We start from the raw sequence: 72,089 nt of genomic DNA, 5'->3' as shown, positions 1-72,089 counted from the left end.
TGTTACAAACTATATCCTTAAATACCTTTTTAGATTTTCTTCTTTCAAATTTATTAGGTTCTCCTTTAAACCTTTTCCTTTTTTCCTTTTGTACGTTTTAGTGTTTTCTGTGTATATCTTTTTATTTTTTGTGGGGGCTGGTCTTTTTGGTATATCAAAAGCAAATTGATCACAAAATTGAGCCAATTCTTTTCTACTTCTAAGTCCCTGTTTCTTAAGTTAGGCTTTAAGATTTAGATCATTACACAATGACAAGCCTTCACTTGTGCATTCTGATATGATATCACCATATGTATATTGATCATAAGGAATTGTTCCTCCATGACGTGATGAAATTCTATTTCTAATTCTTTCGGCGAAAAGAGGGGGCAAACCGCTGATAAATTTTTCTTTCCAGAATGAATTATTAGCACCATTTCGAAGCATGATTTTTGCCAAGAAAACAGCTTTATACCATCTAAAATGGGTTAGCGTGGGGCATTTTTCATTATTAATCCTTTATTTCTTTCTTGATGATTTTGTGGTGTTCCTATAAAATGTTTTACTATTGCATTTATTAGACAATAAACAGCATCATCTTCTTGTACCTGGATTGAATGCGTGCCTTCTTGTTTTATAACTAATTTTTTTGCGTACAATATGTCATTTTGTTGAGAGGTGGTAAGGATATTATCCCACCATCCTTTTAGACTTCCTATAAAACCTGATGCTATCATTCCGTCTATGTTCCATTCATATATTTCTTTGGGATTATAGCTTACTTGAGCTGTCAAAGCTTCTTCTTCATAAGTTAAGTCTAATGGGCTAGGCCTTGGATAATAGTATCTTCCTCCAGTTAGCTGTATTTGAGGTCTTGTGTCTTGTATTTTGTTAATTTGTGTATTAGACATAAATTATTCTTCTAATTTTTCTATATCTGATTCATCACAATCACTATAGTTTTCATTTACTAGTAATTTTCCTATTTCCATATTTTTAAACTTTTCAGTAAGTATATCTAAAAAGTCTTCACTATTCTTTTTCCCTAGACTATAATCTCCAGGTTTAAACTGAATTGTTGGTTTAATTATTGGTACATAAGTAGTAGGGTTTTTGTATTCTACATTTTCTGGAGTAGTTTGATCATCTAGTTTTTGTTCTATTCTTTCTAGGTGCTTTCCTAGAGTTTGAATACTTAGATTAGTATGATTATTTTGCTTAAAGATTTTATTTATATCATTAGAACAAATTTCTCTTTTTTCATCTAAGGTTTTAGCAAAGAGGGATGCCTCAAAACCTTCTAATTTTATTGGTTGTGGGGGTGGATGCACATATCTTATTTTTTTACCTTCTATGGTTTCCCAAGTTTCTATATGATATATTATTGGATTTCTACTGTGTTTTGTTTTGTATTTTATATACCATATAGCAAATGGTATGATCTGTTTTTCTTCTTCAATATATTCATAAAACTCATCTTTTATTTTTAGTATTTCTTCTTTATTAAACTTGTTAAAAAACCAAGTTCTAAAGTTCATATATTTGTCTTGCATGAATTCTTTATGTATCTCTATTTTATTGTACAACATAATTCATATCTGTGGTTGTCGGGGATCCTCCCTCCGATTTTTCTTCATATATACTATGTGGAATACTTTGATTAGAGTCTTTTAGGCCTCTGAATTGTATATTATCATCTATAATGTTTTCTTCCTTATTTCTTTTGTAAGGTATATTATTACATGATGAAGACCTTTGTAAAAATGAAACCGATTTTTTGTCATATTCAGTGACTTTAAACTGAGTTTTCCTACCATTATTTGCAAAGACAATTTCTACATCTCCTTCTGGAGTTTGAAATATTTGATCTAGTTGTCTATTTTCTACAGGTTGTGGTAGAGTTGCTTCTGTTAGAATCCAGTTTTCTGGTAACTGGATATTTTCCCAACAGATTGCCCTTGGTGTCATCATATTAGATTTATTTGAATCCATCTCTATTAATGTTGTTCTACCTTTTATACTTTGATACCTATTTTTTGGGTTTAATGTATTCATAACTTTGTAATAAACTCTATAACTAATGGCAACATGCTCACTATTTTGTATCATATTATAGCCTTTAGTTTGTATATTTAAGGTTAAAGTTTTTAATATATGAGGATCTGTTAACGAAACATGGAAATTTGGGAAACAATTAAAATAAACTGGACCATTGCAAAGACTCGTTTCTACAAGTCCTAGTAGTGAGTCTCCAAAGTCTAAATGCCTACAATCTCTTAAGGCTACCATCAAACAAGCATTTAAACTTTCTCTAGTCAAAGACTTTAAACTAACTTGAACTAATCCTATATGTAAAAATTGATACATATCTTTAAATCTATAGACAGAAGGATTAAATAATTCAATTTGTTCATATCCCTCACGAATAGGTATTGTTCTTTCTACCAAATTAATTATCTTTTTTGATCTGAAATCCATTATTGGTATTTTATATACTTTTTCTATTGGCATGGGTGGCATGCTCCATGCACGTATTCTTTTCATTTTCTAATCATTTTCTAATTCTGCATTCATTTTTATTAACCTATTATTATTATTGTTGTTATTATTGAATATTTTAATCATTTTAACTAGTAAAGTAAAGCAACTACAAGAAACAAACAAAAGGGAAATAAAAGAAATACTTGTTAAGATAAACCTTATGGGATGAACTCCAAGTGTATCTTACTCATAAATGGTATGGTATTCTAGGTAGGTTTACTAATGCTCAATGTCTTATTCTCGAGTGGATGATTATCATTTTTTGGTATAACAAACATGCTCGGTCAATGGGAATTTTCAGGCAACAAACGACATTTTCGCCTAAAAAGTCTTATACCAACCACGACTAGAGCGTAACCATAACAAATGATAATCATCCACGAGATGCATGTCATTAAACACCTTACATTAACAGAATCCCAATACCATTGACTTTCAGAGACACTTGGGGTTACTATTCTAGCCTACACACATGGCTCTGATACCAAAATGCATTAGGATCGAATTTCCCAAAATAGAAAACTTACTAAATAAAAGTGTTTTTTTTTATTTCAGTGTAGACAGATGATTTAATTAACTAATACTTTATTAACACAACATAAACATAGTACATAAACGATTACAAAATTCAAAGAAAAGAAAACTTACAATTTGGATCCATGGGTATGAGATCCTTACACACTTCTATGATATTGAAAACTTCTACAACTCCAAACACACAGACACTTCAAACACACAGACAATACTAAAGGAATTTAAGGAGAGATATGAGAATTTTGCGGATGCCTTCTTCAAATGAGCAAGGCTCTATTTATAGGCAGTCTTCGGACTTGAAACCCGGACTTCAACATCAATTATGTCTTGGAAAATGGTTTTGTTTTCTTTTGATAGAAAAGTCATTTGGTTTTATTATTTCAGTCAGATTCCCTGAAAAATGACTGCAGAGATTCCACTTAATTTGCAGAGATTCCATCTTCTTTGGCTGGATCCGATTTTTTATTGGTTTTGTCTTTTTTCGTTCTTCTTGGTCGATGCACCTTCTTTGGAGTGAATACTTGCAGCTTCATTCATTAGTTGATCATCTTGTTCTTCTAAACTAATACCATCCATATCTTCATTATCGAAATATCCTTGTGAGGACATGTTGTCATCATCTTCCAACGAGAAATCTGTTAACATTTTTTCTCATTTTTGGATTAGTTTATTTAGTTCATCATGGGAAATAATTGGATTTTCTCTTAATATTTTTTTCCGTATAATGGATCGTAGCAACTCATCTTCATTATTAGCCTGGGTATCCACCTCAGGAGACCTTAATTTTTGATTATTGTCAGGCTCTGCTAGAGCATCCATAACTTCACCAATGATATCTTTGGGGTCGAATATTTGCCACCATTTAACCCAATAAGTTCTTTTCAAGGAGGGTATATTAGCATAGTTTTGTCCAACATGTAATCTCCAGGCCCATATCCATGGCACCTTATATTTTGATACAAATAAAAGCAAAGCTTTGTTTAACACTAAGGACATATCTTTTCCCTTTATTTGGGGATGAATATTACAAAATATTTCAAATGCCCTTTTTAGTTCTTTTGGGAAAATTTCTTGTAGAGGACACAGTCTCTCCCATGTTGATAAGAACCAATTTGGAAAATCCGTATTAAGATCAAAGTCTTTAACAAACGTAAAGAACCAACTATGGCTTCTAGTTAAATTTTGATGATAAAAAGCATATTTCCATGCTTTAATATAATCCCAATATGTAATACTACATTGATTTTGGCTATTTTCGCTTGTTACAATCCTTAATTGATTTGGACTTGTACCCCATTCATTTATGGGCATGATTTTTACAATTTTTGCCTTGCTGAAGGCAATTGTTTCCTGGCCCCTGTTGACAATTTTTATTTTATGATCAAAGATCACGGATCCTGTCATTTTCAAAATTTGTTCATAACAATCTCTAGTTTTCCTTCCTTCCAAAGGGAAGTAACAATAGGGCTCAAAATATTTGTGACATAATTTGTAAGGTTCATCGCGACACCTTAAGTCAGTTTCTTCTAATTCAATGATATCATCCATTATGTTAAATTTTTGATTCATAAATTCATTTTGTTCTTCGGATAAGAGAACGTCCCTTATAGTTTTTGAAGAACCCTCTGAGTTCTCCTGAATTCTTGGAAAATTTGTATTATTGAAGGTTGGAATCATTCTTCCCCTTCCCATACCTCTATATGAGGCCCTTCCGCGAGTGCTTCTTGCTCCTCGCATGACTGGGATCCCTGTAAAAATTCACGGGTTAAATAATCGGGTAGAGAATTTGATTCTCCTTTTATATATTCAATCTTAAAATCAAATACTGATAAAATTGCTTGCCAACGAGCAAAAACTTGTTTGGAGACAAGGTTTCTAACATCTTTATCTATAACTTCTTTTGCTGATTTGCAATCAATTCTTAATAGAAATTATTGATTTAGTAAATCCTCTTGAAATTTAGAAATACATTTGACAATAGAGAGCATTTCTTTTTTAATAGTGGAATAATTTTTTTGCGTATTATTCCACTTCCCAGAAGTAAATCTGACTAATTCTTCTTTATTTTTGTGAGGATTTATTTGTTTTAGAATGCCTCCATATCCGATATTAGAAGCATCTGTTTCTACTACCTTTTTCCAATTTTCATTTGCTAAAGAAAGACATGAGTTCTTTTTTACTTTAAGCTTAATTAGTTTTACCGCTTTAGTATGATCTTGTCCCCAAGGAGGAGGGTTTTTCTTTAAATGATCATAAAGTGGAGCGCTATCTATAGCAAGATCTTTATAAAAGTCAGAAATATAATTTAGACTCCCTAGAAATCTTTGCAATTGAGTTTTATCTTTAATTTCGTCGGGAAAATTATCTGCAAAGTTTATAGACCTATCAATTGGAAGATATTTTCCTTTTTCAATCTCATGACCAAGGAAACGAACTTTTGTCTGGAAAATTTTTATTTTCTTCTCCGAAATAACTAACCCATTATGTTTGGCAGTTTGGAAGAAAATATTCAAATGCTTAAAATGTTGATCAATATTTTTAGAATTTCAAAATATTATGAATGATATATTCAATGTTTACTTTGCTTCGAAATGATGCTAATAATTCATTCTGGAAAGAAAAATTTATCAGCGGTTTGCCCCCTCTTTTCGCCGAAAGAATTAGAAATAGAATTTCATCACGTCATGGAGGAACAATTCCTTATGATCAATATACATATGGTGATATCATATCATAATGCACAAGTGAAGGGTTGTCATTTTGTTATAGGAATACCACAAAATCATCAAGAAAGAAATAAAGGATTAATAATGAACCTAAAATGCCCCACGCTAACCCATTTTAGATGGTATAAAGATGTTTTCTTGGCAAAAATCATGCTTCGAAATGATGCTATTAATTCATTATGGAAAGAAAAATTTATCAGCGGTTTGCCCCCTCTTTTCGCCGAAAGAATTAGAAATAGAATTTCATCACGTCATGGAGGAACAATTCCTTATGATCAATATACATATGGTGATATCATATCAGAATGCACAAGTGAAGGCTTGTCATTGTGTAATGATCTAAATCTTAAAGCCCAACTTAAGAAACAGGGACTTAGAAGTAGAAAAGAATTGGGTCAATTTTGTGATCAATTTGCTTTTGATATACCAAAAAGACCAGCCCCCACAAAAAATAAAAAGATATACACAGAAAACACTAAAACGTACAAAAGGAAAAAGAGGAAAAGGTTTAAAGGAGAACCTAATAAATTTGAAAGAAGAAAATCTAAAAAGGTATTTAAGGATATAGTTCGTAACAATTGTGGTAAAAAAGGTCACTACGCAAATAACTGTTGGTCTAAAAGAAAGAATGATTATAAGAAAAAGATCCAAGAACTACAAATTGATGAAGATATCAAAAGAAAAGTATGTGAGCTAATAGAAAACAGTGACGATGAATCCTCGACAGATTACCCAGATAGTGAGAGTCTTGATATCATCTCAGAAAGTTCAGATAGTAACACTGATAATAGTTATGAGTGTGTAGAATGTAGTAATAAGATTGATTATTACAAATCCATTCTAGATATGAATGGTTTGAGCATAAATGTAATAACTAATGAACAAAAATTCATTCTAGATCTAATTGAGCAAATAGAAGAACCTCAGAAAAAATGTAATGCACTAAAAAGACTTATTGAATATGAAAATCAGGAGAAAATAAAAATGAAAAAATAGAAGAAAATGAAAAAATAGAACGATTTTCATACTCTTTAGATGAAGTATTAAACAGATTTCATACTCAACCTACCTAGGAGCCAACTATTAATGATTTAGAAATACGAAATTAATATATTAAAAGAAGAAATGGCAGGAATCAAAACCAGACTTAGTAAGATGGAAAAGGAAAAAGAAATTATTAACATAGGAACTACTAAAGCTAGAATTTTAGAAAAAGAAATAGAAAACGAAACCGAACTCGATAACTTCCTTCTTCAAGAAATAAACTATCAAAAATGGTATATTAAGATTAATTTAGTTATAAATGAGGAATATAGTTTAGAAGTAATTGCATTAGTAGATAGTGGCGCTGATATGAATTGTATAAAAGAAGGATTAATTCCAACTAAATATTTTGATAAACTCAAGTATAAAAACAACATCACCGCAGCTAATGGAACAAAGATGATATTATTCTATAAACTAAAAAATGATTTTGTTTGTAACAATGGGATATGTCTAAAAAATGATTTTATTGTGATGAAAGGACTATCACAAGATTTAATCCTAGGAAATCCATTTTTACACCAAATTAAACCTATGGAAAGAATAGATTCCAATGGAATACTTATAACTTTACAAGGAAAGAAAATCTTATTTAAATTTATTACAAAACCGAGAAGTAGCAAAATAAATGAATTAAAGAGGGAACTCGTTTTCAAAGAAAATCAAATAAATTTCATTAAGGAAGAAATAAAGGTTTGCAACCTACAAACAAGTTTAGAAAATCCTTTAATAAAAGGAAAGACGAAGACATGTAAGGCAGGTGAGTATGGGTAGATTGAGCAGGGGAGGCAGTGGCGGTCGTCATTTAGGGTTTCCAGGCAAGGCTAGGGATAGGGTTTTTAGTGGTGAAGTGGTGGTACGATTGCAGAGCCTTAGTGGTCCGGTGGTTCGTTGGTGACAGGCGGTTGTGCCAATGTTGGTATTTCAAGGGTTTTTCAAGAGATAGAGAGAGGGAATGGATTTCAGAGAGAAGGTTTATGTTGAGAACGGGACCGACAAACAACAGAAAGAAAAGTCATGGTAGAAATTGGGAGAACTTGTTCTAAAAAGAGATGGATAGGATTTTGGGGGTAATATGTGGTGGAGGCTGAATTACATTAGGGTTTATGGTTTTAAAGGTGGGAAGGAAACGAAGGGACAAACAACATATGGCGATTCATTTTCAAAACAATAGACGATTCAGAGGTAGTGTGTTGAGGCTACGATGCTTTAGATCGCAGATGAGAGTTTGGAGAGATAGAGCTCAATTTTGAAACTGAGATCGGAGATTATATAAAATGTATATCCTGTGTTTGGCCGATTCAGTTGCTGAAAATGAGGGGTTACGATTCAATTTGGAAAGTAATGGAATACTAACTCAAAGGTTTTGTTAGTGGATCAAATACTTGTACCATTGCATTATTATTTGTAAGATAAATATTATAATATTATTATATTAATGATTGGTTGTACTTTAAGCTTAATGACTTGAACGTCTTAAAAAATATTATTATTATATTGAATCTATTTATAGAAATAGTGAGATTTCTTTAATAAGATAGTATATATATATATATATATATATATATATATATATATATATATATATATAATTATTTCATTAGTATTGTTTTCATCGATCTACGAGTCCAATAACCTAAACAAAAATCCATATCGACAACTCCAATTTTGTAATTCTGAATTTATTTGCTTTTCTTGTTATTTTTATTATTTATTTATTATACAACTTATAATATATAATATTTGAACTTCATTACGTTTTTTAAACTTCATTATGTTTTTTTAAACTCTTTGACTTACTAATTTTAAGAAAGAGATAACTAAAATGGAGTTTTTAGTTTCAATTGAATTTAATTTTTTATATTTTACCGGGGACACCCGTGAACCGAACTGTGGTTACCCGCTTTCATACGATTCGGTTTCGGTTAGTGCGCATGAGGTACCCGCCCCGTGGTCACGGTTTACAATTTTATTACTATCTGAACCGAACCGTCCTATGAACACCCCTAGCTATGGCCTCCTTTGTTGTCAACAAAAATGTTCTCCCCCGAGCCCTCGGAGTCTCGACCTTCCCCTGCCGACCATCAGTAATACGCAGGGTCGCGGGGGCCGGAGTCTGCACCGCCCTAGATACAAGTTGTGGACACTTAGCCCTCAAATGACTCATTTGGTTGCAATTGAAGCAAATCCTAAATCCCTTGGGGCAATCCTTCGCCATATATCCCTCCTTGCCACACATGTAGCAAAATAGTCCCCGACTGACATGGTCCCCCATGTCCCTTGCCGCACTTGCTGTAAGTGCGGCCCTTTTGGCCTCCATCTCTCGAGTCAGCGGGCTTGGACCGCTTAGTTTTCGGTTGCGACTGTATTGGTGTCCTATCTCTCGTCTGAATCTCCCTATCCTCTCTCACAAGGGTCTCCAGCTCGATATCTTTCCTCTAGGCACTGGTCTGCAGTTCAGCCAATGTCCGATACGAGGTGTTCGCCAAGAACTCACGGATATCCCTCCTCAGAATAGTCAGGTACCGGCTCACACTTGACACGTGTTCAGGGTAAAAATAAGGCCTTCTCATGAAACATCCTGGTGATCTCAGTCACTGACTCTGTCTTTTGCTTGAGAGACAGAAACTCCTAAGCCAACCTATCTCTCTCTCTCTCTCAAGCACTGCGAACTCTGAAAATCTCAGTAAATCTCTCCCAAGTTACCACAAAACACTCTGCAAGGGTATAGTTAGCCGTTACAAATTTCCACCAATCCTTCGCTCTCAAGAGAAGCAAGTTTAACATGAAACGAATCCTTAAATTCTCCGGACAAGAGAAAGTGTAAAAGCAACCCTCAACATCAATAATCCATCTCATCGCGGAAACCAGGTCCTGGGTCCCATCAAACTCTGGTGGGTTCGTGTTATTGAATTACCGGTATCACAACAAATCGCCCCATACAGTGTCGTTGCAGCAACGACAGCGGTGGCTGCGGCGGCAGCAGCCTCAGTGGCGGCGGCATAGTGCTCGTCGAAAGTCTAAATCAGCGTGGTCTTAATAGACCCAAACATCTCTAGTATAGCCCCTCTTATTGATGCGGCCACCTCGGCGACAACGATCCTACGAATCTCATCATCACTGATACTCGACCTCTCGGGATCGCCGAAGCCTGAACCTCGGGTAACCACCATACTAAAACACATAAGAAAATCATCAGAATAAGGCTAAAACGCATACACAAACACCCACACTCCTGTAAGTTCCTTAGTCCCCTAAGATTTCTCCTTGAGCCGCATACGAATCCGGTGCTTTCAGTAGTGTGGGCCTAATATTACTTTCCACACCAACTCGTATTTGTCTCAAGTCTTCTTCTCAAGACCCTAAGTCACCAGAACTCTATTTCCCAAGAACGTTTATACATCCGCACTGTCGTCTCCCTACAACCACTACTAAACATCTACGTACTCATTCTAGACTATCCCCCAGCACCGCTCCGCCTCACAAGATCTCTATTATCCTCGCCATTTGATTCACGCATGCCAATCGTACATAGTACAAGACTCGATAGACAGTCGCATAAATGATTCCACCTCAAGTCCACAACCAAAGAAGGAATGGGAAGAAAGGCTAAATCAAGCATTCTAAGGCTATAAAACCCTAACTATGTACAACTATGCGATATACACCAAGAAATTATCAATGATAGGTTCAATCTTACAAAAGCAATCTTCTAGGCTAAAGGCATCACAATGGAGGCCATCCCTATCACACTTTCCTATAAGATCCTTCGCTTAACACTAGCATGCAGTTCTAATAGTCCATATGATATTAACTCTACACTACTCATAAAATAATTTGGGATATTTTGGGAAACTACCGCTCGAGCTCTGGTTGGTTGTACAGACTACTTCACTGGGTTTTCTCCGGTAAAATTCTTCGTTCCTTTAAAAAGTTTTATAAAAATCTTCAGATCCTTAGTTTGAGTTTGGAATTCCTCTAGAGTTCATCCAAATCCCTCAAACCAGGGCTGATACCAAATTGTAACATCCAAATTTTCAAATCAAAATTTTCATTTTTAATTCCATAAATAAACAGTTTTCATGAAAACATTCCCATAAAATTCATATTGCCAAATACAATTTCGCATCCAAATATCAGAATATCCCATAATAGCCAATAATAAAAATCTCCCAGCGAGTGTGTACAATCAGACCTTCTCTTTCCTGCGATTCTCAAAAGTACCTAAAACAAATATATCAACAACTGTAAGCAAGAAGCTTAGTGAGTTCCCTAAAATATCGCATACAACACAAGCATATAACAACTGTGGGTTATCAGCAACCCTGAAGACTACCTGAAGTCTCGGTGGGCAAACAACACACCCGGTGGGTTATCAACAACCCTGGAAACTACCCGAAGTCTCAACACATATAAACAACACATACACAGTAATAGCACTTAGACCCAAATGGTCATCAAATGTGTGTGTGTGTGTGTGTATATATATATATATATACACACACACACACACACAACTATTCTACCACACAGTTAAGAATAAGTGAGGAGACTCACCTACACTGATGACTGCTATAACTCACACGCGAACTGTCGGAACTAGGCTCCACCTAAATAAACACATTGATTTACCTTAATTAATAATTAGGGTATTTCTCACACATTAATAAGTCCAATATCAAGACTATACCACACTCATAGAAAATACCGATTTACCCCCCACAAAACCCCTTACAAATCATTTAAGGCACAAGGGGTCAAAGTCAACGAAAGTCAACAGAAGTCAACGCCCATCGAGTACGCTCAACATACTCACCCTACGCGGGGCGTTGAACACAAGGTGGGAGGGGACGAGCTCGTATCTGGCTACGCGAGGACGTAGCCAGATGTATGCTCAACGTATGTGGCATGTTCTTACCATCTTCATGTAAAATGACTTAATCCTTAAGACATCCATTCCAAACACAGATCTGGACCCTAAATAACATCTTAATCCTTAAAATATCTGACTTTAAGCCTTTGCATGGCTATAAGGAGCTAAAACTTAAAACCCATAACTTTTGCTTCATAAAAACGTTCAAAACTCTTGCATGGAAGAAGGGAAATGACCAAGCTAGCATTTTTATGACTCAAGACACTTTAGAATGTCTTAAAGGACAACTTAATAGCTCTGGAGTACTCCACACTCACAAAGATCGAAGCTTTGGGACCAAAAATTCATGACTAACAACATCTATTAAAACAAGCTCCAAGATTTGAACTTTATACCTTGAAAAGATGCATAAGAAAATGAAGTTGCTAGATCTACAAACTAGAATGCACCACCTTCACTTGAAAGATCATCTTTCTAACACCAAACACACAAGAATCACTTTCTAATCTTCAAAACTCTCCTTTACACACTAGGGTTTGATTTTAGGGTTTGGGGGATATGGAGGCTAGTCATGAGAAGGTCCAAGGGGGGTTTATGTTGCTTAAATAATGGACACACCCAAGAAATTAGGGTTTGGAAACAACATGAGTATGCTCGACGTATGCCCTTGTACCCCTAGCGTACTCGCACTTTGGCCCGCCCTAAATTTGTTGACTTATGCCCGACGTTTCTTAATTACACCCAGCGTACGGACTTGATATGAAAAATAAAAGAATTTCAAGGGTTGAAAATGAAAAATACCTGCAACGGGTGTTACAAATCTCCCCCACTAGAATTAGACTTCGCCCTCGAAGTTAGCCGCTATGAATAGATATGGGTAATTCTCCCCCATCTCCTCTTCGGGGTCCCATGTCCACTCGAAGCCTCTCAGGTGCTGCCATTGAACTTTAACCAAGTTTACCACCTTGTTCCTCAAGGTTTTCACTTTCCGATCCAGAACCGCCACCAGCCTCTCAATGTAATTCAGGTGACCATCGATCTGAATATCCTCCAAAGGAACTATAGTTGTCTCATCAGCTATACACTTCCTCAATTGGGGAAACTTGGAAGGTATAATGAATATGACTTAACTCTTCGGGAGCTCCAACCGGTAAGCCACCTTGCCCGCGCAGGCAAACACTCTGAAAGGGCCAATAAACCTGTGCCTAGCCTTCCCTTCTTCCTAAATTGGATAACACCCATCCAGGGTGATACCTTCAGAAGCACCAAATCTCCAACTTGAAACTATATCCCAGAGCCTCGTCGATCCGCATCACTCTTCTGGCGACTATGGGCAATCAACAATCTCTGTATGACTTGATGGATAAGCTCGGTAGTCTTGAGCACTATCTCGTTGCTCCCCATGACCCTCTATTTGACCTCACCCCAAAAAATAGGAGGCCGAAACCTCCTCCCATATCGAAGCTCAAAGGGAAACATATCAATGTTGGCATGATGGTTGTTGTTGTAAGAAAACTCAGCCAAAGGAAGATATCAAAGGCATATCAAAGGGAGTCTCAACTCCAACCAAAATCAATGATGCAGGCACGCAACATATCCTCGAGCATCTGAATAGTCCACTCACTCTGCCCGTCGGTCTACACATGATAGGCACTACTGAAATGCAACCGGGTGGCCAATTCTTTGCGAAACCTTTTCCAAAATCTGGAAGTAAAACGAACATCCCGATCAAACACAATAAAACCCATACCGAGCCACCACCCCCAAACATAAATCCCAGCTAGCTTCTCCATGGAAGAGCCCTCACTTTTGGCTAAGAAATGAGCACTCTTCATCAAACGATCCACTATCACCCAGATAGCATCGAAACCCTTTGCAGTCTTGGGCAACTTAGTAACAAAATCCATTGTGATCTGCTCCCATTTCCACAGTGGAACCTCCAAAGGCTGCAACTTTTTGTGAGGGCGTTGGTGCTCGGCCTTGACCTTCCGGTAGGTCAAGCATCACTCTACAAACCAGGCCACATCCCTCTTTATACACGACTACCAATAATTATGATTAAGGTCAAGATACATCTTGGTACCCCCTGGATGAATGGAAAATCTTGGCTTATGAGCCTCCTCCATCAATATTCGTCGAGCCCCACCCACATATAGTACCCAAACCTGTCCATAAAGAGTCAAAAGTCCCCTAATGTCAATATCAAAGGCTAAAACCTGACTGATCACCCGCTCACTTTTCTAGTTATCTTCCTTTAATGGCCTCCACATGTGCTTCTTTGATCGTTTCCAAGATTGGGGTCGTCATGGTCATCTTCAAACACACCTCTTGAATCGGTGCACTGACTGTTCTCCGACTTAAGGCGCCGGTCACCACGTTGGCCTAGCTTGGGTGATACAAAATCTCACAGTCATAATCCTTCACGACATCCAGCCACCTCCTTTGTCTCATGTTCAAATTAGGTTGATCCATAAGATATCTCAGGCTCTTATGGTCCATATAGATGGTACATCGAACTCCATAAAGGTAGTAGCGCCAAATCTTAAGATCGAAAACCACTGTCCCCAATTCAAAATAATGGGTGAGATACTTCACTTCATGAGGATTCGGCTGCCTCGAAGCGTATGCAATCACATGCCCTCTCTGCATCAACACAACACCCAACCCCAAAATGGATGCATCACAGTAGACCACGAAATCATCAACTCCCTCAGGGAGGGGAAGTGTTGGTGCCTCACAAAGTCTATGGCAAAGAGTCTTTAATGATACCTGTTGCTCAGGCCCCCAATTGAACACAACATCCTTCGTCGTCAACTTAGTGAGAGGAACTGCAATCTTGGAGAAATCTTAAATGAATCCCTGGTAATATCCTGCCAAACCGAGGAAGCTCCGAATCTCAGATGGAGACTTCGGCACTACCCACCGCATCACCGCCTCTATCATGGCTGGGTCAACCAGGATACCGTTTTGATTGACGAGGTGTCCTAGAAAATGCACATCGTGCAACCAGAACTCAAACTTAGTGAACTTGGCATATAGCCTCTCCATCCTCAAAACCCCAAGAACACTAGCATGTAGTTCTATCAGTCCATATGATATTAGCTCTATACTACTCATAAAATAATTTGAGATATTTTGGGAAACTACCGCTCGAGCTCTGGCTGATTGTACACACTGTTTCACTGATTTTTCTCTAATAAAATTCTTCATTCCTTTGAAAAGTTTTATAAAAATATTTACATCCTTAGTTTGAGTTTGGAATTCCCTTAGAGTTCATCCAAATCCCTCAAACTAAGGCTCTGATACCAAATTGTAACATCCAAATTTTCAAACCAAAATTTTCATTTTTTATTTCCATAAATAAATAGTTTTCATGAAAATATTACCATAATAGTCATAGTGTCAAATACAATTTTGCATCCAAATATCAGAGTGTCTTATAATTCCTAATAAAAAATCTCCTAGTGAGTGTGTACAATTAGACCTTCACTTTCCCGTGATCCTCAGAAGTAGTTGAAACACACATAATCAACAACTATAAGCATGAAGCTTAATGAGTTCCCCAAAATATCACATACATCACAAGCATATAATAACTATGGGTTATCAGCAACCCTGGAGAATACCGGAAGTCTCGGTGGGCAAATAACACGCTCGGTGGGTTATCAACAACCCTGGAGACTACCCGAAGTCTCAACACATATAAACAACACATACATAGTAATAACACTTAGACCCAAATGGTTATCACATGTATATATATACAGCTATTCTACCACACAGGTAAGAATAAGTGAGGGGTCTGACCTACACTGATGATTGATATAACTCATACGCGAACTACTGGAACTAGACTCTGCCTAAATAAACGCATTGATTTACCTTAATTAATAATTAAGGTATTTCTCACACATTAAAAAGTCCAATATCAAGAATATACCACACTCATAGAAAATACCGATTTACTCCCCACACAAACCCCTTACAAACCATCTAAGGTACAAGGGGTCAAGGTCAACGAAAGTCAACAGAAGTCAACCACCACCGAGTATACTCAGCGTACTCACTCTACGCAGGGCGAAGAACGCAAGGCGGGAGGGGACGAGCTCACATCTGGCTACGTGGGGCGTACGCTGCAGCTGGCCAAACTCTTAATCCAAGGTCTTAATTAGTTAAGACTCAACGTCAAATCTTAGATCTAGGCTTATTAAAGTGCATCAAGCCATAAAGTTGCCATCTTTATGCTTTTACATGTCTTAATGGGGGAAAATCTTGGATTTAACCATAATATCTTAATGAAACCACCTTCAATCTTTGCATGATTGAACTTAATCCATCAAGACTCCATTTTTACGCTCAAATGATGTTAGAAACACTAGGATCTTAGATTATAACATTCTGGAGCAGCTCATACTCTCAAGAACCACTTAAAGGACCATTTTATGAAGAAATAATCCCTAAACTACCATATAACACATGGAGTCATCAAGGTAGAAACTTTTTACCTTCAAATGCTAGAAATAATGAGAAACCTCTAGATCTACAAGCTTTTCCTGGTCCAATTCTTCTTCACAACTCTTCTTCTTCTTATCTGGCGACTCGGGCATTACAATTCTCCCCCACTTGAATCAGACTTTGCCCTTGAAGTCCGCTGCCGGAAATAACTTTCGGTAATGCTCCCTTATCTCTTCCTCAGGCTCCTAAGTCCACTCTGAACCCTTCCGGTGCTGCCATTGCACCTTCACCAACTCAACAACCTTGTTCCTCAAGGTTTTCTTCTTCCTGTCTCTCAATGTAGTTCAAGCGGCCATTCACCTGTATATCCTCCATTAGAACCATTGCAGAATCATCAAACAAACACTTACGCAACTAAGAGACGTGAAAACTACTATGAATCTAACAGAGTTCCTCCAGAAGATCCAAACGATACGCTACCCTGCCCACCCAGGATACAACCCTAAAAGGACCAATATACCTGGGGCCCAACTTGCCCCACTTCCTGAGTCAGATGACACATTTCGAAGGTTACACCTTTAGGAGGACCATATCCCAAACCTGGAACTCCAGTTCTGATTGGCGCTTGTCAGCATAGCTCTTCTGTTGACTCTGAGGTGTCTGAAGTCTACCACGGACCTACTAAATCATCTCGGTCGTCTTTAGTACCACCTCGGTACTCCTAATGGCCCGCTGACCATACTCACCCCAATATATGAGTGTCCTACACTTCCACCCATAGAACATCTCAAAAGGATCTCGATCGATGTTTGCATGATAACTGTTGTCATACGAAAATTCCGTTAACGAAAGATACGTATCCTAACTGCCGCCGAAATCTAGAACGCATGCCCACGACATATTCTCCAACGTCTGGATGGTCCGCTCACTTTGACCATCTATATATAGGTGAAAGGTCGTGCTGAAGTGTAGACAAGTACCTAACTCCCAGTGGAATTTCTTCCAAAATCTTGAAGTAAACGGGACATCCCTGTTTGAAACCACTAAAACTGGCACCCCATGCCGCACCAAAACCTACCTGATGTAGATATCAGCCAACTTTTCTGTAGAGATACTCTCCTGAATAGAAATGAAATGTATGCTCTTGGTCAATCGATCCACGATGACCCATATCGAATCCACCATGCGCGCCGTCCGAGGCAATTTGGTGATAAAATTTATCATAATCTCTTCCCATTTCTAGACGGGAATGTCTAACGGCTCCAACTTGTCGTGAGGTTGTTAATGCTCGGCCTTGACTTTCCTGTAAGTCATGCACCTCTCCACATACCAAGCTACATCCCGCTTCATACATGGCCACCAATAATCAGAACGGAGATCTCTATACATCTTTGTCACTCCGGGATGAATAAAGAATCTCGATTTGTGACCACTTCCATCAAAACCTGCCGCACACCACCTCAGTAAGGAACCCACACCCTCCAACGGAGATTCAATAACCCTCGACTATCATAATCAAAGGAGGCTACCTGACCCATTATATGTTCACTCTTTTGGTGCTCTTCCTTCATAACCTCAACCTGAGCCTCTCGGATCTGATTCAAGATTGGAGTTATCACTGTCATCCTCAAACACATACCCCTATCAGAGTCGCGACTGCCTTGCGACTGAGAGCATCGGCCACCACATTGGCCTTCTCCATATGGTAAAGGATCTCACAATTATAATCTTTCACTACATCCAACCACCTACGCTGCCGCATGTTCAGGATCTACTAATCCATCAAATACCTCAGACTCTTGTGATCAGTGTAAACAGTGAAACGGACCCCATAGTGGTAATGTCGCCAAATCTTGAGGGTGAACACCACCGCCCCCAGCTCCAAATCATGCGTAGGGTAATTCACCTCATGAGGCTTTAGCTGCCTCGAAGCATAAGCAATAACGCGAACTCTTTGCATCAGAACCGCACCCAAACTCGTGATCGATGCATCACAATAAACCATGATATTCACATAGTCTTTGTCTCAAGGTCTCAAAAGTTGTATGTTGCTCAGGCCCCCAACAAAAAGTGACAATCTTCTTCGTCAATCGAGTCAGAGGAACCGTTATCTTGGAGAAATCTTGAATGAATCTTCGATAGTAACATGCCAGACCAAGGAAACTCCAAATCTCAGATGGATACTTCGGAACCTCCCAACGCATCACCACCTCGATCCTGGCCGGATCGACCAAAATATCGTTCTGGTTGACAAGGTGCCCTAGAAACTACACCTCGCACAACTAGAACTCACACTTGGAGAACTTCACATAAAGTCTTTCCCTCCTCGTGGTCTCCAACACTTCCCTCAAATGCTCCTCATGAAGTTCTTGGGTCTTAGAGTAGACCGGGATGTCATCAATAAACACAATCACATATTGGTCCAACATGGGTCTGCATACGCAATTTATGAGATCCCTTAAAGCGACTGGAGCATTGGTGAGCCCAAAGGGCATCACCACGAACTCGTAATGACCATAACGAGTCCGGATGACCATCTTCTGCACATCCACCTCTCTGACCCTCATCTGATGATAACCCGAACGTAGATCGATCTTGGAAAACCAAGATGCGCCCTGAAGCTTGTCAAACAAATCATCAATCCTCGGGAGTGGATAACGGTTCTTCACCGTTAGCTTATTCAACTCCTGATAGTCAATACATATCCGATGTGACCCATCCTTCTTCTTCTTCATAAAAAGGATCAGTTCTCCCCATGGCGAACTACTCGGTCGAATGAACCCCTTATCTAACAGCTCCTGCAACTGTGTAGACAAATCCTGCGTCTCTAGAGGAGCCAACCGATACGGTGCTTTGGCTATCGGAGCTGCACCCGGAACCAAGTCAATCCTAAACTCCACCTGCCTCTTTGGAGGCACTCTAGGCATGTCCCTCGGGAACACATTCGGATATTCCTGAACAACCGACACATCATCCACAGTCGCCTTACCCTTTTCCCAAGTATCCATAACATAGGCAACATATCCGAAACAACCCTGCTAATGATAGTGTTTGGCCCTAGCTATTGAACACAAAACCGGACCGCGCTGAACACCCTCTCCCTGAATCACTAACTCTCCCTCACTTGGGGTTTGGATACGCATCGAATACTGCTTACAATCAATCATTTCCCCATTAGGGCTCATCCAATCTATCCCCATAATAACCTTGCTCTCACACAGGGGAATAGGAACCAAATCAATCAGATACCGCTCGCCAAATAACTCCAGGATACAAACCCGATGAACCTTAAATACTCAGATAGGTCGATCATCAGCAATCTCAACCTCTAATGAACAATCCATCTCCCTCAGAGCATCGATAAACCTCTTGCTGAGCGCAAGAGATACGAACGGGTAGCCCCCTAATCAAACAATACCAAGGTAGAGATAATGTTCACAAGGAACGACCCTAAAATAAAACACATAGATATAATCATAAAATCAACATAAATAAAGAGATAAGGAGAAGATAATTACTCATCACCACATCTGGAGTTGCACAAGCCTCCTTGGTTGTCAACTGAAAAACCCTGATCCTAACAACAGGCGTGTCTGCCATGCCCTAGAGGCTGTCTGTGATCCTCAAAGTTGGTAGAGTGGGAGCTGCAACCAGCCCTGCCATTGCTAGACTCGGACAATCAGCCTTTTTATGGACCCTATGATTTCAATGGAAGCAAATCAAGCTCGATCCATGGGAAGTGGTTGTGTAATTCCAACTAAAATGTCTAGTCTTGCCGCACTTATAGCAGCCTGAACCACCACCACCCTTACAAGCTCCATCGTGTGTCTTGCCACACTTGCCACAACGACCCCGACCTTGCTGGCCTCTCAATCTCAAGTCAAATACCTTGGGACTCTTAGCCGAACCCGCTGAACCCTAGACCTGATCTGACTTCCTCTTCCTCTCCATCTCCAAATCAATCTCCCTTTCCATGGCGTGCGCTATCATATCCTACAATGTCTTCCATCTGGATCGGATCAAGAATTACTGGATATCGCTTCTCAACATCCCATGATACCTCACCTTCTTTATCTCCTCGTCTTTCACATATCGTGGAACCAATAACGCCCTCTCTCGGAACATAGCAGTGATCTCTGCCACTGTCTTAGTACTAAGGTGAAGGTCCTAAAGCCCCCTTGCCAACTGTTGGACCTCAATCATACGGGAAAATTCGGTTCGAAACCTCGTCACAAAGTCCTCCCAAGCCATGGACTCAATCACCTCGCCTCCCAAGGCATGCCCAACCTCCTCTCACCAGTCTCGATCTATGTCTTTCAAAAGACAGGATGCAAGTCTGACCTTCACCTCCTCAGGACAAAGACTAAATCGGAAGGTGTTCCCGATATCTACCAACCAACACCTGCTCGCAATCGGGTCCTTCTTCCTGAAGAACTCTAGAGCCCCACATGCATGAAACTCGCAGAAAGGCAAAGATCAGGATCCCACCATCGCTATCATCTCATTACAAAAGGCGCTCAGATGCTCATCCATAATCTCCAGAATACCCTCCTTGACCGTACCGAAGATCACAAGAGTTTGCTCAAGAATGTTGCGGGTAATCTCAAACGAATTGAATTCCCACATTTACTTATCCAACTGTTCGGACCCAAAGCCCGAACCTTCACCAACACCATAACTACTACCAGGTCTTTCTCGAGTCTCCACCATACTGAAAATAGACCATTCAAACCATCAGGAACACATAGATACATATACCTCGAGGAACCCCTACTCCACAAGCTTCTTGGTATCATCGCAGCTTTCCTTAACTTGAGTACAGATCCCCTGCTTCCGGTAGTACGGGCCCATACTACCTTCCTCATTGATGCGTACTTTCCTCAAGGACCACCCTAAATCCTCCAACTCACTCATTTATCTATACACACAACTTTCAACATGATAATGCTCTCAGCACCGAATCTCTTCCTAGGTTCTTCCTAGGGCAATCACCACACCACTCTCCGCCATCAGATGCAGAAGGAACTCCCTCTAACTAGCTCACGAATACAGTTACATATACCGACACCAGATAATTCTTCGAATGAAAGGACCCACACTACAATGGTTGGACTCAAACAAGAGCTACGCAATAGAGTTAAAACCTAACCTTCTAAAATTATTTAGTCTCAATAATATGTAACTTAGCATATTTTCTTACTAGTTATTTGAAGTTAATGTGAACTCCTAAAAAGCACAAAACAAGCAGCATTCAAGCATTGAGTAATCGGAATCAAGCATAACCTAAACATGTCATTCTATCACTGACTGATCAGTACTAGCATGCAAGTCTACGAGCTCATACAACAGACATAAGCATGCATCTCTCCTAGCATTCTATCATGCAATTCTGAGCATATCCTTAGCCCTAATCTAGCATGCGGTTCACAGATTCACAATTCAAAGCATAACATAAACATGTATGGATATTTTGGGAAAATTACTTGAGCCCGGTTGTTTGCATGCACCACACCCCTTTCTTTTATTAGAAAAAAACTTTTTATACAACATTTTATTTTTGTAAAATCTACCAAATCCTCGGTTTGAGTTTAGAGACACCCGAGAGTATGCCTACCGCCACAGATATGTGGGATTACCACTACCGCCACGGACACTTTCCGCCGACCGACCCTCCGATTTAGGTCATTTCCGCCCTTTCCTTAAGCATTGAGGACAATGCTTGTTCTTAAGCTTGGGGTGGGGCATTTCCTTTTTCTTTTACTTTTTCATGCATTTTTTAGTTAGGCTGCATTTTATTTTAGTTTTAAGCTAATTTGCATTCATTTTTTTTTTTTTGCAAAAATTCCAAAAAGATTTTATTTTTTTCTTTTCTACTTTCTATTTTTTGCATAACATTTAGCTTAGGGCATTATCATTCATGCATTTTTGTTATCTGTTTTTTCTCACCCCTCCCCCCCCCCCCTTGGATACCATGGAACGGGTTCACAATTATTGTATCATTATTGGTACAGGATCTTGTTCTTATCTCACCCATCGAACCGGGACCACTAGTTGCAGCTTGGGATTTCATACTTGGGACCAGATGCTGGAAGCTTAAAGGGGTAAGTGATCATGTCCAAGTAGTTTCATGAAGAATTATGCATGCAATACTAACAACTGTAGGATCTACTATAGCAATGGATGTTCTTAGCCTTGTGGTCACTACCGCCGAGAGGATCACACTTTATCATGTTTGAACCGTTAGGATGAAGCACTGGGTGCTTGTCCCCGAGTAGAATCCATATCCGGTCTCTTTACATCACCATTTTTTTTTGCAATTTTCTTAGGATTTTAGAGAGTCTTTTAGTCCACATTTGGACATTTTCATTATTTTTGAAAAATCGCAAGTTTGAAAAGGAGCTTACATCTTTACACTCCACACATGGTCATTTTCACATTTAGACCATTCATATTATATTATTACCCCCCCCCCCCTCGGTTCCACTTACATACTTTTGAGAACCAAATTTTGAGTCAAAATAAATAAATAAATAAAGTTTATTGGTAAAAAGAAAAAAAATCAATACGTTAGTGCATTACCTTCAAGTTTACTTATGAAAAAAAATCCAAGAAAATTCCAAGCGGCGATTATCTTAAATGGGTGACCGGTTCAATTATTAAACAAACTTTCCTACATTTTGGTCACCCGACATTTGACATTCATTTATTTATTTAGGTATGTTTTTACTGTATATAGATCGAGTTGTTTTTCGAAAATTGGTGATGTTAGGGAGACTGTTGAATCAGATACTACGAGAGGTTTGGGCCAACACTAAGTGAACTGATTCCTACAACGGTGCCCGAGCGATGAAACCCAATCACATTTGACAGTGGCCAACTGACGTGAGATCACGCAACATTCGTGATAAGAGTGTACATTTAAAGAAGAGCTCCACACGAGTCTATCCAACTGCTTTCTCCCTACTACAGATGTTCTTCATTGTATGCATGTTCCATTGGGGCTGCGACTGACCATCCCTCCGTACTAACCTAGAGGAGTTGTCCTAGTTGTGGTTTATGGTCCCATTGTCATCGGATGAAAAATTAATGAGATAATAGCAAGATCAATTCTGACCATGTTGACTAACGGTGATCATGTTCCATGGTTCTATCCATTCTTTTTTACTTTTCTTAGGATAGTTCATCCCGAGTTCATTCTAGTCTTGTCTTACTTGAGGACAAGTAAGGTTTAAGCTAGGGGTGATTTGATAGCTTCATTTTATTTAGTTCTTTTATAGTTTATTTTAGCACATTTCATTCGCATTTCAGTTAATTTCCATGCATATTTTTCTTTCAGTTATTTTATGACCATTTCGGGTACTTTCTAGTTTCTTGAACATTATTGCATATTTTTTTGGAGACTAGCGGAGCGGGATTTTTGGGAGGCGATTGGACTTGAAGGGTAATGGGGATTTCGAGCTTGATGGCTATGGAGGTGATTCATGGAGTGGGCTTGTCAATTGCTTGGAAGCTTGGAAGATTTAAACTTTAAATTTGCAAGGCGCGGGAGAATTTTCAAGTGTGCGGAGATCGATGATCGGGAGTTTGCGGAAGCTTTGAGTGATTTGGAGAGGCAATTTGGGCTCAAATTGATGAAATCTTGAAGAAAAATGTGCTGGAACATGATTAGACTCGAACTGGGCCAATGTAATAGTTGTGGGGGGGCCCAAGACTTGAAATAGCCAAAAAATCCATCACAGTCACGCGGCCCGCGTAAGGTTTCCACGCAGCCCACATGGATTCCTGAAGGAGCAATTTCGGGATTTTGTTTGGAGCTCTATATTGGGAAGGTTGGTGTGACTCTTTAGCCTTATTTTGAACATCCGATTTTGAGGCATTCACTCTGGAGTTTTGGAGCACTTTGAAGGCCAAGAACCCTCAAGAACTTCACCATTTTCACCTCTTGATTCTTGTTAAATGTTTGGTACAACTTTCACTAACTTTGTTTTCTTAAGTTTAGCCATGCTTGGCTAGACTAATTGTGGTTGACTTTGGTGGAATCCTTTGACTAATTGTTGAATGTTGAAGATTCCATGAACTTGTGTTTGAATCTTTATGATTTTTTTTTTTTTTGTGTTTTAACATCTTATCACTACTTGCATGTTTTCATTCATGAGTTTAAATGTGTTTGTGGTGATTAGTTGGCTAATTTATTGATTAAGTAAAAGATCTTCAAATTAGCAAGCAACAAGTGATATTTGTGTTAGTTTTACTTCTCACAATCATAAAAGCATTTTCTCCAACATGGTAGTGGAAGCTTTTGACTCCTCTCGGATTTGGTTACTTTTTAATTCTTAATGCTAGTTGATTTTCACTAATTACATGCTTAATGGAATTGGTGACTTTGACTAAGGAAATTGTAATGAGCTTCTCTAACCATTTCAACAACTAAGAATAGTCTAGGTAATCTCAAGCTTCTTGGATTACTATAGCCAAATTAAGGATTAAATCAAGTATTGCACCAATCGATTCTAATGATATGTTCTTCAAAAAGTCAAAAAGAGGAAACCTCAAGTCAACCATTCTTTCTCTTATTGATATTACATCAAACTCTTATTCTTGTTGAAATTGTCCATTTAAATGTTAGTTTAATTCTAATTTGTTTCAAGTATTTCAAAACATCCTCCCCCCCCCCCCCCATTTTTATTTTTATTGTTTTTTTACAAGTATTTTTACAAAGAGATTTTTCATAGAATTATAAAATTGAACCAATCTTCGTGGATTCGACCCCTTTACCTCTATACACTAATTTAGTGTAAAAGATTTAGGGTTATTAATTTTGTTGGCCTCGACAACCACCAGAAACCACCTTCAATCTTTGCATAATTGAACTTAATCCATCAAGACTCCATTTTTATGCTCAAGGTGTAACACCCATAAAATTTGAGCCAAATTAAAACATTCTAATTCATTCAAAAACCATTAAGTTCATACATCTTGTTTTCAAAATAGTTTAAACATTAGAGTATCCCCCAGAACCATATCACATAAAACATAAAACATGAGGAGCCGTACGATCACGCCTTCGCCTTGCCACAATCTCCTGAAGTACTTGAAACAAGATACTGAACTATAATCCCGAAAGCTTAGTGAGTTACCCCCAAAATACCAACCACACATAAACATACTCACACATATCACAAATAGAACAGCCATGCACATCGGGTCTAATGTGTGACTGGTCCGCTCGCACCGGGCCTTCACTCCAACTGGTCCACCCTCCGAGTCTAGCCATGTACATTGAGTCTACAGTGTGATTGGTCCGCCCGCACCGGACCTTCAATCCACCTGGTCCACTCTCTGAGTCTACAGTATGACTAGTCCGCCCACATCGGGCCTTCAGTCGGCCTGGTCCACTCTCCAAGCCTCGGCGCGTCTGGTCGGCCCTCTTGGGGCCTTCAGTCTATCCGGACCGCTCGCTGGGCCTTCGGAATATCCGGTCCGCCCTGGGTATGTTGGCCTACAGCACAAAGCAGGACCTGCCTCAACCCAACCCCCGTCAAACAACCATGTGTACATAAAATAATTAACCAGATAACAAATCCTTAACCAGACAAATAGTCTAACAGTTCACATAGCATATCAACATCCTAACCAGGATTCCGACCTAACCGGTCACTAGCATAACATTACCCTATATACCGGGTATCGACCTTAACCAGGTCACTAACATAGCATTACCCTAAATATTGGGTACCGACCTTAACCAGGTCACTAACATAACACCATCCTAAATACCAGGATGTAGATCTAGCAGAGCAATAACATGACAAACAATACCCGAATTTCCATCCGATAAAGGGCCGGCCTTGGTGTCGTAGACCTTGTCGATATATTGAGGAAAACTCACCTGCAATTGCCGACTGAAGAGATAAGACCAAGCTGCTCCAACCACCGACACGAACTTCACCACAGAACACTACCAAAGAACCAATTCCATAAATACCAAAATTACCAAAATACCCTTGGAAGTCAAACTGGTCAACTCTTGGTCAAAGTCAAAGTCCTCAGTCAAAGTCAACCTTCCTGGTTGACTCTACTCGCCGAGTCAACCCGTCGACTCATCGAGTTCTTATCCTCAAAAAACTCCCATAACACGACTTAACTCGCCAAGTCACCCCAAGACTCGTCGAGTTCAACGATCTTGTAATTCCATCCTGTCCAACTCACTGAGTCACCAACTGACTCACTAATCCAAAGCTTTAACCAAAAGAGGTTGGGTTCTGCGACTAGACTCGCAGAGTCCAAGGCAATCTTCAACAGACTCGCCGAGTTGTTCTTCCAACTCGCCGAGTCCATGCACATGTTCATACAACTCGTCGAGTACACCCATGTGACTCGCCGAGTCTCTATAGTTCTCAATCCATACAGTGGCTTTTCGAGCCATGCAGGGGCTCCAATCCATAGATCCACTCTTCTACAGTCTAACCCTTACATAAAGTTGTAAACTTTACGTGAAACCAAGGAGATATAGGCCCAAAACACACTAGGGCTAGGGTTAAGGACTAAGGGGCTTCACCAACAACTCTTAAATAGAAGCTTTATGACAATTTTGACAATAACAAGCCTAGATCTAGAGTAGCAACCTAGATCTATACTCCAAACCCGAAATAGATCTCAAACAAGCTAAGGAACTCCAAATCAACCACCAAGGATGAACCCAAAAAGGAAATAGCTTAAGATAATGGCTCCTTACCTCTGAGATGTGCCCAAACTGATGTAGATCCCAGATCTACACAAGCCCATTGATGCTAGCCTCTAATTTCTCAAGCTCCTTCCACCAAATTCCTCTTCCAAGCTCCAATCTCCTCAACAATGAAGTCTCACACGAAATTAGGGTTTTCTGGAACTCTCTGGGGGAATAGGAGGCTGGGAGAAGGACATAAAGTCCTTTAAATAGGGTGCAACCCTCAGGATTAGGGTTTTCTCATTCCAGCACCAACTCGTCGAGTACATCTTCCGACTCGGCGAGTTGGCCACTTAACCCGCGTTCAAATCACGCTTCGACTCGACGAGTAGCATACCTACTCGTCGAGTAGCTTCCTTAATTTACACTTAGCACCCTTCAACTTCTTGCTTCCGAACTTGGGATGTTACACAAGGGACGTTGGAAACAATAGGATCTAACATTATAACCTTATGGAGTAACTCATACTCTCAAGAACCACTTAAAGGACCATTTTATGAAAAAATAAGCCCTAAACTACCATCTAACACATGGAGTCATCAAGGTAGAAGATTTTTACCTTCAACAAGCTAGAAATGATGAGAAACCTCTGGATCTACAAGCTTTTCCTGGTCTAATGCTTCTTCACAACTCTTCTTCTTTTGTCTGGTGACTCGGGCATTACACCTCCAGCCATAACTCCATCCCCACTTCATCTCCTCCGGCAAGGTGAGATCCGAAACCCTAGAAATTATACAATGTAAAAAAGGTCAAATCTTTTAGTTCGATCATTGTTTTGACCTAACCAACATCATCTAACCACCAGTAAAATTCAACACTCAAATGATAACTAAAACACCACCAAACAATTACCTCTCATACTAAAACCATTAGAACACCGACATCACTTATTTCTTATCATCTAAACGGACCAACACCATCGATTATAAAAGCATCAAGTGTGTGTGCGTGTGTGTGTGGGGGGGGGGAGAGAAGATGATACCTCAATCAGACGAATCGATCAAACAAATTTAATCCCAAAGTTTGAGAAGGAAATCAGAATCCTGATGAGCTGGAATCGATTTTTTGCAAAAGAGAAATCAGATTTTTGCTATTTGGTGGTGATGTTGATGGAGCTTTAATGGATTGGGTGTGCGATCATGAACAAGGGTTGGATCATCTGTGGGTTTACCTAGGGGTGGAAAACAGTGAGAGAGATGGTGAATAGTGGTTTGGTTGTCGGAGAAGCTAGAGGGGTACGATGGTCGGTCGCCCGAGAAAGCAGCGGGGCACGATAGGCGGGTCATCGGAGAAGATGAAGGTGGAGAAAGTGGAAATGGAGGCGTGTGGTGTGAGATGCCGGCAGGATAAGCTAAGAAAATGAAAATGATAGATACGTCTTCAAGGGGTTAGGATGTGTTAGGGTGGGTGGGGGTGGGTTATTTTTTTATTTCTTAATTATTAAAATATTTATGAAAATATAAAATAAAAAAAAAATTAAAAACATAGGATAGTATTTTTATGTTTGACATGGACTATAACCACAAAAAAGATCAGAGTTTAAATGAATGATGCAATTTCAAAAGATTTTAGACTTCATCCATAGCTTTTTTTATTAACCACAGAGACGAAACTACAGTTTAGTCCTTTTATAATTACCATAGAAATGAATAAAACATGAATTAAAATTCTTAAGTGGGAGAATCGTTTTTTTTAATAAGCAAATTTGATTGTTCCTAACGTTAATATTTCGGGTAAGGGGGTGTTTGGATAGGAAAAAAAAATAGTCGTTATTGCTTATTCCCACAATAAGCTAATTTGAGTGTTTGAATAAAATCCAGCTTATTAGGCTAAATAAGCTAATTTTAATAAGCATTCTCACCACAAATAAGCTATAAGCAATAAGCTAAAAATCTAATCCAAACACAAAGCGGCTTTACCAAATTCCAATCTCTTTTTCAGAACGAATTTTCAATCTTCTAACCGCTACTCAGTGTCAGTTTGCATCTAGTGCATCAACAGTTAGGCCATGCTTTGGATTTGTAAATTTCAGCTCTGGAAACTAGGCATGTCCAAAGTATAAGTACAATTGTACAAACCGACGACTACATTCTCCCCCGTTAGTATTCCGATTATCTAGATGAAACTGCGACCGTGATCCGACGGTCGGCAAATTCTCCGCAGGATTTGGTACTTTACTGTTCGTTCTCCTCTACTCATAAGCAAATCGATTTAGAGGTAATCTCGAATATGGCTTAAACCCCAACGTTCGGGTTCTTATTTGTATATAATTTATGTGATCAACTGTTGTTATCAAGTGTAGTGATGAATGGTATTAATTTGGGTCTAATTACAAATAATTGTGTCTGATCGAGGGAGAGTGGTGGCTGAGACGGGAACCATAATTTGAACTTGATTATGTCTTGAGATCGGTAAATTCAACAACTGTTGACTGCGGTTGTAAAATTAATATCTTCAGGGTTTAATATTAATAGAGACTGAATCAAATTAGAGGAACCTGATGGCACTGTTTCAAAATGTATGAAATACTGTGTCATATGAGAATTGTTGGATTCCTTTGTACAGAAATGAAGGGATCGAAGAGATTATGGCAGATCATGTTCACCAAGAAGTTTCTTAATCTTTTATATGTAATGGATCTGCAGTTGAAGTTGAAGACCTGATCTAGGGACTAGTTAATAGAATGCAAAAGTTAATTAGCAATATAACTAAATCAACTGATGAACCAAAGCATGTTTCATTCTAATTGCAACATTTCATTTTATCGCACTTGTTAGTATGTTACAATCCTTATCTTGCTCTTTAATCTGATAAATTTCATTGATTCTAGGAAAGCTAATATGGGAACAGAAAGTGTCAATTGGCATTCAGTTTTAGATTGTGACCAATGGGTTGCCCTCCCAGTAGCTGGGCAACGACCATCAGCCCGCTATAAGGTTCACTCATATCTTTACTATACAATTATTCTTATTTCACTCTTCTTATCTTTTTCATATTCCTTGTTATACAATCACTTGTGTGTCATTCCAATGCCATTTGTTTCTTTCATTGTAGCATGCTGCAGTTGTTGCTGATGAAAAGTTATACATTGTTGGTGGAAGTCGTAATGGGAGATACTTATCTGATGTTCAGGTATCTCTATTGTTGTCTGCTCATCTTTCCATTGTAGGTTTACTAATAAGTGGTTATGGTAGCAGGCATTTGATCTGAAAAACTTAAGTTGGTCCACAATTAAAGTAAGCACAACATTAGAATCTGAAATTTTCCCTGCTGTATCTGGTCATAGTATGGTTAAGTGGGGAAACAAACTCCTCCTTCTTGGTGGCCACTCAAAGGATACCTCTGATAATGTGACAGGTTTGTTTTATTGATAAAGTTGTTCTGATTGATATTTGATGACCTGGACAAGTACTTAGTTCTCAATGAAATGATCTTACTGGTTGTTCATTACCTTGTAGTGCGTTTCATTGATCTTGAATCACATGTATGTGGGACACTGGAAGCCACAGGAAAAGTTCCGGAAGCTCGTGGTGGACAATCTGTTTCATTGGTTGGTTCAAAACTCATAATGTTTGGTGGAGAAGACAAAAAGAGAAGACTTATGAATGATGTTCATGTTCTTGATCTTGAGACATTAACATGGAATGTTGTTGAGACTATGTAAGTATGTTTCACTTATATTCATATTTATATACTACTAGCCTCATTGCATGCTTTTAAAAAGTTTATGCATTGATTTTTTCTGCTTTGATAGACAGACTCCTCCAGCTCCCAGATTTGATCATACAGCTGCAGTGCATGCAAACCGTTACCTTCTAATATTTGGTGGCTGTTCTCATTCAATTTTCTTTAATGATCTACACGTGTTGGATTTGGAAACAGTAAGTGATTTTTTTTATATGTATGTATATATTTTTTGCTATCATCTTAATTTTAAGTTTATGATAAAAAAAAATCATTGTATTGCAGTTAGAATGGTCCCAACCAGAAATTCAAGGTGATTTGGTGTCTCCTAGGGCAGGCCATGCTGGCGTCTCTATTGATGAAAATTGGTATATTGTTGGTGGTGGCGATAATAAAAGTGGTATGAATATAATATAAGATTAATAAATAAATAAAATAAGGTTTGACTTGTTTATAATTTATAAAACCTCAATATAACCTTGTGTTGCAGGTGCCTTGGAGACATTGGTGATGGATATGTCAAAACTTGTTATCTCAACATTGACAAATGTGAAGGGAAGAGATCCACTCGCCAGCGAGGTCGCCATTTTAATTTTTTGTATATAAATAACTTTCTTTGTTATTTACAATCGTATTTATTTATTTTTTTTAAATGAAACAGGGGCTGTCTGTATCATCAGTGTTAATAGATGGTGAACACTATTTGGTTGCTTTTGGGGGGTATAATGGGAAATATAGCAATGAGGTATTTGTGATGAGACCAAAACCAAAGGATTCTAAACATCCAAAGATCTTTCAGTCGCCAGCAGCTGCAGCAGCAGCAGCTTCGGTAACTGCAGCATATGCCCTAGCCAAATCTGAAAGCTTAGAGTTCACAACCATGGATTCAAAACCTAAAGTGGATCTTTCAGTTGAAGTTAATATGATCAAAGGAGAGAAAAAAACATTGGAATCGTCAGTTACCGAGGTCAAAGCAGTAAATTCCAGTCTAATGGAAAAACTTGAGGAATGTAATGGTGCTCATGTTGACTTATCCATGGAATTGCATTCTGTTAAAGGCCAATTGGCTTCTGAAAGATCAAGATGTGCTGAACTAGAGGTATTTGATTAATATTCAAGATACATTTAATTTGGAATTACAATGTACTTATTATTATGGTGGTTTCAGGCACAGATCTTCGATCTACAGAAGATGTTATCATCAATGGAGTCCATTGAGCAAGAGGTTCAAACACTTCGCTCTGAAAAATCAGCAATAGAGCATGATATGGAAGTTTCTGTGACTGATGAAAAGCAAGGTTCAGGTGGAGGTGGAGTCTGGAGATGGATAGCTGGATAAATTGGTGATATGATACGGATCAAACTTGCAATCTTATAGCATCTTAAAGGTTGAATATTTCATTCATTATAAGTCAAATAGTCCAAATACTTTTTTTTCGTTTAATTGTTTCAAATTATAGGAATGAGCTTCTACATTTTGTGACATGTGATGGTAATTGATTGGGATCAATTTTGATCCATTTGAATTGATGCTATTCAATTAAAATATTAAATGGTTTATTTTTTTTATGCAAAAAGGTGAAGAGAAAGAAGATATTGAAAAACACTACACTACACTACACTAGTGACTTGCTAATAACAAGTTATTGATGTCTAATAGAATACATTGAAGGATGTATCCATGTTCCGGCTTTATGATAGATTGAATACATATTGAAGCAAAAGTTATGGTGGTCAAAGCTTGGATTTGAGTTTCGGTTTGCTTTGTGCCACTAAATCCTTTCGCAATATCTTGCCTGCAGCAGACTTTGGTATTTCGTTTATGAAGGAAACTTTCCTCACCTTCTTGAATGGAGCCACCTGCAAGATAGATGCAAATAAATACAATCAAATGATTGATGTTGCAGCTCTTAGGTTGCATTTGCTACACAGAGTCTTGATTGGACTGGACAAGCATTCTAGGACAATTTTCGATGATGAGAATGAAGAGGGTTTTCACAGTCTTTTGCAGAAATAAAAGACCAAGAGAAAGTCCCTCTTCCACCTTTTTCGGTAGGACAATAAATACCAAATTTTTTCCCAGTCCAATCAATACATGTCAAACATAGTACAGTCTATTTTGTCATGTCATGAAGGTATCGAGACAAACCTGACTGGCAACAAATTTAATAACTTGGTCTTCACTGAGTTGACATCCAGCTGCTCTCACCACATATGCCATGGGTATCTCTCCTGCCTCTTCATCTTCAAGTCTAAAATATTGCAGATTCTTTAAAAACACACGAAAACTTAATCACACACATACACAAGCTCACAGAAACTCACGGTATGACTGCTGCATCCAGTATTTCGGGATGGCTCAATAGCACGGCTTCAAGTTCGGCTGGAGCTACCTGCATTTGTGCTTCATGTCATTCATCATATATGTATTTCAAAACACATCCACACACTTGTCCACTTACCTGATACCCATTATGTTTAATGAGCTCCTTTATCCTATCAACAACATAAAGACACCCATCTTCATCAAAATAACAAAGATCTCCAGTCCTCAACCACCCATCCGAGTTAATAGTTGCAGCCGTGGCCTCTTCATTTCCCAAATAACCTTTCATCACTGTGGGTCCCTTCAGCCACAATTCACCTTCCTTATAAGGCGGCATAGCAACCCCCGTTTCAAAATCAACCACCTTAGCACAAAAACTCGGTAGCAAACCGCCCGAACCAGCCAGATGAGTCTTCGCCTCTTCATTACTAACAAATAAAGTCGCTGCCCCACAGCTCTCGGTCAGCCCATACCCCGGCCTAAGAGCCACCCACGGAAACCTAGCCCTAAACCGGTCCACCAACTCCTTACTCAACGGTGCAGCTCCAGACCCCACCCGTCTCAAAGATGATAAATCATACCCACCTCCATCATGTTTGACCAGACTTAGTATCACCGGAGGAACTGCCGGAATGTTGTTGACTTTATGAGTGTGTATAGCTTCTAACATACCTTGAAACTCATATTTTTTCATTAAAACCGTTGTAGTACCTGAACAAAACAACCCCAAACCGAAAAACGCGAGACCGTAGATATGAAACATTGGTATGAAACATAAGAAAACATCGTTGTTAGCCGACATGTTGTCGACCGACCATTTTAAGAGTGTCATGACTGAAATGAAATTTGCATGTGTTAAAACAACTCCTTTACTCACTCCGGTCGTCCCTGAGGAATACAGTATCGCCGCCGTATCCGACTGAGCTGACCGGGTTTCGGGCAACTCCATCGGCTCACAGCCGTCGATAAGTTCTTCTACAGACAACTCGTCCCCGCTAGAGGGACGAGAGGTCAGTAGGATAGGTACATTAGTTGACACCAACTTATGCTCCTCCCCGGGAGCCACAACGGCCAATGTCGCACCCGAGTCGAGCACTTGTTTGGTTATTTCTGACTTGGTGTTAAGCGGATTAGCCGTGGTGAGGACCCCGCCGATTAAAAACACGGCTAGACATATGGTTGGGTAGAGGATTGAGTTTGGTGATAACAAAAAGACGACATCCCCCTTACGGATACCAAGGCCGTGGTGCAACCCGGTTGCTAACGAGTAGATTGATCGTTTAAGTTGACCGTAGGTGGCTCGCTGGTTTGTAGCCAAGTCGATAAGAGCTACTCGTGATTCGGCTTGGTCTGATTTTGGGAACTGTGACAACACAAATGTAGCTGTATCGAGGTAAGGAGTGGTCGGGATCTTGTTGTTGGTCCCAAGTTGCAACAACGAGTGGTAGATCCCTGTCTGGGGATCGAACCCACTGTTGTTTTTTTCTCCTGAGGGCCGAAATCGGCTAACAGGTGATACTTCCTCCAAGGTGTCCATGTGGCTGATCGATATGGGAGAATTTTAATGTAGTTGAATCAAACTATAAAGGTTTATAGTATGGAATGATAATGCAGTTGTGTCTTTATGTGCATCGTTATCACCGGACGTTAGGTACATCAATATCTGTCATGTTTGCCGGCCGGGTTATATTGATAAAAGATGACTAGGTCTAGGGTAGATTCGATAGAATGTTAAAGTGATGAAAGGTATATACTTTGATAATTGTTTATATCTTCTTTGTCCTTGTCCTATTTTTAGATCATGCTTCATCCCTACAAAAAGGAAAAGAAAAGTATTAATTGCCAACTAACCTAAACATTTATAAGACTTACATAACAGTTTAATATAAACCTTTAAATTTAAATAATCATTTTACAGTTAAGTCCTTTAAAATAAAAGTTATACAAAATATACTATCTGCTATATTGATTAGGATCTAAAGATTCATTTTTTTTCTTTGTTTTTAACTGAAATTAAGGTGGAGAAAAAACATATAAAAATACTTATTAAATCAAATTTCATACATTTTTGGGGGGCGGGGGATGGGAATTTTGACTATTTTCTATCATCGAAAATACACTAGATTGCTTTTATACATGGTATGTTGTGTTTTTATGAAGTCCATTGTTGAAAAGTGTTCTATAGTTTGATTTTGGTTCCCAATACAATTAAGAGTTCTAATGGATGGTTAGCTGTTATATTGAACATTTAATCACGGAGATTGAACTTAAATCGAGTGCTAACTTGTTTGAATCTTGTCAATAAAACAATTGTTGGGAACTTAAGTTTGTGTACCATTTGCACAGCCACATTGAAATGTACCATGAATAATGTTTGTACAACTTGTGAGACTTTGTTATCGATTTGGATATTGATACATGCTTGGTGAGAGCTTGATCGGGTTACGTCTAACTCTATTAACTGCTGGATCTCTTGGAAGGATAACTTCTTCTTTGATGCAATTGTTATTACTTCTTTTTCAGCGATTTGCAAGTTTCACAACACTATCTTTGAAGTGAGCAAGCCAAAAAAAACACACTATTTCTATCATATTGTGGCAATGTGTCTCAATTGTTTTTTTGGATTTGCAATAGGAATAAGAATAAAATTATTTGGGTTGGTTGACTCACAAGTCACAACTCACAACCCTAGATTAGCTTTAAACATTATGTAATGTGCTCTTTTCTCTAGCTCCTTGATAGTTTTTTAATATATTTTATAGGTCTAAAAAAATAATAAAATAACTCTGGCTCACCATGAATATCAACATTTACCTCTCTCATACCTATTCCAATGAAATTACAGAGTCAGTTGATAATGTTGTTATATAAACATGATAAAAAAAAAAAAACTTGTCACATAGTGTTATAATAGTATTATGATATGAAACCATAAATGTATACGCAATCTTAAAAGTTAGATTTAGAAGTGATAATGAAAACATAAAATAGTTAATTAGTTATCAAACAAAAAGCTGAAAGCTTGAAGTTTCGAAAAATACATGTTCGGGTTGGTCGATGCAGTGGCGGACCTATGTAGGGCATTTGGGTCCCGGGCCACTGCTCAATTTCCGGCACGCAGTGTAATTTTTTTTTTTTTTTTTTGGTTTTTTCTATTACGTGCACCCGCTTGAAGTACGAGGGACACCCCTACTAAAACAGTCTGCGTCCGCCACTGGATCGATGGTTAAAATCACAAGGTTTTGTTTTACAGTTTGTATTACCATTTATAAACCCAAAGAAATCATGCCATTTTAAAATTTTACTAAAATGTAAAACCAACATAACTTGTCGTTTCCTGTTGATTTGACAACCAACTTCAACCTAATATGTTTCATTATCAATTAGTTATCTAATAATATTATATAATAACTTCATATGTATTTATATGAAATGGTAGGCTCTTGATAGTAACACCCAACAATTTTTGTTGATATTTACAAGATGCTAAAAAAAATTCAATTTCCGAAAGTTTGTTTTGCTTAAAATGGAACATTTTTTTTTTGTTTTAAGTTGGTAAAAGATATGTAACATATCTCGTACATATTATAATCCTTGTCTATTATTTAACTACTACGAGATCCGATGAGTTTAATTTTGATCTAGAGAACTTTTCAAAATTTTGGGAGACTATTAATTACCATTTAGTGGTATTTATTAAATTATTTGTGTAGCATCAAAAGACTTATAGACTAAGGGTATCAAGAATTGATTATCAAAATGAATTTCGAGAATTTGAATCATTAATGGAATATAGTAGGTTTTGAGTGTTGATCAAAATTAGACCAAGATTCTAACATCAAACTTTACATCTACGAGCTTAATTCACCTTTCGGTTGAGTCTTGAGTTTTCTAAACCCTAGATATTGAAAGGAATCCAATTTTCTTTGATCAGTAGGCAAGGGCACCAACTCCACCATGTTACGTTTTTTGAAGAAAATTGCAGTAAATTGGACAATGGCAATGAAACAAAGATTTCACCTTTGATTTGATTCAACTGTGTTGACAAGTACCCGATTATCTATAATTCCATAAAGCATAACCCATTAATTGAGATCACAAAGTATATAAATAAGGAAAGTTAAATTTTCCAGAAATGTTTAGCACCCATGCGTAATAAATGCCATCAACAGCTTTCATTTAAAGATAATGTATCACATTCACATAGCTTCGGATCTTTTAACCATACTATTGTTAAATAATGATATATGAATAACATTGAAGCAGAGCAACAGTCAATATTAGTCATAACAGTAAACAAACACAACATGCGTGGAACAGTTGGTTAAAAAGTAGGACTAAAAGATCAACAAAAAAATGACATGAAATAGCGATGTACTATTTCCTTCCAGTCAAACTTAAACTTCCCCAAATGTTGTTACCAACAACCTTTAACAAAAATAAACATTTCCCAATTCCAGAATCAGAGATCAGTCAGCAAAATGACTGATAATGATTATTTGTTAAAAAGATGCTGCTAAACTAAGCAAATAAACCATGAAGCAGACGCATATCCTCCTCCTGTTGTTGACCATTGACCATTTTCTTTTTTCAGCTCATGTATGACCTTGGACAGATGAGACTGCTGATCTGGGAGCTCAACGAAACAACCATGATGCACAGAAACAGGCAAAAAAACCAACTCCTGGAAACACCGGAATGCCCCTTTCCAACAACACTTTGATTTTGATTTTGATCTTGATCCAACCTCAATGAGAGAACAATGTCCAGATGACCATTCTTCCCCAATGACCAGTCCAGTTTGGTCCCTGTGAAAGAAACGTCTCTTATACGGATCATTCCAGTGGTCACCCGAACTGATGTTGAAGCTTGTGAAGCAGCAGCTGCCAAATACTTTGAAGGATACTCTGATGCAAATGCTGGTGGTGCAGATATGTTCCCCAGCATGTAACTCGCCCTCTGGAGAAACGGGTATGCAAACTCTGCACAAACCTCACAGTCAGATATACATGACAAGGGTATTTTTGTCTTTTAATAAACCAAAAAAAAAAAAAAAGAGAACGGATTCGAATTCTATCCATTTCCGTCCCCAAGATTACCTTCAAACGGTTGTTGGCTTGCTTCATTTGCCTCGTGAGGTGCTGAATCTTGATGTTCTTGGCCTGAAGAGGAGGCAACATTGTTGCCTGTTGCCAAATCTGGTTGCTCTACCTTTGCTGGAGCAATATTACAGTTCTGCCCTTCAAAGAATTGCTGGGTAGCTTCAATCGCATCGTGGGTATCTTCGTTTGCATTCTGATTATTCAAATATATTAGATAAGGGACGCTAATCAAAAACAAGAAAAAAGTAACTGCAGTTATGTTGTGGTGTTGATGTTACCTCAAGAATGAGGGATGATTCAGGGAGAATATCCTCGTTGTCTATTGAATCAAAAGTGTATTCCAAGTTATTCGTTGGATTAATAAATGAAGTATATTCATCAAACATTTCAAGGCCAGGTTCTGTTTTGACTTCGTTTTTAAGATCATCTGCTTCAAGGAATGAACTTGCATCAAACTGAAAGTCACCAGTAGAAGCATCAAAAAAGGGCTCATCAAGCAGGTAATCCACATCAAAATCTGAGGCATTGTTTGTTTCACCAATGTATTCATGCTTCACAGATTTTGGATCCATCTCATTCTGCACAGGCAAATCAAACAACTTAGGCCCATCTTCTTTCTCAGCTTGATGTTGATTCTCACCCTCATCCATCAACAACTTTTGAGGGTGGTCTTCGATCATTTCTGTAGACACGTCAGCACTGCTGAGATTATCACCATCATGCAAGTCCAATGGAAGAGGAGCAACTTTGTCTGGTGTGTCTGAGCCAAGAATCTAAGGTAAAATAAAAGGAAAGAGCATTCATCAGAATCATGAATATATATTATATATAAGTAGATGCACATCAGAATTACATAAAGGTCAAACCTGTTCAAGGTCATTTGCATCTAAGTAGGCATCATCATCATCAACAGGAAAATCTTCAGCAAACTCCTGCTTGGGGACCATTACCAGTTCATCATCCTCCCATTCCTCCTCAACAAATGGTGCCCCATACTGTTCACCATTTTTAGGTCCAGAACCACTCTTCCGGAAGATTCTACAAAGGACAAATGAGTCCTGCCAGCACAAAATACAGAAAAGCCAAGAAGATGCATCAAAACTAGCATAATGTAAGCCATATAATTTTCTCATACACCTATTGTTTGTTAATGTTATACAAAGTACATGGATCTCACCTGGATAATTCCAGCTTTTTCCAACTCCTGATCAATGAGTCTGTATTCATGCATAACCCAGTTTGTCCTCTCTCCCTTTGGAGCCCGACCAATATGATACACCAGAGTTTTTTTCATGCCAACCAGTTGAGACCTATGGTAAACAGACCTGTCTTTCCCAGTTGTCTTCCAGTACCCTTTATCAGTTGCTCGATTTGTACGTGACCCATTCCCATACTTCTTATCCAGGACACTGAAAAAGTACCATTCCAGATCTCTGCTCTTAAGCCTGGACAGACCTGCACCCCCAAATTGACCAAAGAGAATCAATTCAAAGAATCTTTTGAATTTGTTAACCTTTCGAATAAGATGACATATTAGCTCTATGTTAAGATAATTGATGGAATTTCACAGTATTGCCACTTAGATTCACACGAATCCAACCAATATCGTCCAGATCACTTCCCAGATGCATCAAAAGTTTGGTTCTAAGAATATCTTGTTGATCCGGAGCGGAATAACTAAACAAGGGCGCATCAAATCGACAACTAAAAGCTTGGTTTGATTAAAACCAGACGAAATCACACAACTAAAACGACAACCATACACTTAATTTAAATAAATAAGACCTAATTAACACAATTCTTCACCATAGAAAGAAGTGAATTAACCTGGAAGATCCCAAGGTTCGACTTTGTAGACATCAACATCAGAAATAGCGTCAAATCGGAAGGGTTTGCCGCAAATCTTACGCCTCAGATAATACCGTACAAGTTCTTCATCCGTTGGATGAAACCTAAACCCAGGAGCGAGAGAGGAAGCCGTTGTTGGAGCCGGTGTTACCGAATCAAGCACCACTGCCATATACGAATAAGATTTGAAGAAGAATTTAGAGAGAAAAAAGTGGGGTGAATTGAGGAATTGTGTTGATTAGGGTTTCTCAATTTGAGGCATTTGATCCAGAGAAAGTAAAAGCGGGCTTGAGTTGGTCCAAAATGACGACTTTAATTCCTTATATCTGTCAACACGTAGTCGTGGATGCTTCCTAGAAGCTCAGAATAGACTTCGGTGGCACTCAACATACCACTTTTTGTTTCCTAACGTAAAATCCATTAAATAAACAAGTACTGTATTACCTAAAATAATCATTTGTAAACCATATACTATTTTCATAAACGTATACTAAATACTAAATTAAATATAGACATCTATGAATATGGGTACGAAATTGTTTTTTAGGAACCTATATTTTGCTTATTGGTTCTTTTTGGTATAAATATGTAGATTTTATATATGGAAGTAAATTGGATTTTTTAACAACGTAAAACCTAAATGCTAATAAAAACATATTAAACAAAAAAAAAAACATTCACGAAAACAAACCAAAAAAACAAGTATCATTCTCCTATCAACAAGTGAAATCATCTTTGTTATAAAATATTTCAAATTAAAAAAAAAAAAAAAAAAAAAAAAAAAAAAAAAAAAGACAATATAAAGTTGTCATCAAACTTGGCAAAGAAGTCTCTTGCAGTATCTCTTGGATAATCTGCGAAACTTACAGTATCTCTTGGTGAATATAACTTGAAGTTAACATCATTGATAATGTGTAATATCTTTACAAATGACATTATAAGTATATGTTTTGTTAAGAATATATACATGTGGATGCTTAAATACGACATTGTGTGTAAACATTTAGATGTTTATATTTACATCTATGGGTAGAAAAATAACATTTATGTAGAACACACGTCGAGAGTCTTATATGTATTAAACTAGACGAATTCCCGCGCGTTGCGCAGCGAAGATTAAAAATATATTGTTAAAATATTAAAAAATATATGTTTAAAATGGTTATGTTATTGACATTAACTTTGAGATAATATTTTTACACTAATTTATATATATATATATATATATATATATATATATATATATATATATATTCAATTATTTTGAACAATAATATTCATTGATATGAACCCACATTCCTCATTAATATAATTAAATATAATTATCTATTAAGTATTATTTTTAACAATTATTATTATTGATTAATTATATTTTTACTTATGCGATCATTTTTTAATTTCAATAATGATGTTCATTTAAAATACAATTTATTTATATCTAAATGTAGTTTATAATTTGATGTTATTATCAATTAAATTTGTTATTCATTAATTTTAAACCACTTATTATTAATAATAAGTTAAAGAAGACTTTTAAGAAACACTTAATATTATTATTAAAATTTGAAACATACACTAAATAATAAAGTGATAAGATAGACAAATTGCATTTCAAAAGAGACTTGCATGGATAATATGACATAGCAATGTAATTTGATTTTATTATTTATAATCGTTGCTTATTATATATTTAAAACAAATCTTATATAAACATCCAACCTAAATATTCATCTTCAAGTTTTCTTTCTTCGCCACGTAAACAAATTTTTGTTATAAAGCCAAAAAATGGAATAAATGACACACTTAATTGTATGATCATGATATATTGTATTTTGATTGGGGCTTGTACAAAAAGTGCGTGAGCATATATTATTAATTTATATTTTGTATGGCATTGATGTAACATTTGAATAAGGAAAATAAGAATTTGGGTAATTCGAATAAGATAGCTTCAAATCCAACGTATCAAACGGATTACCCATTTACTAAAGTCTAAAACCCAAAAACTCAAACATGTTCTAATATCATACAAATGCATGAGGTTTTAGCAAATTATTATCTCATATAAATTACCATTGATTATGTGTGATTAATTATTAAGAAGGTGAAAAGGTTTGGGGGTTTCAAATACATAAGGTTTTAGCAAATTATTGTAGGGAGTTTCAAATGTATGAGATTCAAAAAAAAATGCAAGTTTTATAAGTATGTAAGATATAGTCATGGTTTATTAAACAAACTTAATTAAGTATATGTCATTATTATAAATAGAACGACAATAAATATAGCATTAGGTAATCATTGTATTCTTTTAATTGATTTGTTATAAGTATATACTAATCTATTGCAATAAATATAGAGGTTTAATTTTGTTAAATAGATATTTTGAAAGAATATTTTAAAACATTCGGCATATAAATACATAGAAAGAAGAAATATGTAGGTCTAATAACAAGTTATATGTTTTATTTTGTATTTAATTTTGTGTTTGATTAATTTCATGTATGACTTTTACTATGAGTGAAAGAAAAGAATATTTAATAAATTAAGTTTTGTTAAAGGAATTTGAAGAATATTATAATTTTGTGATACGTGAACAACCAACAATAGTATTATTTATAAAGAACATCTAATTTTCAATAAAACTATAAATTCAAAAGCAACAAACATGATTAATTAGTCAAACTCGGGTATACAAATACATATGCAAACATGCCTAAATGTAAACATACATATAAAGATCCAGATGTTGTTTGTTTTTTTAGAAGCGAAAACGTTTGAAGTTTGCGGACCACTTCTGCAACCCTTTGTTGCAGAAGAGGTGAATCAAACGGTTGAAGCATGTAATAAATAGAGGTGTGCAAAAAAACCGCAAAACCGAAAAACCGAGCCGATCCAGCCAACCCGAAACCGAAAAAAACCGAATCCAAAAAAACCGAAACCTAAAAAGACCAAAACCGAAAAAACCGAATACCTACGGGTCGATTTCGGTTTGGATATTTACAATCAAATATATTAATATAACCGAATTTCATATATATATATATATATATATATATATATATATATATATATATATATATATATATATATATATATATATATATATATATATATATATGAGATTCGGTTATATTAATGTATTTGATTGTAATTTAAACATCAAAGAATTAACTCTCTTTTTTACTGTAATTCGAATATATTGTGTTTTGTTATGCGTAAATCTAGAAAATCTAGAAGTGAAGTTGGTTTATGATATCAAATTAATTATCCTTCGTAACCAAAGAATTAGTTTGACGGCACATGCAAAAAAACAAGAATTAATAAATATCAAATATCAAAATATCAAAGAATTGATGATTGGTTTTATAATATTAAAGAGTTGGTTTATTAGCAAGCATTGATTTTTTTCTTAATTTTGTGAGTTTTTTAGTTTTAGAAAAGAATTGTTTAAAATGGAGTTTGTAGTTTTGATTGATTATTATTTTTTATATTTAACGAATACCCGTGAACCGAACCGTGGTTACCCGCCTTTATACGGTTCGGTTCGGTTCGGGTTTTTTAGCAATTCGGTTCGGTTATGGTTAGTGCTAGCAAGGTACCCGCCCCGTTGTCACAGTTTATAATTTTTTTACTATCCGATCCGAACCGCCCCATAAACACCCCTAATAATAAGAAATATATTTGTTTTTTAACATTAACATGTTACTGTAATAAACAGTAATTTAAATAAACTAATTTTACAAACTTAAAATAGTTTTTCAACATCGAAATTTTAATATTTCTAGTCTTATAACATTGAAATAAAATTCATACAACCAAATTAGTCTTACTATAACATCCCAATTTTCAAGGCCAAAAATTTTATTTTTAATTAAGTAACTTATAAAATAGTCTACCGTAAACATTACAAATGTCAAATCAACTTATAAAAAACTGTAACAACGTGTCTCATAACTATATCATCAATAGAATAAAAATCAGAGTACAATCCCAGAAACCAAATGTGGAAATCATGTGTGAGTGTGATGTGCCGCTATCGCGCCGGCTCTTTCCCCTTCGAGTCAAATTGATCGTCAAAATCAAATTCTAATCGTTGTTCTTATATGCGAATGTTGATGAGTTAAAACTAAAAGTCAAAGTACGATCGATTAACAAACAGTTATCGATTGTTGATGTTGACGTTTGGTGTTGGTCGCTAGTTCGCTAGATCAGTGTTCTTGAAAAATCGAGCTTGAAGTTGAAAGTTAAACTGGTTTTGAAATCAATGGTTTGTGTATCGATTTCTGTGTTTCAATGGTTATGAAGTCGAAGGTTTGGACGATTGATGAACAACAGATGATGAAATATGATTTTGATTTCGAATCATAAAAGTTGATTTCTTGCCTGTATGTGTATGTGTGTTCGTTCGCATCTACAGGAACGGGAAGAATTAGGTTATATAAAAACGAAATCTGTGATTTGGATTGAGAAAAAGATTTCAATTTTGGAATCGTTCGATCATAATCGATGGTTTGAAGGACGAACTGTGACAATAATGTTGATATGCAAAGAATTGATGTTAAGAAAGAACCTTGTATTATGAATGAAATGCGATTGCAGTAATGAACGAACAGATCGATTTGTTCATTCGCATCTGGGTCTCAATGGAGTTCGCATCTGGAACAGTTCGCATAATCGCATCTGAAATGTTTGTTCATTCGCATCTACAGGAATGGAAATTTTGGTTCGCATCTATGGATTGTGTTTGATGTGTGCTAATTTTTTTTGGGATCGCATTTGGATACAGAGACTAAAATCGGGTTCGCATTTGAGGTTAATAGAAAAGTGTTTCATTCACATTTGGTTAAAAAGCTAACACTGATTTCGCATTTGGAGTTTTGTATTGGAGTCAAAATGCGAATTCATCTCATTATGATTCGCATTTTGGTGAGTTAAACATGCGAAACATTAAGATGCGAAGTCTGTGATTTGGGAAAGAACACAAAGCTTTTACAGTAAAATGCGAATTGGGGAAGAAACACATATATTTCGCATTTGGTCCCTGCTCTTTTCAAGAAATATCACAAGAAGCCCAACTTCGCAAGTTTGAAGAACATGCAGAAATTGTCAAAACGAATACCTGTAGTTTCGCATTTTTGACAGTTTATACCCAACTTCGCAAATGGGGTCATAAAATGCTGAAATTGCAGAATTTTCAAATCTGGTCCCTGCAGTTTGTGCGAATTTACACATTTTACCCAGTTTCGCAAATGAGGGTGTGTTTCGCATATTTGGCTGTATTTGGCGCAACGGGTCACTGCAGAATTTTGAAATTGACGATTTCTACCCATTTTTGAGAAATTTTGTCAAAGGCGATCCGTGAACGAAGCTAAAAATTCAATATTTTTTGGATTTTTCAGATTGAAGCACAATGTTTATGCCACATGTTAAGGGGGAGTTTTGACATGAAAAATCCTGAATAGAGCACGTTCTTTTTCCTTTGGAGTTTTATAATCAAATTTCGATTATAAAAAGGGGGAGAAGTTTTATATGGAAATTCGAACTTGAATTTATCATATTACGCAGATTTGAAGACCGAAGTGATCTTGAAGTTTTGAAGATTACGAGATGATGCAATTGGAAGTTCGGAAGTGATGTATTCGAAATGGGTTTGGTATTATTGAAGATTTTTGGGGTGTGTTTTTATGCGCAACTTTGGGGTGATTATTTGAAGTTAATCATTCGTTGCTACTCGGTTTGTATGGTCTCACATCCTAGAGCCCAAATTGAAGAGTCATGGAAGAATTGAAGATTGAAGTTCGTTTCGACATGTGTCACCTTTGAGGCTCGAAACGCGTAGTGCTTGATTTTGGAAGATTTGAAGTGGGTCATTCATTCCTAACTTTGAGGGGGAGAATGTTGGGGTGCAAAGTTATTCATTCATGACTTTGTAAATATTTGACTTTTGTAAAACCCACTTGCATGTGGTGCTTTAGCCTTTAGACCCATTTGTTAGAGAGTGAGAGAGAGACATGTAAACACCTCTATAAATAGTGGGTTTGTCCACTTGTAGAGGTGTGCTTGAGAGATGTAAAAGCGAGTGTGTAAGTGTGTGTTAATTATGTAGTCTAGATCTAATCCTTTTTTGTAACACCATATACATTCAATATATCTCTTAAACACCCAAATCACCATGTTCAATTGTGCAAGATTTAATTCCGCATGCCAAACCATGTTCTTTTTCACTACAGAGTCTGTTCTTGAACTCGTTGAGTCCCATGATTTCCAGGTCTGAACCCCTATCACGCTGAGTGTTCCTTCCACTCAACCAAAAACCAATTCCAGAAGACGTTTTGGGGAAAAAGCGTCCCGACTCGTCGGGTCACCCAAGTGACTCGCCGAGTCTCTCTTTGTCCAAAACTATACAGTCAATTTCAGTGGGACTTAAAGCATCCCAATCATAGATCTGACCTCCTAGGGTCCCTTTTATACATAAAGTTACGAATTTGATGTCCATGCATGGGGGGTTTTGGCTTAAAAGGCTATAAATTGGGGTTTATATGATGCATGGGCTTCCCATGGCCATAAAGTTGGCACCTTTATGCCATGGGAACCCTCAATAGTTTCATATCTGAAGCACAAACCCACACATACAAGCAAATCTGAGCATAGCCCCTTAAAAGCTTACAAAAGGTAGAAAATAGCCCCCAAACAAGATCTAGGAAATAGATAGTCAAGGTTCAAGCTTTTTACCTTGAATGGACTGAGAATGAAGCAAAACCTTTGGATCTACTAGCTTCCTCTTGATCTCCTAAGCTCTCTTCTTCTCCTTCAATTTCAAACACACACCAAAGGCACAAAAGAGCTCAAAATCACTCAAAAATGGTTTAGGGTTTCAATCTAGGGTTTCTCTGAGTAAGGAGGGTGATGGAGGCTGGGTTGGGACGAGATAAAGTGTTTAAATAGGGTACAAACCCTAAATATTAGGGTTGTGTCCAGACAGCTCCTACTCGTCGAGTCGATCTTCCGACTCGTCGAGTAGGTCACTTAAACCCCCGATCAAAAGTCGAGTCTACTCGACGAGTTGGGCCACCAACTCGCCGAGTCCTAGAGTAAAATTTAAAGAAATTAAATACGTACCATGGATCAGGTGCTACACTTACAATCGATTCCATTTAAAATAATTCATTCTATATTTTGCAACAACTGTTCAAAAATTGCATCTCGTAACTGAGTTGTATATTTACGGTCCGCTACAGTACTATATGTTGGATGATTAATTGGTTGAACATTTGACTCCTAGAAATGGAACCCACAACTTTAAGAAACTACTCACGTTATGCAACTAATGTTCTAGAAAAAAGAAAGCCAACTTTATACACAACTGCCTTCATCTAACATTAGGATTTACTATGCTAGCCCTTTATCATGAAACAACCATGACTATGCTCTATTAGACAACCTACAAAAATAAAAACCAAGAATAATTCAGCTAACAAGAAAGAGAAAGTAAATAGTTATTTATTGTTGCAAATAGTGAGCACAACAGGTTTTAACCAAAGGGGAGAACTCCATAGATCTTCAATTATATATCCTTTAGCAACATCCACACATCCCCTATCACAAAAAAAATCTAACGTTCCAATGACTATGAAGAGAACCAAAATCTTGACACATATATAACAAAAAACAGTGTTTCGGCATAATAAAAATCAGAAAAATATGATATTCAGCAAATCGGAAAATTGATTTCAGCATGGCATTCCAACAAATCAGAAAAATCATTTGAGCATAAAACAATAGCCAGTTTCATAAAATTAGCATAACAAAAATTGCTTTCATGATATGTTATAATAAAAGTACCCGTTGATGCTAGTGATTCATGAGGGTTGTACTGGTGCAAAGAGAAATCAAGACAGAGGAAGGTGACGACCAAGGGTTGAATCAGGCGATGACATTAGGCTACAACCAGGTTAAGACCATATAAGTTGTCCTTTTGGACTCTTGGAGGTGTTTTGAGTCATAAGAATATTATCTTGATGGTTAAGCCTCAACTATGCAAGAGTTAAGAACCATCCAAGTATGCTTATGGACTTAATTCATGGTTTGAGTCCCATCCATGCATGCAAAATCATAAAGTTTGCAACTTTATGCCTTAGGATGTTTTTAGGGGATTGGATCTAAGTTTTGGACATTAGTTATTAATGAAATAAGTCATGGAGGTGATTTTAGTTGACAGGCCAATATATTGGGTGAACTCCCATGTACGTTACGCGTACTGGGTCAATACCCCGAATCTAGGTCAACACCAGCGTATGTTGGGCGTACATGTCGAGTACATTGTGCGTACGCAGATACTGGGCCAAAAGGTTTAACATCCCAGGTTTCAGGTACTTTCAAATCCTTCCTTTGGTTTTAAATTATGTCATTATGGTCTTTGGATTGTAAAGAAGTATCCCTAAGTAGCCCTAGTAGCAAAATGGTAATTTTGGAGCAGGAGTTGTACGTTGAGCGTAAATGTGAGTACGCTAAGCGTACTTATGTCCAAGTGAAACCCTAATTTTTACGGTTTGAGGGGTATTTAAACACCTTTATGGATCATTTAGCCTCATCCTTTCAACCTCCAATCCCTTGAGTCATTTTTGGCAAACCCTAACCCCATAAGAGAGTGTGTTGAGCTAAAAGTGTGTTCTTTGTGTGCTTAAGGAAGAAGGAGTTTCATCAAGTAGATTAGAAGTTGAAGCAAGTTTATGGATCTTGGATCATCACCTTATTGGGAAGCTCCAAAAGGTAAAAAGTTGCTACCTTTATGCTTGGTTTTCTTGGATCTCATTTTGGTAGCTTTATGGTGTTCTTTTGTCCCAAAAGTCCCATTGTTATGCATGTTTGGTTTTGTACGTTTTGAGTTGTCCTTTCAGACCCTCTAAAGGGTTATAAGCCATAAAAATGCAGTCCCTTTAGCTAGTTTGGCTTCGTGCTTCTTATAGAAGGTCTTAATGGATTAAGACCATGTATTAAGGACATTTTAGACGTTTAAAGTCATAAAGTTGAAGACCTTATGACTATAGAGTGCATTTGGACCATGGATCTGATGTTTCGGATTAAGTGCTTAAGCCATTAAGCACTTATTGAAATTTTGGGCTCTACGAGGTTACGACCCGCGTAGAAGGGAATACGCCCCGCATACTCGGTCAACATCCTCGTAATGCAGTCAATGTGAGGCTTACGTACACTAAGCGAACCTCCAGAGTACGCCCCGCGTATTCGCATGGTTCAGCCATTTTCCAGTTAACTCGGTTGGGTTGACTCAGCTGGGTTGACTCAGTGAGTTTATGGGTTTTGAAAAGTTGACTTTGAGTTGACCATGTTTGACCAAGTTTGACTTTTAACGGTATTTTGGGTATTATTTGGTTTTAATGGAATTGGTCACATGGTGGTTGTACGCATTTGAGTTGAGAGTTGAGATTTAGATTCGGGCCTTATCAGTTTTGTGTTGCTTGTGAGGTAAGTTTTCCTCACTATACTTTCGGGTCAAAAGCACCAAGGTCGGCCCATTGGTTTGATAAGCAGATATTGTTGATATGTTGAGTATGAGATAGATATGCATGTTAGTTTTGATATGCTAGTCTGGAAGATCTGTAGGACTACCTATGATATTGTCTGTTTATCTATATATGATATTATCTTTTATATGTCGACATATTGTGTAGGGTGGGTTGAGGTTGTACTGCTCTGTGTTGTAGCCAATAAACCTTGGGCATACCAGTGATGAGCTGAGGTACATGGAGGGCATGTCATACTCATTATGAGGGCTCACGAGCATTCGAGATACGAGTTGAGGGTCGGGAAGGGCATGCCAGACGTGTACTGAGGGCTTAGTGGTAGTCAGTCTAAGGACTGATCAGGCCGCGGAGCAAGCTAGAAATAAGTTGTAGGCCCAGGGGCAAGCCAGACTTATGTCGTGGGCTCAAGGGTAATCCAGTTTGTTAGTTGTGGACCCATTGCATATTGTTATTATGTTTGTGTTATTTGCTTGTGTATTAGTATTTTGGAGAAACTCGCTAAGCTTTGGGCTTGCAGTTTTGGATTATGTTTCAGGTACCTCAGAGGATTGCAGAAATGCGAAGGTGTGATCGTGCACCTCCTCATTTTTTGTTTTCATGATTTTGGGATCTCTATGATATTGAACCTGTTTTGAAAACTATTTGTAAATAATGATGATTTTTGGGTTGTTATAAAAGTATAAATTTTACATGAATTTTATGGATGTTACAAAAGGATTTTGGGCTCTCGGTTTTGTTGGGCCTTGGACTTGTCTAGGTTGGGCCTCAAGCCCACCTATTGTAACAAGGCGTTCGGGCCTAGGACCATATTAGATGTCTTTGGGCCATATTGGACCTTATAATCATTTTGTTGGGCTTGGATACTTTTGGGGTTTATGGATTTGGGCCTTGGAGGAAGGAGGCCTAATAAGGCAAAGGTAAAGGAACCTTTTTGCCTTAAGTCAAGGATTATGTGTAACGCCCGTAGATTCGGGCTAGTCAATTTAGAGATAATAAGGGTCGAAAACGACTTTTTGACAAAATATTATTTAGAATAAATACTCTTAACCAAGTTGTAGAATACATCTCAAGGGTTCCGTACATATAAATAACATTGAAATATGAGTTATAACGAAAAAGTTATGGTCCATCGAAGTTTTACGGAAAAACTGGCACGACACCGGGAGACGTAAATAGTGAATTTACTATGGAGGACTTTTTAGCCTTAGAAATCTAAAAAAAAAGTTGTAGTAGGTTAAACCGAGAACATACAAAAAAGAACGCCCAAATCTCACTTCGTATAAGGAAGTTATGAATTTTCTAAGATTTGGCTTATCAGTGCACAGCCCGAAACTCGAATTTTAGATCAAGCCGTTTTTGGCCTACGTGACCTAAATGAGAATTGAATATCTCATTAATAGGAACTCAACGGTAAAAATACGGACGGAAACAAAGTCTGTATGTAGAAGTTATGAATTTTACGTAGACATTTAACACTATAATCTCCTCGTACTGTTAAATTTAAGATCGGTTGAGAATTAGCCGACGGAATCAAAATGAAAGTTGTAGATCTTAGTTTTACCTACGCGTGGATATAAATAACGTCAAAAACGGAGGTCGTATGTGAAAGTTACGGATTTTAGAAGTCGGAAGTGTGTTGTGCGAAAATGGGTGATATGGCACAATCTTGGCCATTGCTTTCTCCCAAAGTCTTGCCACTAGATAGTGACATGTGGCACTAAGTTCATCCATTTTCACCCTACAAATAGGACCTCTCTCACCCTCATTTTCTTCACACATTTCTCATTCTTTCTTCTCTTTACTCTCTCTCTCTAGAACCTCTCTCTAGCCCTGAAACCCCCCGAAAAGCCTAGGGAACCTTCCTAGCATGAGGCGGAAGCCCCGGAGTGCTCGACGGCTCCGAGAAGAAAAGTTTTTCGGCTCGGGAACGCTGCTCCAAGCAAAGCCCGATTTTCTATAAAACCCGTTGTAAGTGAGCTACGCCTACACTATTTTTAATATAGCTTTTATTTAATTATAGTAACATTATTAGGAACTTATAATAAGTACTTGGGCTATTATTATGGGTTATATAAGTAGTGTTTAACGCTTATATAATAGTAATAATAGCTAGACTATTAATTAGTCTCTGCGAATAATAGACTAAACTCTAGTGGTAATAATATTAGGTTCCGTCGAAGAAAATTATTTTTTTAAGAAGCGAAGCGCTGTCTGAGTTCTGAATCACCACCTTTTTAGGTGAGTGCATGGTCCCTTTCATCTTACACATAGATATGAAGTATTTTATATAAACCACGTGATATGTGTGCATATTATCTGTATACTTGCTATCTATGTTGGATGAATGATTTTATACAAGTTTTATATGATTTAAACTGTATATGTATTTATATCTACATAATATGTTGGGTAAAACATGGGTAGATGAAATATGAGTTGGATGATGAGTTGAGAGGTGATATAGACCATGAGGTAAGGGTGAGAGGTGGACGATGTGAGAAGCCTTGTTCCCAAAAGTTGGCCCCGTCATCTAGCAGAGTATGGATGATAACCACAGACTATTCTAGACAGTCTAGTGGAACACTAACAGGCTCGCAACCCGTAGGTGTTGTGAACGATGTGTTCATCGGTGTACTCTACAAACTCATTGACATGTATTGCGAGTGGACTCTCAAAAAAGATACTGTCAATAAGCGAGATAACCCTAGCAGTTGTGCTCGAAGGTCAATATTGGAAGCTGCGCCTTACATAGAATGTCACAATTCTGGCAGATGCGCCTAAGTGATAGAACTAGAAGCTGTGCTTGACAGTTGTGTCATTGACAACGATGGACTTCGTACCTATTCCTTAGGATAATCCTTAGGAATGAATGAATGAGAAATAGTTGATTCTTAGGGTAGATCATTAAAAGTAAATAAGATAATGAGGATGGGTAATTGGGTTAACTGTTTGATGATTAAACATAATAATTATATTATTGTGGGTTGAAAACCCTATGTACTCACCAGGTTTCCCAACCTGACCCACTCAGTTTATTTATATCACAGCAGCTGATATGAAGTCACATTACACTGAGAGATTAAGAAGATATAAACCACTAGTGATAATGAATATAAGTTTTGTTTATGCTTATGTTTCTGTATTGATGATGACATCCCAAATGTTTTAAAATGAATAAAAATATTTTTCTTCAGAAATGCCTTGATAACGTATTTATCATGTTTTACTGGGAATAAATTCCGCAACATTTTTATTAAAAGAGGTGCTCTGATTTTTATAAAGCATGAGCAAAATCGGTCTTTTCTGGCTGTGAAAATGGGGATGTCACATTATGGTTTTGGACCTTCGGATTAGAATGTGACCTAGTTACTAATTAGGATTTTATGCTTGTGCGATAGGGAGAGGAGTTTGCGAGTCATCCGCTGAGTACGAATTGACACCCACAGTCTGAGGTGAGTCTTCCTTTGTAATAACCGTGGGTCGAAGGCACCAAGGCTGAACCACTAGTTATGTTATAGCATGACGATTGTCTTTGTGATAATTTTCAGTCGTGTCTGTATTTGCTTGATGACTCTGTGATTACTGATATGATATTATATGGTAGTAGTAGGGGTGATATAAACCTGGTATCCGGATGAAATAGACCAAAGGAGTAGGATAACACCTAGATATGTTTGGCATTATCCGGTTGAGATAGACCGAAAGGGTAGGCCAACACCCAGATATGCTTAGCAGTATCCAGTTGAAATAGACTGAAGGGTAGGCCAACACCCAAATATGTCTGGCAGTATGTTGTTCAGTATGTTTGTTTAGTATGTGGTATGTTGGGGGAAACTCACTAAGCTTTGTGATTACGGTTTTTAGTTTTTGTTTAAGGTACTTCCAGTTCGAATGGGAAAGGCCCGACTTGATCGCATCGCATCACTCCATGTTTTTCCATACTTAGTATTTTGGGATTTATACTCTGATAATATGATACAATGTGACTCTTTTAAATATTTTGGTATCAGTTTCTTATGAATTAAATGAATTTAAAAACAAAATTTTATCTGTATTTTTGGGGATGTTACAAAATGATTCTTATGCCCTTTTGTATTTTTTCCATTTAATTTAATGTTGTTATTAATATTATTTTTAACATCTTGATTTCCAGATGTTTTCCAATTTGACCCTGGTTGGTGCTTGTTTTGCAAAGTTGGCCCTAAGGGGCAATTTCATAATTTTGGCCATTGCTTGCGTACGTTGGGCGTACTTTGAGTACAATGGGCATACGTAGCCAGGGTGTAAACCCTAATTTTTAGGGTTTGGACCCTACTTAAGCATCTTTATGACCTTATGCACCCTCTTATCTCCAGCCTCCTTCCTTATTTCAAAACCCTAAAGTGTGTAAGTGCCTTGTGAAGCTTGAAGAGCATTTTTGTGTCATTTTGGAGCTTTTGGAGACAAAGGAAGAACCTTGAGTTTGTGGTATTTTACTCAAGACCTTGGACCCAACATCTATTTCCCTTTGTGCATCTTTTGGAGGTATAAAGCTCCAACCATGATGAGTATTTCTTTTAGATGTAGTTTTAGCTTAAAGTTGGCACCTTTTTATCCCAATCTTGATATTTGTGAGTATGGAATACTCCAAGACATTTAAGTTGTCCTTTCATATGTTTTAGGGTGTGTTGTGTCATAAAAATGTGATCTTGGACTTTGGTTTCTTCCCATGTATGGTCTAGGTTATCTTAATGGGTTAAGAAGCTAGGGTTTTTGTTATTAAGGACTTAATAACCATAAAAAACCATAAAGTTGGAAACTTTGTGGTTAAGATCACCTTTTAGGGTCTATATCTGAATTTTGGACATAAGTGCTTAAGGTGTAACAGCCCAAATTTTACACAAATTTTTAACTTTTATAATCATAAATACCAACCACAATTGTTTCCAAAAATCTCATTACATGACCATAGTGTTTTAAAAGATTAGAGTATCAAAACTAAATGCAGAAATATTGGAGAATACATGTCGCACCATCAAGTCGGGCCCTTGCCCTTAGAACTAGAATTACCTGAAACATCCAACAAAACTGTAAGCACACGCTTAGTGAGTTTCCCAAAGAACACGAAACATATAATCACATAATTCCATACACACATACATATAAGTTTGCCATGGACTCCCTCCATGTTCTTCATTTGGAATGCCATGGGCTACCCCATGGTCTTGTATCCCCGAGCCATGGGCTCCTCCCATAGTCTTGCCAAGTGTCATGGGCTCTCTCATGATCTTCACATAAGTCCACACATAGATCAAATAGCAAACCATTACATACTCAATTACTAATCATCTCATATCAATTGATGCGTCGGCCTTGGTGCCTTCGACCCATGAGTGTAGTAAGAAGACTCACCTCAGTCTGCTGAACACAAAAGTTGCTCGCCTAACAGTCCAAAACCACACATTGAATAATCATACAATTAACCTTAAATTAGGATTATAACACAACCTAATCAAAGAGTCTAAATACCTAACCTAAGTCCTTCCATAGTGGCCCAAAAGTCTTCCCTTTGCTAATGGGCCTAAGATCCAAGATAAAAGCCATTAATTGACCACATGGCCCAATAAGGTGTTGGATTAATGTCTAAGTCCATAACTATATTTGGTATGTACTTGACCCGACCCGGCATGGTCCATTTGGGTTGCACTTCACCGACACAATTTATATGGATAATCTTTTGAGAATAGTATGTTTATGATTAATATTAATATATTATAAGTTCTAATATATTAATATGGAATCATATTATTTAATTAGTATTGATCAAGAATTAATTTATAATTAATTAAGTGATCAAAAGGAACTAATTAAATATGGACTCTTATATATATGGAATGGGCCAAGTTCATTTAGGTTGGGCTAAGCTTTCATGGATAGTCCATGGAGTGTTTAACCCATGGATCCTAGGAAATGAAAGGTCATGGGTATTAGGGTTTAACCCTAATCCTCCATACTATATAAAGATGTCTTTGGTTGGTGAAATAGACACTAGTGTGGATACACTAAAGAAGGGCTAGCCAATTTCACTAGAGAGAACCAAGTAATCATATTCTCTAAAGTATTCCAAGGTGTCTTGGTGATTTGTGATTCCACTTGAGGCTTCCACACTATTGGGGCTAAGCTCTTAAAGCTTGAAGACATCAAGCTACATCAAGAGGTATGTATTCTATCTTGTTACATTCATAGTTTTTGTATGGTAGATTAGGATAATACCTTGGATGTTCTTATTTGCATGTATAATAGAGAAAACATAGATCCATGGTATTTAGGGTTGCATGTACACTTAGGAAGTGTTAGAATGCACATAACCCAACAGTGGTATCAGAGCCACGGGTTGTTTTCTGTTATATTGATGCAAATATTTTATTTTCCAAGTTGAAAAAAAAGGAAAAAAACCATGAAGTTTGTCAAATTTTAAGATAATTACTTGTTCTTGTGAAAAACTAATTATTTGTAAAATTTGAATAATTTGCTTTATGAGTTGAATTAGGTCAAATTTAATAAAAGATAAAATGATATGATTATTTTATTAGTTTTAAAAGTTTGATCTAAAGAGTTTTATTTTTTGAAACCTCCATAAGTTATGGATATGAAAAGGTTTTTAAAAAAAATTGATTCAAAGTTTTTATGGAGTTACAAAATTTGGTGTTAATGTTTTAAAGGATTCCATAACTTAAGAATAAGTTATGGATCACCAAAAGTTTTTTGTGTTACCTTGTTTTATGAGTGAATTTAGATTAATGAATAAAATTATGTGATAGTTGGTTTTAATCCAAATTAATCTAAAAGAAGTTCATAAAATGTGTTTATGTAACTTATAAGTCACATTTATGAATCTTAAAACTCATAAAAGTTGGCAAAGGTTACAAAAATGAAGAGTCTAGTTCTAATTAAAAGGTGTTATGACTCTATAATTTGTCCTCAAGTTATGGAGGACCAAGAGTCTCTTCATTAAATAATAAATTAAAAAAAAAGTGTAACCTTAATTAATTCCATAAGTTATAAAATAAAGAAAAAGTTAATTCTTTTATTAGTTTAAAGTCTTCCATAACTTGTCCTCAAGTTATGGAACTTGAAGAGTTTTTGGATTAAAACTACTTTAAACACATAAGTTATGGAATTAATTAGTTTTGAATAGTTTCAAAACTTGCCCTCAAGTTTTGGAATTTGTAAAGTTTTCTCTTATGAATACTTTAATTCCAAGTTAGCCCTTAGAATTTTAAAAGTTAAAATTCAACCCTTATACTTTATAATATTATAAGTTAATAATATATATATATATATATATATATATATATATATATATATATATATATATATATATATATGTATAAGAGTAAAGTCAGTCTTACCGCTAGTACGCCTCATTCACGAAGCCGGTCTATAAGGTGGGTATAAGGTTGTTGCCTATAAAATGGCAACTTAATGGGTGTCCACTCTCACCCACCGCTTGCTTGACCGGTGGAGGGTCGTTAGCCGAACGGGTTTGACAAGACTATAATTAACCCTTCATTAAAAGTATTAATGATAAATACTAAGTAACTAAACTCTTAATAATACCCAATCTTAGTTACTTAGAAAAATGTGAATAAGGTGCTAATCCATGAAATTACACTTTGCACTTTGTTTAAGTCGGTTAGTGGAGCGTGTGTGGTTAACCGGCACACTAACTCGTATTTAACAAGGTAGGCAAAGGGTAACTTAATGTTTATCATAGTATCGGTGGAGCGTGTGTGGTTAACCGGCACATCGATTGAGGGGTAAACACTTAAGGGTACCAAGTAATTTGCATGGTTACTTCACACCTTGTTTTGTGATCCTCGGCATCCCAGTCACAAAACCTGAAGGGCACACTCGAGATTGAAACATGCCTTTGAAAAAGTTCAATGGATCTCAAAGATCTAGGAGTTTCAAAACCAATTAAAACCTAATAATTCATTTCGTTTATCTTGGTGGAAATTGGTGAATCGTCATTCACCTACCTTCAAATATTTTATAGCTTGGATTACGGCATACCTCTTCTAAGTTATAAAATAGTTTGTTGGGTCCTAGCCTTAATATTTCATATTGGGTGTCATATTAAGGACTTTAAATCAACTATCTTGAATATCTCCCAAAAGATGTCTTTAATAGACACCTATGATCTTCCCAAATCTAGTGAAACAAGGTTTCCTAAATGAAGATGATGTCCTTTGGAAATCATACTTCTTTCACCTCCTCCAATTATTCTCCCCAACCCACAAGTTCTTGAAAAGTTTAAGGTCACTCAAGCCCTATTGGCAAGGCAAGGTCTAGGTGTGAACACATCTTGAAGATGTAGTCACATATTGACAAGCCGGGAGAGTTGGGTGTCAAAGTCTTGAGAAAGTTGGTGGTTCAATCACTTTCTAAGTCACATAGTGAGTTCCTTTGGGACACCTATGAAACAGACTATGACAAGACCCTTAATGATCTTATCTATTTGCTAAGATCAACTTCCTAAAACTTTATGGACATTGACAATGATGACATTGGATATCCAGTAAAGCATTCTCTTCCCAATGGAAAGGGATCGGCCATAGTCAACTCAGTTGACCAAATGGTAAAGAGAAAAACTAAGTCTGTGATAGTCTCGTGTACCATTATCAAAGGGTCCATACGTTTATATTGCCAAGGGAAGGGGCATTGGTTGCGAAGCTGCCAAATTTACCTAAGGATGTTAAAGTCAATAAGTTTGACTCTACTTCAGGTAAAGACCACTATCTAACTCTGTTAAGTTTCTATTCTGAGATTCCTGATACATGATGTGACTGGGTCACATGGTGATGTTTTAAGAATCAAAGAAAAGTGAAGAAACTTAAAGAAAGAATATGCTGAATCTGATGGCGTAGATGGATTTCTATCGCATAGTTTGAAGATCGGATTCTTGAGCAACTTCTTAGGAGTTATGAGATATTGCTTAGGAATAAATAACAACAACTTTTCATATGGATTGTAAGGATAAGTTTTTCCGCAAAGTTTTAAAATAAAAGAAAAATTTTTTGATTTTATTTATTTTAAAATATCCTTACAATGGCTTTTGAGGAAAAATTGTTGCTTATATGATTCCATTAAGAGCAAGAGTGGAAATATGAAGTTGATTCTTTCATTTGTGGTAATGTCTATATTTACCAAATAAGGAAAGATTCTCATCACCCAAGTTTCATTTGGACCGGGACTTGGAATCATGCAAGTTATATAGCATGATGAATGAGAACTTTCAAGTTTTGGAAAAATTAAGACTAATTACTGGTTCACATGGATGTGTGAGTCAAGTGAAGGACTAAAGGATCGAGTACACAGTCTTGTGCACTGATTAAGTCCACCACAAAAGATCGATAAGATTATTCGTCATAGTTTACTAAAGCTCAGTAAATATGATTATACTTACATGCTTAAGTGTAACTCTGAGACATTGGAAAAGGTTCCAATGTAAGGCAGAGCGAATAAGAAGAATCAAATTAGGCAGAAGGATAAAAGTTTCTCAAATCTGAAAAGATGGGAGAGTACTTTAGTATCAGTTTTTGTGATCATATTAATGATTAAGAAACCATATCAAAATTAGTTCTCTAAGGAAATCTTAGTGCATTCTTATGACTAAGAAGAGGAACTTGAATTGTTGAAATGGTTAAATCAAGAAGATGAGTCATACTTTGTTCCAATACAAGTCTTAGAGTCATACTCCAAGATTGTCATTTGAGTGACATGTCTTAAAGAAGGTTTAAAACACTTGTCAAATGTAAGAGTAAAAATTTTCTACTCTTGTACATTTGAAATTGGTAAGTTGTGATGTTTTGGATAAAACAAAGACCAACTTAGGCCAATTGGGTAAAGTGTTTTTCTTGATTAGAATCCGCACTATCTCTTGGATGATTGACAAGGGAGTCTTATATGTCAAGAGGACAGTGGGAGTCTTAAAGGTCTTGAAAGTCTCAAGAAATAATCAAGAATAAAACCTGAGGTTCTTCACTAGCACACAACTTGAGGTTTATAACCTATCGTGTTGACATATCTGTGCCCATTCCAGTCAAAGTTGGCTTTGCATATGAGTTCTTAGAGTTCTCAGTTTGTTGCATAACAACTTGGAAGCAATGGCAGGCCCTTGAGCTGCCAGGTGGCAAGAAGTTAAGATTGAGTTCAATCCATATGGTTTTGGATTTGCCATTATCTTTGTCTTGTGATTATGGTTTGACAAATTCATATGGGTAGGAACTCATACACCATATAAATCTAAGTGTCATAAGGTTTCTCTCCGATTCATGAAAATGATGGTGAGGAAACGCTTTCACTAAGTAGATTTTACGAAGATATCAATTGTGTTATTTGCATTTTCAAAAGTCGTTAGTGGAGCGCGTGTGGTTAACCGGCACACTAACATGGACTTGTGAGAAATGGCAAATGCCTAAGCAATTGAGACCATGATTACGGTATCCCTTTTCATGGTTCTTGAAATTGCTTAGACACATAGGTGAGCTCTCTACGGAAAGGGTGTGTGAATCTAAATTTCAGACTGTCCAGCTGATTTCTGAGTACATGTCAAAGCTAGTGGGAGCATAAGTGTTATGCTAATAATCATCATGTTAGTGGGAGCATGATAATTATGATAAGTATTGCAAGTTAGCAATGTTAATTATAGAAAACAAAAGTTTCAATTGGGAAAAAGTTGTTTTGCTATAATTAAGGGAGAGGAAATTATGCTTCATCTCAAATCTATAAGCTTAGATCGTGAGGTTTTAATCATTTAGTCAAGGATATATATGAATTTCATGTTGGAATGGCTCAACATAAGGAAATTCTGTATATGGGTCCATTATTTGGGTTCTAAAATTCGATTATGATTACGGCATCCCTTTTCATAATCTGAATTATGTGAACTTGGCAAATTGAAATGGAAATATTATAGCAAAAGACTGGTTTAGTCTTTATGTAAGACATCATGAATCGTGTCCCATATGCTTCGGATATAGGATCGATTACATGTGCTATATTCATCCGTTCTAAAATTTTCCAAAATGCCTGGGGCATTAAGAAGGGAAAAGGTTTAGAACTGGATATGACTGAAAGGATTAAACAATTGTCGAGGACAATCTAAGGTTTACCAAAGATTGGTTACTCAAGGACAATTGGAAGTATAGTGATAATTCTGGAAGGACCGTATTGACATAATCTGTAAGGAGGCAACTCTTGTTCAGAAGTGATAGTCAAAATGGAATCTGGAAATGTTTCAAAGTTAGAATTTTCAATCTGTGTAAGATTAAGGAAACTTAATGCAAGAAGGATATTTCAAGGAGTTGATCTCCTTTGGAATACTCTATAATGATTGTTGCCAAGTCTTTGTGACTTTGTGCATAATCGTTACAAGAGGATCAATGCATATAAGTTTAGAATCTAACAGATTTCTGTAAATGGCATGAATTTGGAATTCTTGCATTTGCAGTAAGGATTTGGGAGTGTGAAAAGAGAATCATTGAAGTTATGTTCAATTGATCTAGTTCACAAAATAAAGATCATAGACAAACATAGTATGCATACTTGGTGTGTGGCATGACTAGTGTTTAAGAAAACATAGTGTACATGCTTGGAGCATGGGACAACTATTGTTTTAAATTAAAGAATAAAGTTGATAGCTGAAACAGTATACAATGAATAATGTGTAATCATATGGTGATAAATAAAAGGTGTTTTATTTATGTTCAAAGGGTTGATACCATATTGGATTCAATTATTATTGTGTTTTATTTTGCATGTTTTGACTTCCCGAATAAACTGGGTTATTCTTCCTGAATGACTAAGTTATTTAAACATCCACAGTCGGTCATATGTTGGAAGTAGATATGAATTAAGACTGTCATGGGTTGGCTTGTAGAGGTCTAAGGTGTTGGACAAAGGGCTACAACACTCATGAGTGCTCATAAGTTCTGAGTATTGGATTCAACCCGTGCTCATTGGAATCACTTCATGGATTTTATCACGAGTGATCATGAGACAATAATATCTTATATTCTTCAAACCTAGAGATATGAGTTGTTACTATGAGTTGGTTGTACATTGATTGCACGAAAACGCATTTGGTAACCCGGTGCTATAAAACGTGCCTTTGTGTATGATTCAACAAGTAGTAGAACAAGCCATATGAGTCGAAGTTTATCCATTCCTTTTACCTTCGGGATAAAAGCGATATCTGTGGGCCCCTCGATGATTTGATGATGACAAATGGAAGTGCTCGGCCGGGCCAGGACTGATTTGATTTGTTCAATTAGTCAGTCGTCATAAATCGGAAATCGGGAAACAACAAATGGACAGAGAGAATGATTATAATCCATGTCTCAGTCCATATGATATCTAGAATGGAGGAATATATGATCCCTTATCTAATGGACAAGTTCGTTGACAAGATCAGAGTTCGATAGCAGCTTTAAGAGCTACGATTGCCAGTTAGGTTTGAAGTCATACGCAATAATAGTTTTAGACTTATCCAAGTGGGAGACTGTTGGATTAATGTCTAAGTCCATAACTATATTTGGTATGTACTTGACCCGACCCGGCATGGTCCATTTGGGTTGCACTTCACCGACACAATTTATATGGATAATCTTTTGAGAATAGTATGTTTATGATTAATATTAATATATTATAAGTTCTAATATATTAATATGGAATCATATTATTTAATTAGTATTGATCAAGAATTAATTTATAATTAATTAAGTGATCAAAAGGAACTAATTAAATATGGACTCTTATATATATGGAATGGGCCAAGTTCATTTAGGTTGGGCTAAGCTTTCATGGATAGTCCATGGAGTGTTTAACCCATGGATCCTAGGAAATGAAAGGTCATGGGTATTAGGGTTTAACCCTAATCCTCCATACTATATAAAGATGTCTTTGGTTGGTGAAATAGACACTAGTGTGGATACACTAAAGAAGGGCTAGCCAATTTCACTAGAGAGAACCAAGTAATCATATTCTCTAAAGTATTCCAAGGTGTCTTGGTGATTTGTGATTCCACTTGAGGCTTCCACACTATTGGGGCTAAGCTCTTAAAGCTTGAAGACATCAAGCTACATCAAGAGGTATGTATTCTATCTTGTTACATTCATAGTTTTTGTATGGTAGATTAGGATAATACCTTGGATGTTCTTATTTGCATGTATAATAGAGAAAACATAGATCCATGGTATTTAGGGTTGCATGTACACTTAGGAAGTGTTAGAATGCACATAACCCAACATAAGGCCCAACCAAAACAACTATGGACCAACTCAGAATATCATCCCAAAACTCTAAATGAGACCAGACCCAAAACTGAATAAGGCCAAATAAGCTTACAAGCCCACACAAAGCCCAAACCCAACTGGAGTGTGTACACCCTGCATACCACTCCAGTACGCTCAGCGTAGCAGACCCTTAAGTTGTACGCGCTGTGTACACAATCTTACGCATGGTCTACAAGCAGGACATGCATCAATATAACATTAAGTGCTTAATACTTGGGATTTCAACGTCAAACTTTATATCTGAGTTGAATAATTATTCTTAGGGCATAAAGTTGGCAATTTTATGCCCTCGCATGCCATGACTGACCCCAATACTTCTTCTTCCCATTAAGACCTCATTTAAGACCTCTAACTTATGCATGGAGTCAAAACAACCTTCAAGATGACACCTTTATGCATCAAACATGCTCAAAGAGCTTAGATTTAGCAATCCAAATCTTTGGAGTTGCTCAACTCACAAGAGAAGGTCTAAAAGCCAAAAAGGGACTCCATAACAAAACCCTAGCTCAAACAATCAAAAGAGATGAGAAGGTCATGACTTTATACCTCCAAGGTTCTTCAAGATGAAGTAGATGCAGGATCTAGATGTTCAATGACACCCAAGGATTGATCACCACCTTCTTCATCTTGAATGCTCTCTAAAATGGCCACCAACACACTTATAAGCTCAAGAACCACACTCACAAGGAAATATGAGGTTAAGGGACGAAATGAGGCTATGGATGCTGATTAGGGTTTGGTCTAAAAGACTTAAGGAAGTTTATATAGGTCTCAAGCCCGGATATTAGGGTTTTAGTCTTTAGTCATGTACGCCCCGCGTACCCCCTTGGTACACCCAGTGTATGTGACGAACCTCCGCGATCAACCATCCTTAGTACGCTAAGCGTACTCCTTAAGTACGCTCAGCGTACGAAGGGAGCAATTTTGCAATAAACTTTCATACTAAGGGTAAGAAATGTAAATACATGGATCCCGACTGTTACATAAGGATTAAGCACTTAATGGATGAAGTTGGGGGTAGCCGCGTACGCTGGGCGTATCAAGGGGTACGCCAAACAAACGTGGTCAGTTCCCCGATTTTGGCCATCCAAGTTGTACACCTCGCGTTCGTTCTGTGTACGCCCAACGTACTTACTAAGTCAGCTCGATTGACTTATTTGACTTTGACCTAGATTCTGAATAAGGTTTGACATAGGGGTATTTTAGGTATTCTGATATGTATGCTGAGTTTGTGTCTCCGAATTCATTAGGGTGACTGGTATAGTTAATCTTGGAGCGGCATGCTATTCAGTTGTCTCATCTATTTGTAAGGTGAGTTTTCTCACTATATATGTGGGTCGAAAGCACCAATGTCGGATGTTAACACGCTGTCGCACGAGTATTAAACAAGTAAATTATCACTGCTGGTTGCACTAAAAATATAACACATGGAAGCAGGGTTGAATCCTCAGGGAAACAGCCTAATGGTCAATGTCTTTTTGCATCAGGCATAATCTAGTCAAGAAACATAAAATATAAAAGGGGGGTTTTAAATAAAAACTAAAAACGCAGTGATATTAAACTAAACGAAAATCAATATACAAACGATTTCAGTTCTGATGCGACTATCCTAATCATGTAACTGATCTAGATCTGATTATTCGGAATGCGTTCTATCTAAGCTGGTACTGAGAAAAACTAACAAGCTCTAGTAATTTCTCTTTTACCTAAATTAGTTAATCAAAATAAGCTCTTCAATTAACCCTAACTTTTTACTGTCTAATCAAACAAGCTCTTAATTAAGCTCAGAAAAGTTGCATTATAATCTATGTAAAATTCTCAGCAATACCCAATACTTCTCACAAGTAGGATGTTATTTTGACACTTTTTGGCAAACCTGCGATCGCATGTACACAACCTGCGATCGCAGGTATTGATTTTTCACTCCCGGATGAATTTTGGGCACTAAAAAACCTCGAATCCATGCTGCAACCTAACCTATGATCGCAAAAAGGCCACATGCAATCGCATAAAGGCAAACTGCGATCGCATGTTGTGCCTAACACGTCCGAAATTTTGTCTACTTTCCATATTATTTTGAATCGCGTTAATCGGAGTTACGGTTCTCGAGATATGGTTAAAATACTGACAGGGGGTCAAAGCTGCCAACAACATCCTTTAACTTTAGATTGCAGATTCTATCTTCGTGTGATCAATTCGATCGAATGTTTTCTAGACCAAAACATCTTCCAATCATTCCTCAACATACTCCATAAGTTCGAAGCTCCATTTTTAGCTCCAAACGCACATCCAACTGCTCCCAAAGCACTGCTTCACTCAAACTATCTGAAATTGACATAAAAACATGAGCAGTAAGGGAATTCTAACGAATTACTTGAGCTGAAAATTATTTAAATAGATGACATGAAAATGTACAAAATATGATCCTAAATGATAATGAAAAAGTATCCTAAAAGATGCATAAAATGACATCTAACATCGGCCCACCACGATTTGTTATATGCTAGCTGTCTTTGTGACACTTGCATGGTATGATTGTTGTTATGTGATTTATATGTGTTGGCATGATCAAGTTGAAATATACCCTAGAGCGAGGCTCCAGGGTGGGGGCCTATATTAACTAATCGGGTTGAAATAAACCCCAGGGCGAGACCCGTGTTTGATTATTTGGTTGAAATATACCCCATAGTGAGGCTCTAGGGCGGGGGCCTATATTTGCTTATTGGGTTAAAATATACCCCACGGTTTAACCCGATTGTATATTTTGGTATGTGGTACTTTAGGGAACTCACTAAGCTTTGTGCTTACAATTTATGTTTATGGTTTCATATACTTCCGGTTCATACGGGAAGGGCCCAACATGATGACAGAGCATCATCCCCTCATGATTTCTGCATTATGAATAATTGTACTCTGATGTTTTGAATGTTATGACTTGGTGTTGATTTTGAACAATTGATGAATGATTTGATAGATTTTAAATGATCAATTTTATTACTATTTTTGGGATGTTACAAGTTGGTATCAGAGCTTTGGTTTGAGGGTTTCGGGCACGCTCTCAGGTGTGACTGAACTCAAACTGAGGAATTGGTAATCTTTTGAAAGAAAATAAGTTTCTAAGAAGATTTTTGTAAAGGAAATAAGTTTATGAAAATATTTTTTTATAATGAAAAAGGGGGTGTGATGCATGAAATCAGCAGAGCCCAAGTAAGCGGTTCCCAAATTACCCATACCTATGTATTATGAGTAGTGTGGTTGATATGAAAATTCCATGATAGATTAGGGATAAGTATAACTTTAGGAATCATAGGATAGAATTGTCTGATTTGCGTGATGCCTTATAGCCTAATGGAACTTGATGTTATGTCTTACTTCAAATCGATATCAGCTCAGTTAATTGCTACGTGTATGCTTTTAAAGTTGTATATGATTAAGATTGTATAGCCCCAGAAATGATCGATTTGGCCTCATTTCATGTTCCTTGTTTGGTTGTGGACATAGGGTAGAATCATCATTTGACAGTCTATGTGATACTATTTTGTGTACAACTTGCATGCATAAGGCAACCGACGGAGTTGATTGAGGTTCTTGGTATTGCGAGCGGTAAGAATTGAGACTTCCTAGGAGATCCTAGGATATGTTTGTTGTTTAGCATAGGATTGTTATATGTTTAGTATGGTGACTCGGAGGAATCATGCTTGCTCTTGAAGAAGGTATAGGTAGGTGTGAAAGGTAGTATTGGACCCGTACTACTGCATACACTAGATCTGTACCTGAGACAATAAATAACATGCATGGGGAACTCTAAGGAGGCCTTGTAGTGAAAATCCCTTTGAGTCATATGTCAATTATTTATATGTTGTGTTTTAGTTTGAGGATGATGATGATTACTCGAGGAAATTTTGGCTTAGGTTCTGGTTCAGGTTATGGCTCAGGCGCATAATTGATTAATGAGTGTCTGTGCGAGTTCATTTCGGCTAAGGTTACTCATGGTATCTTGGATGCTACTCCTGTGATGTTCGGTACCATCAAGGAGGGAATTATGGAGCTGACGGATGAGAGGCTTAGGACTTTTCGAGTTGATATTGCTACGGGTCTGATAGGAGCTCAAGCTCCCTCATTTTGGGGGTGAGCTCCCTCATTTTGGGGGTTCAAGGCTTATAGAGCTCCTGATTTCTTTGGGGCTAAGGACCCCATCGCTACCCGAAGATGGATCGCTAACATGGAGAATGCTCAGCGGATGAGTTTTTGCCCTGAGGGGGCAGAGGTGGGATTTGCAGCCAGCCTGCCTAGGGACCGAGCACGAGACTGGTGGGAGGAGGTTAGTTGAGTTGCAGGGTCAGTGGCTGCGGCAGAACATGACATGGGAGGATTTTTTTCAAAGGTTCCAAAGAGAGTTTGCACCAACTATTGAGGTGCAACAGTTGGCGAGGTGTAACACCCGTGACTTGAGGTAATGCTAATTATTCAATTTTTGTAATTAATTGTTAGACTATGATATTAATTTTAGATTATTGATTTAGGCCTTTAGTGATTGGGTCGTTATATATTTGGGTTGACTAGAGACGTACGTTAGGTGTAAGCTTAGCGTGCGCGGGGCGTAGTGGTAGCATTGGATGTGGGGGGTTGATACACGTGCGCGCAACATACGCCGGCAGAGTCAAAACTCTAATTTTTAGGGTTTAGGCCATATATATATATATATATATATATATATATATATATATATATATATATATATATACATCATTATGTCCCAAACCCTAGCCTCCTTATCAACCTCCTTAACTCAGAAACCCTATAAACATAACCTTCTTCATCTTTATGTCCTCTTGATCTTGTGAAGTCCATTTTAGTGGTTTGAAGCTTGGAAAGAGAAAGAGGAAGTTGGTGAAGAAGAAATTATGTAGCTTGAGCTCAAGGATCTGAGATATAATCATCGTTTAGCACTCATTTGAGGTAAAAAGATCAAAAATTGCTTCATGAATGCTTAGATCTCTTGTAATGGGGTTTTGGACCTTTATGGTCCCAAGAATGGAACTTTATGGTTCCAAATCCGTTTCTAGGCTTAGGGTTACCACCCTTAGTGCTATTTGAGTCCCAAAGACAGAAAAGTTACCATCTTGAAGGTCTTAATGTGGCCATGCATGAGTATTAGTCATTTCTATGGAAGTAGGTTGCCATATTTCAAGTTTGGGTCCATTTGGGGGTTTGCAAGCCACCAAGTAATCGACTTTATGGGTTAAGACACTTTATTGGACTCAGATCTGTGTTTGGAGCTTAAGGTCTTAAGGGATTAAGCCTTGTTGGAGATTTTTGCTTAACAGGGTAGTACGTTGGGCGGACAAGCCCGTATGCACAACGTACACGCCATGCAGCCTATACACTTAGCGTACAGAAGACTACGCCCCGCGTACTCACTGGATTTGTGTTTTTTCGTCATTTGGGCCTTGGGTTGGCTATTTCATGGACTTTGCTAGTTTGGGTCATAGTGGGCTATCAGAAATCAGATTGTTGGGCCAAAGTTATGTTTGGGCTTAAGGGAAGGCCCATTTGAGGAATTGGGCCTAATTTAGAAAATTGAGCCGTTGGTGGGCCATTAATGGGCTTGGAAAGACTATCTAGAACTGGGCCTTTCATGTTATAGATTTGGGCCTACGTCATGGTCCGGATTAGATTATGTAACGTCCCAAAAATCAGGGGTAAAAAAAATTATTTTTAATATAACTAAAACATTGATACCATTTAATTCAAATAATCAAATCATAGTCAATCAAATCGTTTATTAGAGTTTATCCCAAAATCATTCATTGCGGAAATCATAGGTGTGTGCACTGCGATCAACCCGAGCTCTTCCTTTCCAAAATGATGATACCTGAAACCATAAACAAACCTGTAAGCACGAAGCTTAGTGATTTTTCCAGAGCATACCATTCACACAAACCACATATCACATATCCTATTAGCTATAAAAGCTACACCCATATCGTATATATTGTTAGCTATAAAAGCCACCATATATCACATAATCCCTGCATACATAAACCTGTAACAGTGCCATGGGCTACCCCACATGGTCTTTACCTAGGACTGCCATGGGCTCCTCCACATGGTCTTACATCCAACTCCATGGGCTACCCCACATGGTCTTTACCTAGGACTGCCATGGGCGACCCCACATGGTCTTACATCCAATGCCACGGGCTTCCCCCGGGGTGTTCCCTGCAAATATCATATATAACCAAATAACATATCATGCATCACATAAATATCTACATATAACACGTACATAAACCTGTATGGATGCCGTGGCTACCCCCAGGGTCTTATACCATTGTTCCATGGGCTACCCCACATGGTCTTCCATGTAAGTATCACAAAGACAACTAGCATATCACATAATTACCAACATACCACCTAGCATAAAGCTAACTATCATATCACAGAACATAAGATGGGCTGGCCTTGGTGCCTTAGACCCATTAGTATGGTGAGAAGACTCGCCTGCAACTGTCGGCTGAAGCAATAAGATCACATTGCTCCAACCACTGACACGAACTCCTCCACTGGTCAACACCAAATAACTGAACTTAATAAATACCAATAATTACCAAAATACCCCTAGAAGTCAACTGGTCAGCTCTTGGTCAAAGTCAAAGTCCTTAGTCAAAGTCAAACTTCCTGACTGACTCTACTCGCCGAGTCAACCCGCTGACTCATCGAGTCCAAGAATCTTCGAGTCCTATCCTGCTCAACTCACCGAGTCGTCCCTCGACTCACCGATTCATGACTTAACCAGAAAAGGTTAGGGTTCTATGACCAGACTCGTCGAGTCCAAGGCAATCTTCAACAGAATCGCCAAGTTGTTCTTCCAACTCGCCGATTTCAAGCACATATTCATACAACTCGTCGAGTACACTCATGTGACTCGTCGAGTATCTCCAGTTCTCAATCCATTCAGAGGCTTTCCAAGTCATGCAGGGGCTCCAATCCATAGATCTACCCTTCTACAAGCTATCCCTCACGTAAAGTTGCAAATTTTACGTGATACCAAGGAGATATAAGCCCAAAACACACTAGGGCTTGGGTTTTAGACAAAGGGTCTTTACCAACAACCCAAGAACTGAAGCTTTATGACATTCTAAGCCATCATGAGTCTAGATCTGGAGCAGCAACCCCAGATCTAACTCCCAAATCCGAGATAGGTCTCAAAACAAGCTAAGGGACTCCCAGAACAACCACCAAGGATAAACCAAAAAGGAAATAGCTTAAGATAAGGCTCCTTACCCCAAAGATGTGCCCAAAACTAATGTAGATCATAGATCTATACAAGCCCTTGATGCTAACTTCCAATTCTCAAGCTCCTTCCACCAATTTCCTCATCTAAGCCCCGAATCTCCTCAACAATGAAGCCTCACACGAATTTTGGGGTTTTTGGAACTCAAAGGGAAGGTAAAGAGGCTGAAGGAGGAACATAACATTCTTTATATAGGGAACAACCCTGAGATTTGGGTTTTTTTCTCGCCCAGACCAGACTCGCCGAGTCCACTCGCTGACTCGTCGAGACGGTCACTTACTCAATGACCCGAATCCCGCTCCGACTCGTCGAGTTCCTCCCATGACTCGACGAGTTGACTCTTGATTTAGAGCTTAACCTTTCTATATCTACACTATACCCCCTGAACTCTTGATTCTGACTTGGGATGTTACATTTCCTTTCTTGGCCTTTTTGATTTCGGGTGTTACAGATTAGGGGTAAAATGGTCATTCTACCTTAAGAAGGATTATTGGGTTTTGACTAAGTGTTATTTTGTATTGATAGCTCGGGGAGTCGTCAGAGCAGTCGCTAGAGATTTCGTACTGTGAGATTCGACATTCAGCTTTGCGAGGTGAGTTTCCTCTTGTATGAACGGGTTGAAGGCACCAATATCGGCCCGTATAGTTATGTTAGTATGTTCCGGACTAAGGTACGATGCCCGGCGGTGCCCGATGTAGGTTTATATATGTTTCTGGATTTCAATCCGATGTCGGGCGGTGCCCGAGGAATATTTGTATGCTTGATGTCTTCGTGATTCTTGCATGTTTCTGTATTGTATGTTTTCGGATTACGGTTCGGTGTCGGGGAATACCCGAGGAATGTTTGTATGCTTCTAGATTTCAGTCTAATGTCGGGCGGGGCCCGAGGAATGCTTATATGTTTATTTTATGTGTTTATTTATGTGTTTTTGTTGATATGTTTATATGTATACCGAGCTGTGCTCGATGCCGGGCGGGGCCCGATGTTGGACTCTGTCCGATGGCGGGCGGGGCCCGCGATACGTTTATATTTGATTATGTGTATGGTATGTGGTAGTTTGGGGAGACTCACTAAGCTTCGTGCTTACAGTTTTCAGTCTTGGTTTCAAGTACTTCCGGTAGCAAAGGCAAGACCTCAGGATGACTCCATGGCACACACCATGATGTTTTAGCTCGGGATGTTTACTCTAATATATGTGACAAATGTTTTGATACGAGATACTATTACTAATGTTCGATGAGATAATTTGGATAACTATGGTTTTATTTAATAAATTAAAGATGAAATTTTTTGTCATGATTTTTTGGATGTTTCACGAGGGAGTTCCAGGACCTTCGCCATAATACTGAGACCGTGGTTGTGATTACTGCCAAATTCAGGGAGAGAGATTTGTTGGTCCCGCAGTACGCTGTGGATGAGGAGATGAGGAAGACAAGATACCATGACCTATTGAGAGATGATATCAGGGAGTTCGTGAGATTTTCGGGGCGCAAGACCCTGAATGATATGATATAGAAGGCCAGCGAGTGGGAGATGAGTCGGAGATTCGGACGAAGCAGCAGCTAGAGTAGGTACAAACAGCAGTGTGTCAGGCTAAGACCCGCAAGGCCGTAGCTGCTGAGGTAAGTGCGGCAAGCCGCACGGTGGGGTGTGTCGAGTGTCGAGTTCAGTATGTTTTGGTTGTGGCCAGCTGGGCCACATGAGTAGGGACTGGCCCAAGAGTGCTCTTATTTTCTTTCATTGCAATCAAACCGACCATCAAAAGGCCGATTATCCAAGATTGTCAGGAGGAGTAGTGGCGGCTCCTGTGTCAGCCACATTTAGTATTACTGATGGCCACCAGGGCAAGACAAAGACTCTTGTGGTGAAGAGCAGGGCATTTTAGCTGACCACCGATGAGGCCCGTGCAGCACCGGATGTGGTTACTGGTATGTGACTTATCTCTATCTCTTTTTTCTTTACTTATTTATGCTCATGATTATTTTGATCTTGTATAGGGATCTTTTTGGTCAATGGTATGAATGCTCATGTTCTGTTTGATTCGGGTGCTACCCGATCCTTTTTATCTCTTGCGC

At 37.6% G+C, this 72,089-nt stretch overlaps 4 protein-coding genes across 4 annotated transcripts; 2 read left to right on the top strand and 2 right to left on the bottom strand.

Annotated features, from left to right (window-relative positions):
* The first annotated feature begins 5,864 nt into the window (after nt 1–5,864).
* Nucleotides 5,865–6,776, top strand: LOC111899755 (uncharacterized). The gene has a single exon (XM_023895598.2). It carries the CDS (start codon nt 5,865–5,867, stop codon nt 6,774–6,776), a length of 912 nt encoding a protein of 303 aa, XP_023751366.2.
* Nucleotides 6,777–28,930: 22,154 nt separating this feature from the next.
* On the top strand, nt 28,931–32,122 carry LOC111899767 (acyl-CoA-binding domain-containing protein 6). The gene is made up of 10 exons (XM_023895609.3): nt 28,931–29,095; nt 29,709–29,814; nt 29,933–30,010; nt 30,076–30,235; nt 30,337–30,538; nt 30,633–30,759; nt 30,848–30,962; nt 31,053–31,141; nt 31,224–31,661; nt 31,731–32,122. Exons 2-10 carry the CDS (start codon nt 29,719–29,721, stop codon nt 31,899–31,901), a joined length of 1,476 nt encoding a protein of 491 aa, XP_023751377.1. The 5' UTR covers nt 28,931–29,095; nt 29,709–29,718; the 3' UTR covers nt 31,902–32,122.
* Nucleotides 32,123–32,191: 69 nt separating this feature from the next.
* Nucleotides 32,192–34,577, bottom strand: LOC111899766 (probable CoA ligase CCL5). Its single transcript, XM_023895608.3, has 4 exons — nt 33,025–34,577; nt 32,888–32,955; nt 32,712–32,814; nt 32,192–32,422 (listed from the first exon to the last, which is right to left on the bottom strand). The coding sequence occupies exons 1-4, from the start codon at nt 34,423–34,425 to the stop codon at nt 32,297–32,299; spliced, it is 1,698 nt and encodes a 565-aa protein (XP_023751376.1). The 5' UTR covers nt 34,426–34,577; the 3' UTR covers nt 32,192–32,296.
* A 2,668-nt stretch (nt 34,578–37,245) lies between these two features.
* Nucleotides 37,246–40,145, bottom strand: LOC111899769 (NAC domain-containing protein 53). Its single transcript, XM_023895611.3, has 6 exons — nt 39,818–40,145; nt 39,168–39,445; nt 38,857–39,048; nt 38,269–38,763; nt 37,988–38,183; nt 37,246–37,870 (listed from the first exon to the last, which is right to left on the bottom strand). Exons 1-6 carry the CDS (start codon nt 40,008–40,010, stop codon nt 37,479–37,481), a joined length of 1,746 nt encoding a protein of 581 aa, XP_023751379.1. The 5' UTR covers nt 40,011–40,145; the 3' UTR covers nt 37,246–37,478.
* Between the last annotated feature and the right edge of the window lie 31,944 nt (nt 40,146–72,089).

Source organism: Lactuca sativa, chromosome 2 (assembly GCF_002870075.4).
Source record: "Lactuca sativa cultivar Salinas chromosome 2, Lsat_Salinas_v11, whole genome shotgun sequence".
In the NCBI taxonomy this organism is placed as follows: Eukaryota; Viridiplantae; Streptophyta; class Magnoliopsida; order Asterales; family Asteraceae; genus Lactuca; species Lactuca sativa.
This window is presented reverse-complemented; position numbering and strand designations above follow the sequence as displayed.

Excerpts from the sequence above, each read along its gene's own strand:
- LOC111899755 (XM_023895598.2), top strand. The coding sequence starts at position 5,865 with ATGAACCTAAAATGCCCCACGCTAACCCATTTTAGATGGTATAAAGAT.
- LOC111899767 (XM_023895609.3), top strand. The coding sequence starts at position 29,719 with ATGGGAACAGAAAGTGTCAATTGGCATTCAGTTTTAGATTGTGACCAA. Across the intron at positions 29,815-29,932 it reads GACCATCAGCCCGCTATAAG|CATGCTGCAGTTGTTGCTGA; the intron begins GTTCACTCATAT and ends CTTTCATTGTAG. Across the intron at positions 30,236-30,336 it reads TACCTCTGATAATGTGACAG|TGCGTTTCATTGATCTTGAA; the intron begins GTTTGTTTTATT and ends ATTACCTTGTAG.
- LOC111899766 (XM_023895608.3), bottom strand. The coding sequence starts at position 34,425 with ATGGACACCTTGGAGGAAGTATCACCTGTTAGCCGATTTCGGCCCTCA. Across the intron at positions 32,815-32,887 it reads CTGGATGCAGCAGTCATACC|ACTTGAAGATGAAGAGGCAG; the intron begins GTGAGTTTCTGT and ends GCAATATTTTAG. Across the intron at positions 32,423-32,711 it reads TTAAATTTGTTGCCAGTCAG|GTGGCTCCATTCAAGAAGGT; the intron begins GTTTGTCTCGAT and ends TCTATCTTGCAG.
- LOC111899769 (XM_023895611.3), bottom strand. The coding sequence starts at position 40,010 with ATGGCAGTGGTGCTTGATTCGGTAACACCGGCTCCAACAACGGCTTCC. Across the intron at positions 39,049-39,167 it reads AAAAAGCTGGAATTATCCAG|GACTCATTTGTCCTTTGTAG; the intron begins GTGAGATCCATG and ends TTGTGCTGGCAG. Across the intron at positions 38,764-38,856 it reads ATGCAAATGACCTTGAACAG|ATTCTTGGCTCAGACACACC; the intron begins GTTTGACCTTTA and ends ATTTTACCTTAG.